Consider the following 72089-nt stretch of genomic DNA (forward strand, 5'->3'; position numbering starts at 1 on the left):
ACTCATATTCTCAATTCATTACAAAATGAAGCTTTATGATGAACTAGAACACAAACACACACACATCACTTTTTCAGCAAATAATTTTTGTAATAGTTCCATTTTCCTTATGTATCCGGTCTTGAAATAATATTCGGATAAAAATTTTGCTAGCCTTACCAGGTTTTTTGGTTTGGACAGCGATCTTGGAACCGAGTATCAGCACTGGCCCTCGAATTTCCCCCAGCATATCATTAAACAACTTATACAGTTGCTCTGATTGGAGGAAAATCTTGTCAACATCCCTAATGTACAAGATGATGGAACTCTTTTCTGACACAGAAACCAATACCTGGAAGAATCATATTCATCCTACCAGTTAGCTAGAACCAATTACTGAGAAATTCCCATTTCTTCTTGAAGCCATGATGATGACAGTACCTTGTAAAGCAACCGCATAAAGAGTTTTTCATTGATACACAAGCTACTTTTCTGCTTAGCTGTGGTTGAAGATTCAGAGCAATAAGCAAGAAAACATTTAGTTTTATGTACAATCAATCATAAAATAGGCCATTAACTATTTTTGGTGGATTAAGAATGGCAAAAATGTGATAATTTAAACAATAGATGGATTTGCTAATTAAAGCAATTAGCAGGAAAGAGGTAAGTAGTGCCAGTGTGTGCATCTGAATTAAAATACAGGGTTATTGAAATTAAACTGGCGAAGGATGAGTAAGCCCAGAACTTGCAGACCATGGCAACCTATAGTTTTGCATACTAGTCTAATTTTAATATGGTTATCTTACGATGGAGAGAAATCTATCAAGAATATGAATAATATGCACATGAACTAAAACAGTAGAACAGATAGAAATGAAAATGCGTTCAAGTATAACCAGAATTTGCCGGAGCAGATTGGGAAGCAGTAGTCGCACGAATATTTGAAGTGATATTGGGACTTCCAGTAGCATTACTGTGTTTCTGAAAAGTGCCTGCATAAAAGTAGTCAATCAATATACACTAATGTGGTATCATACAAGTTATAGAAAGAGGCCAAGAACTGTGAATATTACCATAATCTTTTCCAGGATCATGAGTTCATGATTATGATTACGGTAAGAGATATTTAACATTGAACAAGAATACAATACTGCTAATTGCTGAATCAAGCATGGTTAAATCAGTCTTAAGCTCCCCATGAAATGTAATTTAAGGCTAAGAAATATGGGGCAAAGGCCTGTTTCTTCCCTCCCTACCTTTAGTTTTGCCATTTGAAGAGAGGACAGAACCAAGCAAATCCGACACTCCCTGGGAAGCCACCTCAGATAAGGAAATTTTAGAAGACCACAAACAAAGCAAATGAGTTAGGTAAATCACCAGATAAACCAACTCAAATGTTTCTGACTTTGTGATTCATTGTTAAAATATGACCAAAAAGAGAAAATGGAGAAAAAGCATATTTTTATGGAAAAAGGGAAGTATCTTCAGTCTTTAGTGCACACCATGACAAAGAGGGGGGGGAAGAAACAAGCAAATGCAGAGCAGGAAGACTTACTGATTCTTTTCTTACACATCCATATTTGCTTTGTATCTGCAAAAGGGAAATAGGCCAAATATGAATGTTAGCTTACTCAACAAACAAAAGAAATTGCAAAATGAAAACATTCACCTTGGAAGAGAAATCAGCTACATCTAGGAGCAGCAACTTTGATTCAAAATGATGTGCTAAAGCCCTGGCAAGCGTTTGTACGTAAAATTCTGCCCAAAAAATTTGAAAAATGAAAATGAAGCAAGTATGAGAGTCAAACCGACATGACATGAGACATCTTCATAACATACCCGCGGGTCCAGAAAGCAGAATTGCCCTGCTTGCTGGTGAAAGGTTCCAAGTGTGCTTGGAAAAGAAAAGTTGCCTTAAATGAACAGATGCAGCACTTTTCAATAACTCTCGAGTTCTTTCACTGTCAATGCGGCGGAATAAGACTTGTGTTATATACAATGGTAATAATAACTCAGACTTATATATGATTTGAAACCTGAACCAGAAGGAACATGTTGTTTACAAAGTCCCACTCCAATTACGAATAAATGTCTCAAGTCAAGCACATCAAATTCCTCCAAAGTAGAACAGATCACTATGTTTACCAGTATATTATTACATAAGGAATAACTTCGAACCGTAAAAGTAAAATTAAAAAACTAAAAGAGTGCAGCTGAGCAGAATATTCCTGGATGAGGAAGACCATATATATTCGGAAAAAGTAAATGCTCCAGATTGCAAGAAATGTTCAAAACTTTAGATCACCTTAAGTAATACGGAAACTCTTGAAAAGTTTCTTTGCATTCCTTTCCATCGATCACCTGCCTCAAAAGCTCCTGCTCAATCTGTTCACCATAAAGCTCATCACCAGACTCGTGATTCCCTCCAAGCCCTGAGCTCAACCCAAGGCTTGCTCCGAGACCAACCCCAACACCCAATGCTGACAGCAAAACGTGCTTGTGCTCCATCTCTTTGAAACAATTTGCTCCTAACCTCTTCTGAGCAAGCAAAACTCCACTCCTTTTAGCTCTGGTTTTGGAAAAATACGCCGAAGGCTATTTGGCAGTTCAAGTGCCCACCATATGTGTGACCCTCTTCACCCCTCCCCCCATATAATCGAAGTATGACTTGACGTGAGTGCGTGAATTCCTAAAAGGGAGAAACTTAGCTCACAAGTTGTTTAGAAAGAGACGTGTGGATTAAGATGACAAAATCAATCCATTAGTCCCAGCATTTTAAATTCATTTTCACGAATATATTTGCTCATTTAAAATCAGTCCCCACCGTTAGCTACAGTTTAAAAGTTAGTCCCTGTGATTCATCGCATCTAGACAACAATTCCACCTATGGATACTTCGCATTAACACTGTTAAGCAACTGCTGAGGTGGCGCGAAACGAAAATTGAACAATGATGTGGCATATATGTTGCATTAAAAATGGAATGACGATTTCGATCATTAAAATGCACACTTGACCTCTGCTTTGAATCGGAACAAATTACTGTTAAATGCAAGAGTGGGATGAGGCAATAATGTGGAAAGTATAATCCATTATATCATTCGGCTTTACGAAAAACTTGGCCTGCTGAACAGATTCAGCAATCCCTAAATGTAAAGTTCTCCTATCCCAATCAGCATTGTCAGAGGGAAGCGAACAACTTTCCCTATAGAAATAGCGGCCTGTATCCCTCTCTTTCTATTTGAATGTATTTGATTTGCCTGGTTTTAGAGAAATCACAAAAAACTTCACAGAATGTTTAGTACTTTTCTTGCATGGGATTCGCCATTGCCATCGTCGCAATGTAATCAGCACTGCATTCAGGCGATTAACCCCAAGAACTTTTATTTGCTCTTTCCACAGTCTCCGCCCCAACTTCCCCGGGACCATTCCTCCTCCTCTCTCCATTACTGACTTTGCGCTCTTCCTCCTTCCGGCAACTGCTTTAACCACCACCGCGACCACCACGCTTCTCATCGATTCCGCCACCGATCGCCACTTGTCCTACTCAACCCCGGAACGGATTACTTTTGTGTGGAAGGGGCAGAAGAGATTGCCAGCAAAAATAGCCATATTAATTATGCTGTTTGTCATATATAGGCTAAAAATTTTTTCCCATTGCATCTTATAATAAAAGTATGGAATTTTAGCCCCAAAAAAAAGTATGGAATGAATATTTAATAATTAATACTCTCCTCTTGGCCAAAAAAGTTTCCTTTATAAGAAACAAATAACTAATTCTGAAAAATAAAAAATAAAGTTAAAATAGTTAAATTTAATTAAATATGTTCCAAATATAACATTATTTCCTGAAATGTCCTCATTTAATAATTGATTATTGGGCTTAATAATTAATCTTACTGACAAATATATATTTTTAATGAAAATAAAAAAGTTGCAATAAATATTTTAAATAAAAAGTTGTTCTTTCTTATAAAGAAGACTAAACACAATTGTTGTCCCATATCCACTTTGGACAAAACATATATAAATGACAAAAGCCCCCTCCCACAAAGAAACCACTTCAAAAGCCACAAAATGGGAAAAAGCTTGTGAAAGTGATTTTTAATGGATATTTTACCTTTTAAAAAAATTAGGGATAAATCTCTCATTACAAATTTAATTCATAAATGGTCTTTAGAATGATTGATTATACAAAAAAATTAGTTACACAGAAAGAAAGGTAAGTTGCATAAAGATAAGATGTTTTGTACAAAACATTATTTGGATATAAGGGTTTATTTTACACATAGGGAAAATAACTTGCACATAGAGAGAATTTTATTTGTACAAAAAAAATTAAGTTGCACATCGCACAAATGAAGATTATTGCACATAAGGGAAGATAAATTACACATAGAAGAAGTTAAGTTGTGCATAATAAAAGTTAAGTAGTATAAAGTCCTTACGTCCTATTTGCTAACTAATTTTTCAATAAAAGACTTATTCATAATATTTTCTTTTTTTTTAATTGTTTTAATTATAAGTTTTAATTATAAGTATACACACGATCCTATTTAGAAACTTCAAATTTAAAGATGGTGTAATCTATTTTATAAATTTCAATTTAGAGTTTATCTAAACATTTAATGCATTTTTTTAATTTTATTCTTAATTATTTATTCTCCCTCTTCTGTTCTATTCTCTTATCACATTTCTTTGTACACTCTCTTTCATCATTTTTTTTATTAATTATAAAGAGCATGTTTTGAAAAGAAAATTATATTTTTAACTAATTATTTATTATTTGTAAATTAGCTCTTTCAGAAAAGTTGGGAGCATAATTCACGCACACCAGATGGTCGGCAACTTTGTAATTGCCTAATAGGTATATAAGGTCGGGAAACTGGAAACGTCATTGGCGCTATGTCAGCGCATAGAAACAAAACATCACCACCGGATCCTAAGACTTGAATATCCAAAAGTTCTCACATCAACATCATCAATCTCAAATAAGTCCAAAAGCATCATCATATGTAATCAACATCGGTCTCAAGCATTTCACATCTCCCATCTTATATTCTACCAGACATATTAAAATACGTAAGGAGCTCCGAAATATGAAAATCTTAAAATAATCTCTAATCTCTCGAATTGTCTTAACTTCCATGAAGTTTTTAAAGATCATTTTGGAATTAAGTTTTTTTTCTTGTGAAATGACCTAATTATTCACCCATACCAAAAATCTTCCACCATCGTTGAAAGTTAGAGCTCCGATGGCTTTTTGGGCAAATATTCGTTTAGGATTTTCAAAAAGATATATGATTATCAGGCCACTAAAGCTTCTTGGTTATATGGTACAAAATGTTATATTACCTCCGGTCTTTAATATAAAACCTTGTTTAACTTTTATTTTAGTTCTAAATATAAGATTCTAATCCATTTTATCTCTTATATTTATGCATTTTTTTCCAAGGTAGTTCTTCTAACAATGATAATTCTAACTAACACACTTAATTAGCAAAGATATTTTAGGAAAGACAACACTTATTTATTACAAATAACTAACTTAACTTCTTTTATTAATCTCCTCAAATTAGTCAACTAGCTCTTATAATTGGAACCGGAGGTAGTATAAAGATAACTATCAAATTTTAAGATATATAAAATGACTAGAACAACTAAGAGAATAACAAGTCATTCTCCCTGCTAATGCTGAAACATAACAATATGCCATGTTGATTAATAATATTATTTAAATATTAATTTTTAAGGGTTATATATATATATGAATATTTTTTTATATTTTATTAAATTATATTATTTTAAAATGATTGTTTTGATCCTCAATTCAACCACAATTAGACTAGTAACCCTTAAATTATTATGTATTGATCCATCCACGATTCAACGACCCGTCTAACTTTTAATATTTTATTTACCTTTTAGTCACTATTAATGTCATTTGGTGGCCGAGCCAGACCATTTCGATTTACTCAAAAGTTTCGTAATTATAAAAATAAAAGAATTAAATTTAAATAAATTTGCCCAAAGTATGTATGAACAAGCAGAAATATGTGGGGTTCTAAGTCAGGCGCCACTATATATCCTCAATAAATAAACCAAGGCATTGACTAGACTTTTCTTGAGTCCATGAAAAAGGTTGCTCTCATGTATTTATTTTTATTTTTACTTTTATTTTTGTTTTAAGGCCCTTTTCGAGGAAAGCTTCCCTACAATTTGTATATGTGATTTTCTTTTTCTTGCGTTCAACATTTCTGACGTAATGCTTCTTTTCTAATATGTTAATCTTATCCACTGGGGCTTAAATAGTTAAATCTTATGTTGTCTTAAAGATTGATATTTTTTTCTGCCAAATTGTTTTAAAGATTATATTGCTTTTGAATATTCTCAAAGAAAAATCTTTACTAAAATATTATATGAGGGTCAAAATATTAAGATAGATTGATTTAATTAGTACCGAGAAGAAGCAGGTGTGCAAGTACTTGGAAGTGGAAGAAAAAGAAGCAAATTATTTATTAAAAGATTTAGAAGTGGGCTTTCATATGTGTTTATGTAAATTTAGAATGCAAAGAGCATATCCAAAAGAGCAAAAGAAATTAAAGGAACAAAAGAGAGGCCACTAATTAACATTGATTTTTTTCCACATTCTCTAAAGGAACCCTTTTTTACTTTGTCAATATCTCATCCACTTTTTCTGAAGATTCTTTCAGTGCATTTGTTAACATATGGCTTTTTCTAAAGGTGATTGAAAATCCTTATAAACATCTTAAATTCACGAATGCAAATAAAAAACGAAATGCTTAGCTCACTTCTCACCTAAATGGGGAGATCCTTTAAATGAAAACCAGGATATTTTTCTTGTAAGGGAATAAATTAATCATAACAAGGCCAAAAGTGGCTGATATTTTTTCTTTGATAAAAATTAAACAAGTATGTAATTTTATATTTATAAAGATACTATGAAGCCCAAAACAACAAAAAAATAAAAACCTAAATCATAGGGGGCTCAGATCCCAAAGACGCTTTCTCTACTAAAATCAACTGGGATCCCTAATAAAAGATTTTGAAAGACTTTCATTTGCTAACGTATCAGCCAGTTGGTTTTATTATCTTGAAATAACCTACAACCTCAGCTTCCAAGAGTATCTCATGAAGTTTTGAATCTGAATGGGGATTAAAGTAGCTCCTCTGTTACTTTTGATTATCTTGTATCATACCCAGAAGATTTTTCACATCAAATTGCAGTATAACTCTCTTAGATCTGAGATCCGAGCAAGATTCAAGCCTTTAACTATTGCCCATTCTCTGTTTCAAGAGCACTGCAAGTAGCAATAAAATGAGAGAGGCCAACAATCCAATTACCAGTTTAACTTGAATTGCTCCACCACGTCCAACTTTATTGTTTGATGAGCTCATAGCACCGGCTACGTTTACTTCAATACACCCCACTATGCAGGTAATGGCCAAACTAATCGTTCTGCGGTAGCAGTCTTTGAATTTCTTTTTCTTGGTTAAGCACAAATATCTTTATATTGAAGGTAATTCTATTCTTGAAGGTTTTAAGTAATCAGCTTCAATCAAAAGATTATTTCACCATTTTCAAAGGCTACAAATAGCTACTCCCCAAATTTAATTACAAAACAAAGAGGCCTCCCATCTACATATTAAAGAAGCCCAATATTTAATTTAATCCATCCCACTTTGCAGCTAAGGCAATTGCCAAACTAATCGTTCTGAAGTGACAAAACTATTAGAAGCGGTTTCCTCCTGCACCTGAACATATTTCTTCCAAATCTGCATCATAACTGTAGTAGGCTCCCAAGATTTTTTTTTTTTGTTTTTCCAGATATCCTTATATTGAAAGTAATCCTGTTCCAAAAGTTTTAATTAAAGAGCATCAAACAAATTATTATTTCTCCATTTCCAAAGGCCCAACATTGGGAGGCCCACTGAATGAGAAACAGAGGACAAAACAGAAAAAGTAAACTACAACTCAAACATAAACACTCATGAAAGTTGACCCAAATGGCTGGGTGAAGATCCAGTTGGCTAAGCCCAAGCCACAAAGACAATTCTGTAGCTTCAATAACCAACAAAAAGCAGTTTACCAAAAAAAAACACCAACAAAGAGCACGAACAAGCATGCAAGAGGAACGCCACAATCGTTCACCGAAGAAACCAACGACCCACGACATAGTTGACCCTCAAGCTATTGGAAACATCTTTGGCCAAAAGCAGAGAAATTCTGCAGTAATGAGCTTGATCAAGAATTAATCACACAATTAGCCTGCCAGTGTTTTTATAGCCGCCACAGCACTACGCATTCTAGGACAATTCCATCACATATATATATATATATATATATATCTGTGTGTGTGTCCTCTTCATTTTTCCTCCAGGCCAGCCTTTTTGGTAGCAGGCTCGTTGATCCACAGTGAATATGTGAACTCCGATGTCCATCCGTTACTGTCATTAGCCTCGGCACCGGTCATTGCTACTAGGATCTTGGAACTACTTTTTACAATCAATATGGATATTTTAAAAAAATATTATAAATTTAAGAGACAAAATTATATTTATGAAGAAATATAATCTCCAACTATCTCTTCTTCTTCTTTTTTTTTTTAAATAACCCATTGGGTTGCCCAGTATCTAGCACTTTTTCTTAATCCTATTATTAGGTATCCAAGCAACCAAGTAATCTGAATTGAGCTTTGTAGGATCACTTTGAACTATAAGCTCTCCCAGCAAGTTTTAACGTAGCTGCATACCCTGGGTGTGAATATGAGACCACTAGTTAATCTGGACAAATCCCTCACTAATTTGACCAAGCACTTGTTACACTACAAAAAAGAAACAGTTGATTGGCGACGGAATTTGTGACAGAAACAAATTCCGTCACTAATTTCCGACGGAATTGCGACGAAAATTTCATCGCTAATTTTTTTGACAAATTAGCAATGAAATTTTTTCATTGCTAATATTAGCAACGGATTAGTGACAGAATTTATGTCCATCGCTAATTCGTCGAAAAATCTGCTAATAAATATTTAGAGACAGAATTAGTAACGGAATTTTTTTCGTTGAAAATTTCTGTCGCTAAATTGTTTTTCACAGAAGTTTTTGTCACTAATTCTGTCGTTAATTCTATTCTATCGCAATTCCATCGCTAACCCCGTCACTAATTTTAAATTTCATTATTTTAAATTATAATCTTACAAAAATTTATATAATAACAATTAAGAATATAATGATTTTAAAATATTTTTAATTATAAAATAAATTGATATATTTGTGGAGTTAGTATTAATGAAGATATTGTCATCATTCATGTTATCATTAGGTATATACTAAAAATAGAAAGACAATTTCTTAGAAAACTTGTTTATATTTCGTTAACATAAATTCCTTTTGATTATTAATAATAATTAAAAAAATATAATAACAATATTAATAACTTTCTTATACAAACTGAGATAAAAAAGAAATAATTTTATCATATGTATAATATATTGAAATATATAATATATGATAGAAATTCAAAACCAAAAAATGAATTTATATGAACGGAAACTAATATTGAAGTGAATTTTGAATTTCAGTCATTAAACAATAAAATTTAATCATGATATAATTAATACCCATAATATAGATTGATTTTAGTCTTCAATACAAAAAAAAAGTATATACAAAGAATTTTAAGAAAATAAATTACATAGGATATATATATACACAAAGTATGAGAATACTGTTTATCATAATCTATTCACATCATTTAATTTTTTATATAGAATAATTTATTAGATTTTATTATAGTAGTTATTTTTTTAATAACAAGATTTTTTCGACTAATTGTAAATGATTTTCTTCAAATATATAAAACACATATAGATAATATGAAATAATGTAATATAATACATATATAATTAAATTGTATATCTTATTAATGTTAATTAAAAAATAAATTTTAAAAATATTTATAAAAAATTTACTTATGATTTAAAATTCAAAATTAGTGCAGTTAGAAATTAAAATTATATTAAAAATATTTTTTAAAAAATAAAACATTATAAAACAAATATTTAAAAATTATTTTGTCATCAAAATAGTTATGATTAAAATTATCATGTAGTAAATTTTTAGTTTTTAATAATGTATATGTATATATAATTGTTTGTGTAAAATAATATTATACTAATCCGGTTCTTAATATAACTTCCAATTGTTAAGTTTATTTTGATCCTAAATATAAGATTCATTTCTCATATTTATCAATTTTTTCTAAATTATCCCTATAGATACTCTCTCAACCATAATTAAGTAGAAGAGAAAGAGGGAGTATTAAGCAAGATGATTATAGTATTTTAAAAAAATGTGTCACATTTCTTATAATTAACTAACTTACCTAACTTTCTTAACCTAATCAAATTAGTTAAATGGGTCTTATATTAAGGACCAGAAGAGTATATATTTAATTTTATATAATAAGTCAATAGGTTCATTGTAACTCAACCGGTAAAGCCACACGTGTGCACAGATGAGGTCCTAGGTTCGAGCCATAGAGAAGTTACTTTGAGGAGGGAATTATGTGGTGGCGACACGTAGCAGGCAAAAGTGACATGTGATGTGATAGCAGAGGTGAGGTGATAGCACATGTGGCAGGCAGAGGTGAGGTGACAACGACATGTGACAGTCATCATTGAGGTGGTAGGGATATATAGAGGTGGTCACTGGCAATGACGTGGCGATTGGTAGAAGTACCACATGGCATTTTAATTGAAATTCCGTCACTAATCAATTAGTAACAAAGGAATTAGCGATGGAACAAATTCCATCACTAAAAGCATGTTTTTTTTTAGTGTTAATTGAATCTCTAACTAGGACCAATGGTAGTAATTTAACATTTCTTTCATATTTTAGTCTTTGTTCTTATTATTGGGTTTCCAATACTTTATAATAGATTTTTTGAAACGTTGGACTTTTTATCCTGCAGTTTGAGCTTTTTTATGACTTTCATTTCACATGAAACGCCTCACACTATGCTGTTTGGTGGATAATCCCCCGTGTGGAACCTTTTTTTGATCAAATGAAAAAACATTATTGATCACTGGGAGAAAGCTTACTTTACCTTTCTTTTTTCCAAGATGCTTAAACTCCAAGCATGTGCTAAAAAAAAATGCATTGTTATTGCAAAATTGTTTTATTTTTAAAGTTTTGTTAGATACAATGGATTGAATGAGAGAAAGGAGTCTGGAATGACAAAATGAAAATAGTAAAATATGATTGTTGTTGTCTCCAATATTACCACAAAAAGAAATGGGTTAAGGAAAATGACATGACAAACCAACATAAATGTTTGTTATTTTGTCAATCAATATTTAAAAGAAACAAACTAACACAGTAAATGCAGAGCAGAAAAACTTACTGATTTTTTCTTGCACATCCATATTTTCTCCTCACCTATAAATAATCAAATAGGCCAGTTACAAATATACTTGCTAATTCAGCTTAAAGAAATTAAATGAAAATGTGAAAGTAAATCACCTTGAAAAGAAGTCAGCAATATCTAGCAGCAGCAACTTTGATTCAAAATGATGTGCTAAAGCCTTGGCAATTTCTTGCAAGTAAAGTTCTTCAAAATTTGTAGAGAAAGCTAATGAGTCGTTGACTAATTTGATTAGATTAAGAAATTATTTAAGTTAGCTTTTTGTATTAAATATGTATTGTCTTTCTTAAAAAATCCTTGTTAATCACACGTATTAACTAAAACTACCTACCATTTATGAAATATTTAACATGTGCAACTATTACAAGGATTACCTTGAAAAAAAATAGATAAATATAATAGACAAAGTGAATTGCGGTTTTCTATTTAGAATCAAATTGAATGTCAAACTAGCTTTCATATCAAGGACCAGAAATAGTAATAAGGATTATCTATTCTTTCTAGGGGAATTTCACTGTAGGACCGCAAAGACAATTAATATCAAAGAGCCCCAAAAAAACTTTCTGAAACCTCACTGCAGGACCAAGGGACCAATCTGATATTAATTTTTAGAGTGAGATTACAATAATACCCCTCCCCTTTTTATTTTATTAAAAATAAATATTTACCGGAGTTACTGTTCTGACCACCGGAGGTCGGAGGTCCGGCCACCGGCGCTCAGGTGGCTGCCGTCGGGGTCCAGTCACCGGTGGCCGGAACAGTAACTCCGGCGGGACCTCCGGTGGCCGGAGTTTTTTTGTTTAAAACAAAGTGGCCAAGGGAGGGTTTGAACCCAGGACCCCTTGGCACACCAAAAGATTCGAAACCACCAAGCCAAGCAACCCATTCAATCATAAAATGCAAATAAAACTATATATAACAAAATAAACGCAACAGTCCAAATGTAAGTGAACAAGTGAAATTAGACAATTTACAAGTGGAATTCAGCAATTTACAACAAAAATTAAGCAATTTACAAATAACATAATGGAACTCACAATCCCAAATACAAGTGTTTAAGTGTAAATGAGCAAATAAAATTTGAAGATTTACAACAAAAGTTTATAGATTTGCATATGAAATTCGACAATTTCACTTGCTCATTTGCACTTAAACACTTGCATTTGGGGTTATGACTTCTATTATGTTATTTGTAAATTACCTAATTTTTGTTGTAAATTGCTGAATTCCACTTGTAAATCGTCTAATTTCACTTATTCACTTACACTCAAACACTTACATTTTGGATTGTGAATTCTCTTGTGTTTGCCAAATTTGGGTTGTAAATCCATAAACTTTTATTGTAAATCTTCAAATTTTACTTGCTCATTTGCACTTAAATACTTGCATTTTCGGTTATACTTCTATTATGTTATTTGTAAATTGCCTAATTTTTGTTGCAAATTTCTGAATTCCACTTGTAAATCGTCTAATTCCACTTGTTCACTTACATTTGGACTGTTGTGTTTATTTTTATAAAGTTTTATTTGCATTTTATGATTGAATGGGTTGCTTGGCTTGGTAGTTTCAAGCCTTTTGGTGTGCCAAGGAGTCCTGGGTTCAAACCCTCCATTGGCCACTTTGTTTTAAACAAAAAAACTCCGGCCACCGGAGGTCCTGCCGGAGTTACTGTTCCGGCCACCAGTGACCGGACCCCGACGGCGGCCACCTGAGCGCCGGTGGCCGGACCTCCGACCTCCGGTGGCCGGAAGAGTAACTCCGGTAAATATTTATTTTTTAATAAAATAAAAAGGGAGGGGTATTATTGTAATCTCACTCTAAAAATTAATATCAGATTGGTTCCTTGGTCCTGCAGTGAGGTTTCAGAAAGTTTTGGAGGCTCTTTGATATTAATTGTCTTCTGCGGTCCTACAGTGAAATTCCCCCTTCTTTCTAAAAGGTGCTTTATCATAAGAGACAAATATGCATAAAATACCTGTTGGTCCAGGGAGTAAAATTGCCCTGCTTGTTTGTGGAAGGTGCCGGATGTGTCTAGAGAAGATAAGTTGTTTGAGATGAACAAATGCAGCACTCATCAATAACTGCCGACTACTTTCACTGTTAATGCAATGGAATAAATGAGAATTATACTATCAGGTGCCCTGTTTCAGCTCACGTTATGATTTTAAAGGGTTAAAAAAAAAGAGAAAATTAATCTTTTGGTCCTTCAACTATTGACTCACTTATAACTCAGTCCCTTGATTATGACTCAGTACGACTCAGTCCCTTAACTTTTAACTTTCTTATGACTCAGTTTCTTATTTTTGCCTTTTTTAATATTATGATCCTTGTCATCTCCAACTAATCATGAGTGATCCTATGTGACAAGAATGGGTAAGAAAATCACTTCCAACTCAGCACCACATAAGCAACCAAGAGCGAGGACTGGAGAAGATGGTGAAGAGGGAAAAATAAAAAGAAAACACACTATGAACCCAGTATAGGAAACGAAGAAGAATCTGAATTGAGTTAAGCAAGGCGAGTCAAATTGGGGTGTTGGAAAAAAAAAAAAAAAGAATAATCTCTAAAGGTAGAGAGGGAATGAGTTCGAAAATGATTCTAAATAGTAAGGAAATTTCAAAGTAAATCCGTCAGATATGAAATTGAGCAAGATGCGAAGATGGTGGGAAGTATCTCTGAAAGAAACAAACAAGAGTCACCGTATAACCACACCACATAATTAAAAAAAAAAAAGAACAAACATTCAACTTGCGAACGACCACACATAGAAGATAACCCACCTATTATACCTGTCCTCCTCTTGCATTTTCATGTTTTTTGAAATGACGAACCAAATGCCTTCTCCTATTATCACATGTTGTGACACTTTTAGCCCATTCATCGTATTAAAACTTTGAATTCCCAGATTTTTCTTAAAAACCCAAAAAGAAAGATTGATTTTAAAAAAATCTTTAAAAATGATATAAGATGTAATATCCTAAAAAAATTAATTGAAAAGTAATATAATATAATATAATAATATTTTATTATAATATTTTTTTAAAAAAAGTCCAACTTTCCACCGATATTTCGGTGGAAAGTTGGAGGGGGTGGAAAGTTGGGGAGGGTCGGTGGAAAATTGGGGGTTGGGTTTGAAATTCCCTCTCCACAATAAATGTGTGGGGGTGTTAAATAGCCCCCCACAATTCATTTCCACCCCCAGCAGGCGCAAGAAGGAGGGAGAGAGAGAGAGGGGGGCCGAAGTGTGTGAGAGGGAGAGAGGAGCATACCGGTAAAGGAGAGGGCAAACTTTGAAGATATTTTAGGTACATAAAATTACTTCTTTTTATCAAAATTTTTTTATAAATATTTCTTGTATATTTTAAACTTCCTATTTACGTTATTACTATAGTGATTGGAGAAAATTTTGAGACTTATATATGATCTAAGTATTGAGTTTTTACAAAAGATGACTATCGAAATTTAAAAGTTAATGAGTTGTTAATTTTAATCGGTTTATATTTGTCTTATTTTTAGTTTTAGTATTTAAATTATTTATTTAGTTGAAAATCTGTCATTTATGGGATATACCATATTTTTACCGATTAAATTTAAGTTAAATATTTATAAAAAAAGTTTGATAAAAAGAAGTAATTTTATGTACCTAAAATATCTTTAAAACTTATCCTCTCTTTCACCGGTATGCTCCTCTCTCTCTCACACACTTCGGCCCTCTCTCTCTCCCCCTCCCCCTCCTTCTTGCGCCTGCTGGGGGTGAAAATTGTGGAGGGTATTTAACACCCCCACACATTTATTGGGGGGAGGGAATTTCAAACCCAACCCCCAATTTTCCACTGCCCCTCCTCAACTTTCCACCCCCTCCAACTTTTCACCGAAATATTGATGGAAAGTTGGACTTTTTTTTTCATAAAATATTATAATAAAATATTATTATATTATATTATATTATATTAGTTTTCAATTAATTTTTTTTTTAGGATATTACATTAGACATGTCGGAACTGGTTGTCTTCTCGTTCCATGGTAGCGTGTCTTGCTCTTACAAATTAAACCAAAGAAGAGTGCTTTGCTGAAAAAAGTATATAGCATTCGGCCACATAGGATGACTGTACTGGGCTCTAAAATCTTTTAAAAAGTTTGCAGCATTTTTATGGTGGGTTCTCAGCAGTTCAGATCCTTCTTCATCACCTGCACAGGGTTCGTTGCGTCGTCGTCTTCTTTTTCCCGTCAACTTTTTTTCCCTCTTCACCTTCTTCGCCGGTCATCCCATCTTCTTTGGTTACGTGGAGCCGAGTTGGAGTTGCCATTCTTGCCATAGAGGATGACTCATAATTAGCTGGAAATGACAATGACCATAATATAAAAAATACAAAAATTAAGGGACTGAGTCATAAGCAAGTTAAAAGTTTAGAGACAGAGTTGCACCGAGTCATAGTTGAGGGACTGAGTTATAAGTGAGTAAATAATTGAAGGACCAAAAGAATAATTTTCCCAAAAAAAAACAGCATCATATATTTTTATTAGCATAAATAGAACTAACAGCTACAATATGTGTAAAATCTGTAACTGAACATGATAATTCTAAATCTGACAAAAACCTTAAAGTAAATGCCAATTATTTCTTCATTTTGCCTTTTTCACAAGACTAATCTTATGAAGAAAGTGACTAAGTTAATATAATCACCTTAAGTAATAAGGAAAGTCTTGGAAAGCTTCTTTGCATTCCTTCTCATCAATAACCTGCCTCATAAGTTCTTGCTTAATTTACTCATTCCAGAGCTCTTCTTCCTCATCAGAATTCCCTCCAAGCCCTGAACTGAATCCAAGCCCTGCTCCAAAACCAACCCCAATACCCAATGCTGACAGCAAAACATTCTTTGCTCCATATCTTTCCTGCTTCTTTTCATACTTTTTTTCTGATATTGTGATAGAAGAAGATGCATACGTGGTCTAAAGGCTGACACTATTGGGTCAGATTTAAGTATTGTTTGGTATACACTAGGCAGCTCTACTAAAGATGTCTTTTATGTTCATACGGACTCGAACCGGAGGCCAATTTGGTAGAATAAGCCCAGGTGACTACTAAGGCAGATGCCTATTATTTGGAGATGGGGATTAGAGGAACAAAGAATTGGTGGCTGCTGCTGTGGCCTATATGTGACCCTTTTCACCTCTCGCCTCCATATATACACGCGTGTGTGTGTAGAGAGAGAGAGACACACACACACACAAAAACATAGACACACGCGTGCCTTTTGTAATATCCTAAAAAAAAATTAATTGAAAAGTAATATAATATAAAATTGTGTAGATTAATTATTGGTTAAGCAAAGAATTGACCTTGTGGTAATCCTTAGTATTGCTTTGGAGAGAGGTAACCACTTTCCACTTGTTATATGTGCTAATATGTTGTTTGTGAGTATTTTGCTGTTTTTAAAATAATATTTGATATTTGGAACTTGAGTAGATATGTTATATCTTTTGAGCTATGAAAATGTAATTGAGAAGTTTGGAAAAAGATATATGATTATATCTTATGGATTATACTGAGAAAAGACTGAGACATCTTAGACTCTGCATGTAACGCTCCTTCGAAAGTGTTGACTTTTGACTAATGAGCTTTATAGTTTATATTAAACTGATTTATTAGTTCGTATGTTTGAAAATATAAGTTTGGTTTGGGCTAATGGTTGAATGATATTTCTGAACTTTGAAAGTCCAACGCCCAAGGTAATGATCGATGTTACTCTTATTATAAGTGTATTTTTTAACCATGATAGCGATTTTAAATTTTAAGGTTTCTTCTTTTCTATTATAGTTAATCATTTAAATAAATTGTTGGATTTAATCTAAAATGGTTTTGAAAGAACGGTTGTCACACTTTGAGTTGGTGGCGTTAAATGAATTCCAAGAAGACAAAGAAGCTTTCTTTATTTTGTTTTCTTAGTGTCCAAGTCTCACGCTAATTCCTTAAAGCGTAGGAGAAAATGGAGAATTATTCCGTCTTTACCATGTGATACTCAAATATGACCGCTGCTTTGTTTGGTGTTTAACTGAACGGTGCCTTAAACAGAAAAGAAAAGGGGGGGGGGGGGAGTTCTTGTCCAAAAAAAGTTCTTGTCCACATACAGTGAAACTAATAAAGCTGGAGTTTCTAGTGCTAGACAATAATCTTTATATATATATATAAATATATATATTTGACAAGAAATCCTTTAAAATTCAGTAATACCTTAGTATTTATAAGTAGGCATGATTTTTTTTATAATTATTTGAACCATAATTTTTTGAGGTCTGGGTCTTTTTTAATAATAGTAAAATAGCAAAAAAAAAAACTTTATAGCAGATTTTAATAATAGTAAATTGGTCACATTTATTTATATATTATTTGTGTAAAAGTATAATAATAATTTATAAAATATTAAATTTGGATTATTAAAATATTGATCAAGGGAGGGAAAGGAAAAAGGAGTCCATCCCATTTCCACAATTTTATATAAAGCGACAGAGACAACCCATAATGTTTTTGGTCAAGGAAAAACCATCGTTGACTCTATGCCAACGTCACCAACCAGACCTTACTCTTTTAATTTTTTTTAAAAATTAAATATTTAATCCTAATATAGCGTCAAAATACGTTATCTTATTACTTTTGTCAGTAATGTTCATTTAATTATTTAACTTCCTATATTTATACTGAAATTATGATATCCCTTATAATTGTTTTGTTTGTATTTATATATCAAAACCATTAATTTCTTATAATTATAAAAATTTAACTTGATTTTTAGTATTATAAAGATAATTTTTTTAAAAATAGTACCAAGTCTTAACTTGGAAGCAGGCATCATGTCTTTTTGATAAAACAATACAGAAGGATATCAGGACAAAACCATTTGTAATTGTTAATGAGCACACAAAATTACAGCTAGAACAAGAAGAATATGTATTTTTTTTTTTTAATTTTTCAAACATAGAGGAAAGAATATGATTTAAGGAACCAAAATAAATGTGAATGAAGCCAGTTAGGCGCACTGTATCAAAGCAACAAGTTAAAGATGAGGTGATTAGGTATCCAATACTTATAGCTCCTTTTCTTATTCCCCTCTGATTTAAAAAATAAAAATAAAAAGTTCCCACCTTTTATCACTTGAAATTTGACTCAGTGGGGTGGCATTGGGTGGAGAATAACCATATGTATAGACTTATTGCCCTTAATTTTTTTTTTAAAGAATGACGTCATTATCAATTTTCATGAGTAATAAGCATTAGATTCAGACACGTGTCCTAAAACATACGCCTTTAAAGAAGAGTATATGTTTGTTTTTTTTTGTTTTGACACTGTTATATCTTTTAGAAGTTTTGTTTAGTCTTTCCTATAAAAAGTCAACGATAAGTTGTCTTAACGGCAACTCTATCCGTCAGGCTTGAAATAAGTTTTAGGCTCAAGTCTAATGGTGACATATTTATATACGTGTATGTCTAATTGTATAAAAAAAAAAAATATTTCCCATAAAAGACTATAAAATTTAGTAATGCGCCTAGGAATTTTTTCCAAGAATACTCAAATATCATAGTACCTCCTATCTTAATCTAGTTTGATTTGTAGTCCAGTTAGTGAAGATTTGGAATGAAATGTAATGGGACGTTTTGTCCCTATGTTTAGTTTTATCTTCTCCTATTGTTATTCTTCGGATTAAAAATATGAACTCTTATTTTATGTGAGACGAAAATGGATATTGCCAAGTAGAAGGCTAGGGACCTAGATTCATCATTTCTTAGCCATCATATTTGTCATTAGAGAGAGGATTCCAAGAGAGAAAAGAACATTAACCAAACAAACTTAGCAGACCCTTGCCCCAAAAAAAAAAAAAAAGTCTTAGCAGATTTGCGGTTGCGTGGTTGGCACAAAATCGGAAGTAACCCAATTATAATTAAAATGATATAATTTAATTAAAATATATAAAATAATCATATATAACCTTGAAATGAGTAGTATTTAAATGAAGAGATATTAATCTACAAGTAAATGGAACATTCATGTATGAATGGAAGGAAGCAACCCAATAGGACGTGTGAATACAAGTTTCTCAGGTTTTTATACATCCTCTCTCACTTATATATTGTGTGCAAATATACCGCAGAGGCCATGATATTCTTTTCCCAAGTGATTCAGCAATCAATCATGTCTCCATTCAAAAGAAGAATAATCTCGTTCCCCTTTTCTAATGCAGAGATTTCCCAAAAGGATTTGGGATCACAACAAAGATTTTAATTTCATTTGGGGTAATGATTTCTACTTTGAAGCCTAACAAGATCAAACTATTAAATGCGTTTAAACGCTCACATGCACAAACAACCAAAAGATATATCTCAAGCTTACTTCTCATTTCTCATTATAGTCTTAAGCAGTGATAGTGTCTTGGAACTGTCCTCCAAGCATAGGCGTCAAAATGACAATGTCTTGCTTTAATAGAAGTTAATCCGATGATATCAGAGAAGGATATTAACTGAAATACATTTAACTAGGTTTTATTTTTACGGTAAACCATTCTCCTACTAAAAGTTGCTCCAACTGGAATTCATTTAAGTGATATATCTACCGCAAACCTCGTTCTCCATACAGCTCATTCCACTGCTTCAACTGATGCATAATTAATCCGCAAGCATCAAAACTTGCAGGAACCTGTGGGAAAATTTAAGATTTAGATTCCTCTACATGCGTCATTAATAAATGAGTAGGCTTTTTCAAGGGCAATGAAGAAAGGACATTCAACAAATATATGATCTCTTGTAGCAATCTCAGATTTACCTAATAATTTAGGTAGGTTTGGCTATGGGCTGAAATCTTAACCTGTTATATGTATTTTCTCACAACAGTGCAAGAGAAAGAAAACTAAAAAGTTTCCAAAATCAATGGACTAAGGACATTTGTTAGTTGAATATTCAATCGAGATCAAATGGTATTATCAATGAACACTAAAAGCATAACCAGCCCCATATTATTTACACAAACATCCATTTATAGCAAGTATTTTCCCATAATGGTTGAAGGGAAAGAAAAGAAAAAGTATAGGCCTAAATCAAGCAAAGATCATAGTCATCCATATAAATTGCGGGGGTTTTTTAGGTTAACCTTACCTGATTCTTAGCCTGAATCATGTCTTCCATATTTATAGGCCTCAAGGTAATCACGGGCTCTTCTTTGTCCTCCTTAGCACTAGAAGCAGCTTCTGAGCTTTGACCTTCAGCATCTTTCTCACTCTTGTCCTAAATTAACAAAAAATTTTACGTTCGCTTAGTCAGCTAAGAGATAATGATTAAGTTGAGAAGGCATGGGGAGATGATGTTTTTAGTCAAGGAAATTGCCTTCTCTTTTGTATCCTCTTTGGCACTTGAAGCAGCTTTTGAGTTTTGGCCTTCAGCCTCTTCTTTATTCTTCTCCTTAAATGAGAGAAATTTTATGCTAGTCAGCTAAAACATGATAATTAGAATGAGAGGGCACATTGACATGATGTAACAAGCCAACATTGTCAAGTTTGGTTAGTAACATTACCAAAGCCTCCAACTTCTCCTGTTTTATTAGCTCCCTAACAGGTCGATAAGCGGCAGCAGTGCACAAATTCTATTTAAAAGAAATTAAGTGTCACGAGATGGCGGCCAAATGTTATAAGTAGTAAAGTAGAATCACAATATGAAAAGGAAAGACAAAACTAAGAAACCTTGAGGTCGCTTCCAGTATACCCCTCTGTCATGACCGCAATCTCCTTCAAGTCTAAATTTTCAGTATTTTCCTTACTTAGAAGGGTTTTCAAGATAATCTCCCTAGCCTCCACTGATGGAAGACCAACCATGATTCTGCTCAACATTGAAAGTTATGAAGATATCAATCCTAAAATCATAACAATGTGGATTTAAAAATTGAATTATTCAATAATGTTACTAAGAGATCAAGCCAGAATAAATTTTCCAAGAGATGCTTTATAGAGTTTCTGAATGGTTATAGCTTGCTTATGCAAAATTGAGACTGAGACTTAATTATCCATGCAAGAAACATATTGGACAAGCACAAAGCAAGGACTCATAAAGATAAGAATGGTTAGAGATTAGAAGTTTTACCTGAAGAGTTGGGAAAATATAGAAAGTAACAAAAGTGTTTGTCCTCAAAGGGTGTCACTGGTATGTTATGCGTAACATCTTGATCATTTGAAGGCTAAAAGTTTCACTTATTGAAAGCTAATCTTTCTGTTTCTTTATGAATACGTAGCTACTAATAAAGGTCATGTATGCATTTGTTCTCAAGCCAAAAGTAATAAAAGAATCAGAAGTGAATGAAGAAGACTACCATGAAGACACATATACCTTCGCTCAAATCGCCTTATGATTGCATCATCAAGGTCGAATGGCCTATTGGTTGCAGCAAGAACCAGAATTCTCTCATCTTGTTTTGTCAATAGACCATCCCAATGGGTCATGAATTCATTCTTAATCCTCCTCGTAACCTCATGCTCTCCATGTCTTGCTCGACTCCCGAGCAAGCTATCAACCTCATCAATGAAAATGATACTTGGAGAAACCTTTGCAGCGAGAGAGAACAGAGCACGGACATGCTTCTCAGATTCTCCAAAGCACTTTGATGTGATGGTAGACATGGAGACATTGATGAAACTAGCTCCTGCTTCATTGGCAATTGCCTTTGCAAGCATTGTTTTTCCAGTACCTGGAGGTCCAAAGAGCAATATGCCTCGACAAGGCTTAAGAAGCCCACTTTTGAAGAGCTCTGGTCTTCGAAGTGGAAGCATGACTAGCTCTTGTAGTGATTCCTTAATTTCCTCTAAAGCACCAATATCTGAGAATGTAACTCCTATCTCATTCGCAGGGATAAGTTCTTCTCTTATATGCCCCTCATGCTGATTGTCTGGACGAACTTCCTGCCAGCACAAAATTAAACCAAAACTGAAATACCAGAATGAAGTAGCCACATAAAACATTGGTTAAACGCTCCCTTTATGCATAATTGCACTCTCAACCAGCTGAGTTCTATTGCATAAATCTAGAATATTAGTCTTTCACCATCCATGTAATCTCTTTTTTTCTTTTTATTCTTTGGAATGCCTTGTCCTGGTCTATTTTGCTCTTACTCATGAGTTTGAATGTAAACGTACCTTTTTTCCCCTAGTTTCTTGCTTCTTTCCACTAGTCCCTTGCTTCTTTCCCTCGTCCCTGCTTTCCTTTTTGCGAAATAGATCCAAACCATGGCACAAGCTGTGAATTCCCAAGATCAGTCACTAGAACATGTTTTCCTTAAACAAATAAACAACTGGTCCAAACTCTTACCTTTCAGATGATATTACAAGCTTTTGATTCCGATATTCTGGATCCTTGATATTCATCAAGTAGTAAGATATTGCGGATAACACAATTTCTTCGATATGTTTACTTAGTATCTTTGTGTCCTCATGGCTAATTGAATTCAAGTCTCTACATTCAACATCATTTTCTGCCAGTACATCAGCAATGTGGTTTCTGTTATCTTGAGACTCAATTGTTTTCTTGTTCTCTTCCAGCTGGGCTTTCCATTCCTTAAGATCATTTTCATCTTCTGGTGGCTTGATCTTAATGATGTAAGGGAACAATGCTACAAGCCTTTCATCAACTTTTGAACATTTATTCTCTTTGCGAGACAACACTATGTATGGTGGGAGATTTCCTATAATCACAGGCAACACAACCTTTGTATTAACAAATAATATTATCACTTTAGAGAACACAGACTAATATATATTATGTCCCACTTGGCCATAATTCGTTTTAAATTTCAGAACACAATTTCAAAACAAATGCATTTGGCTCCTACATTGATCATTTAATGAATAAAAAGATCATAAACAAATGTTTCGGGTTCTCAAATAAAAAATTGGCCTTTATTTTTCTGCTTTTCCAAACAACTGTATACTCTTTCACCAACTAACTTTGCTTTTTTAGTTCTTTACTCATATTCTCAATTCATTACAAAATGAAGCTTTATGATGAACTCGAACACAAACACACACACATCACTTTTTCGGCAAATAATTTTTGTAATAGTTCCATTTTCCTTATGTATCCGGTCTTGAAATAATATTCGGATACAAATTTTGCTAGCCTTACCAGGTTTTTTGGTTTGGACAGCGATCTTGGAACCGAGTATCAGCACTGGCCCTCGAATTTCCCCCAGCATATCATTAAACAACTTATACAGTTGCTCTGATTGGAGGAAAATCTTGTCAACATCCCTAATGTACAAGATGATGGAACTCTTTTCTGACACAGAAACCAATACCTGGAAGAATCATATTCATCCTACCAGTTAGCTAGAACCAATTACTGAGAAATTCCCATTTCTTCTTGAAGCCATGATGATGACAGTACCTTGTAAAGCAACCGCATAAAGAGTTTTTCATTGATACACAAGCTACTTTTCTGCTTAGCTGTGGTTGAAGATTCAGAGCAATAAGCAAGAAAACATTTAGTTTTATGTACAATCAATCATAAAATAGGCCATTAACTATTTTTGGTGGATTAAGAATGGCAAAAATGTGATAATTTAAACAATAGATGGATTTGCTAATTAAAGCAATTAGCAGGAAAGAGGTAAGTAGTGCCAGTGTGTGCATCTGAATTAAAATACAGGGTTATTGAAATTAAACTGGCGAAGGATGAGTAAGCCCAGAACTTGCAGACCATGGCAACCTATAGTTTTGCATATTAGTCTAATTTTAATATGGTTATCTTACGATGGAGAGAAATCTATCAAGAATATGAATAATATGCACATGAACTAAAACAGTAGAACAGATAGAAATGAAAATGCGTTCAAGTATAACCAGAATTTGCCGGAGCAGATTGGGAAGCAGTAGTCGCACGAATATTTGAAGTGATATTGGGACTTCCAGTAGCATTACTGTGTTTCTGAAAAGTGCCTGCATAAAAGTAGTCAATCAATATACACTAATGTGGTATCATACAAGTTATAGAAAGAGGCCAAGAACTGTGAATATTACCATAATCTTTTCCAGGATCATGAGTTCATGATTATGATTACGGTAAGAGATATTTAACATTGAACAAGAATACAATACCGCTAATTGCTGAATCAAGCATGGCTAAATCAGTCTTAAGCTCCCCATGAAATGTAATTTAAGGCTAAGAAATATGGGGCAAAGGCCTGTTTCTTCCCTCCCTACCTTTAGTTTTGCCATTTGAAGAGAGGACAGAACCAAGCAAATCCGACACTCCCTGGGAAGCCACCTCAGATAAGGAAATTTTAGAAGACCACAAACAAAGCAAATGAGTTAGGTAAATCACCAGATAAACCAACTCAAATGTTTCTGACTTTGTGATTCATTGTTAAAATATGACCAAAAAGAGAAAATGGAGAAAAAGCATATTTTTATGTAAAAAGGGAAGTATCTTCAGTCTTTAGTGCACACCATGACAAAGAGGGGGGGAAGAAACAAGCAAATGCAGAGCAGGAAGACTTACTGATTCTTTTCTTACACATCCATATTTGCTTTGTATCTGCAAAAGGGAAATAGGCCAAATATGAATGTTAGCTTACTCAACAAACAAAAGAAATTGCAAAATGAAAATAATCACCTTGGAAGAGAAGTCAGCTACATCTAGTAGCAGCAACTTTGATTCAAAATGATGTGCTAAAGCCCTGGCAAGCGTTTGTACGTAAAATTCTGCCCAAAAAATTTGAAAAATGAAAATGAAGCGAGTATGAGAGTCAAACCGACATGACATGAGACATCTTCATAACATACCCGCGGGTCCAGAAAGCAGAATTGCCCTGCTTGCTGGTGAAAGGTTCCGAGTGTGCTTGGAAAAGAAAAGTTGCCTTAAATGAACAGATGCAGCACTTTTCAATAACTCTCGAGTTCTTTCACTGTCAATGCGGCGGAATAAGACTTGTGTTATATACAATGGTAATAATAACTCAGACTTATATATGATTTGAAACCTGAACCAGAAGGAACATGTTGTTTACAAAGTCCCACTCCAATTAAGAATAAATGTCTCAAGTCAAGCACATCAAATTCCTCCAAAGTAGAACAGATCACTATGTTTACCAGTATATTATTACATAAGGAATAACTTCGAACCGTAAAAGTAAAATTAAAAAACTAAAAGAGTGCAGCTGAGCAGAATATTCCTGGATGAGGAAGACCATATATATTCGGAAAAAGTAAATGCTCCAGATTGCAAGAAATGTTCAAAACTTTAGATCACCTTAAGTAATACGGAAACTCTTGAAAAGTTTCTTTGCATTCCTTTCCATCGATCACCTGCCTCAAAAGCTCCTGCTCAATCTGTTCACCATAAAGCTCATCACCAGACTCGCGAATCCCTCCAAGCCCTGAGCTCAACCCAAGGCTTGCTCCGAGACCAACCCCAACACCCAATGCTGACAGCAAAACGTGCTTGTGCTCCATCTCTTTGAAACAATTTGCTCCTAACCTCTTCTGAGCTAGCAAAACTCCACTCCTTTTAGCTCTGGTTTTGGAAAAATACGCCGAAGGCTATTTGGCAGTTCAAGTGCCCACCATATGTGCGACCCTCTTCACCCCTCCCCCCATATAATCGAAGTATGACTTGACGTGAGTGCGTAAATTCCTAAAAGGGAGAAACTTAGCTCAGAAGTTGTTTAGAAAGAGAGACGTGTGGATTAAGACGACAAAATTAATCCATTAGTCCCAGCATTTTAAATTCATTTTCAAGAATATATTTGCTCATTTAAAATCAGTCCCCACTGTTAGCTACAGTTTAAAAGGGAGTCCTTATGATTCATCGTATCTAGACAACAATGCCACCAATGCATACCTCGCATTAACGCTGTTTAGTAACTGCTGAGGTGGCGCGAAACCAAAATTGAACAATGATGTGGCACATATGTTGCATTAAAAATGTAATGACGATTTTGATAATTAAAATGCACACTTGACCTCTGCTTTGTATCAGAATGTTACTGTTAAATGCAAGAATAATTCAGTCTCCAGGGCAAGTGGGATGAGGCAATAATGTGGGAAATATAATTCATTATTTAATTTAGCTTTACGAAACATGCTAAAAGCCCGGAATTCTATTCCCTTTCCATTTCCAAGGGAGCAATTCCATCTTACCAAACGTGACCAACCCAAAGATTTCATTTCCATCTCCTTAGTTCTCATTTTTAACCTTTACTCACCACCACCCACCTTCGTAGCCTTACTCATCGCTGATGTCCACCCACCCCCCCAACCATCTGCTCACTCACCGGAGACCACAGCGATGACGGCGAGGACGATGCGGCGGCCATGACGGCGAGGGCGATGCTGTGGCGAGGACGATATGGCAGCGATGACGGTGATGCTTGTTCGTCGACGAGTCAAAATGAGAAATCATCATCAAAGATGCCCACTCTCTTGCTTGAATGCTCTCGAATCCGGCCTCCACCCTCATTTACGATTTTGCTAGATCTAGTTCTTGATCTTAGGCGTCTGGGTTTGCTGACCGGTGGGACGGAGTGAACATTCACTGGATACTCCTCCCTCCATGCTTGATGTGTCAAAGGCGGAGATGAAGACTTCAAAGGGGATTTCAGATCTGCCATGGAGTTTGAATTCTTTGAAAAGGAGATGAAGATCTTAAAATGTTGCCGTGCTGCCTGTGGCGATTTGTGCCGGAGATGAAGATGGGAATTTTTTTAATTTTTTTTAATTTATAAGGACATTTTGGTTTTTATATATAAAAACTTGGTCTCATTTTTTTTGGGTGAAAAGGTCTTATTTTCATAACATACCAAACATACTTTTAAACCTCATTTTCATGTTTATTTCTATCTCCATGTTCATGTCCATTTTCATTTCCATCAAAATCAATTCCACTGTAGCAAACATTCCCTAAAGGTAAAGTTCTCCTATCCCAATCAGCATTGTCAGAGGGAAGCGAACAACTTTCCCTGTAGAAACAGCGGCCTGCATCCCTCTCTTTCTATTTCAATGTATCAGATTTGCCTGACAAATATGATAGATGTTCACTTTGACAAGGAATGATAAAAACGACAAAAATTAGTGATAGATTAATACTTTTTTTTTTTTGGGTGCTAGTTGCCGACTATACCTCCACTCATTGAAGTTTTTATCGATAGAAAGAGATAAATCGTTAAACGATGATCATTCGTGGAATCTGAACCAATTGGTTGCTTAGATATAAAACGACCAAAGGTCTCAGTAGGGATATAACCGGCCGACTTGCTAGGAAACTGGAAAAGTCATTACTTATAAAGATAAGATTTTGTTTATTAATATAAGATCTTGTTTCAACGTATATTATATATCTATTATTTTTTCTTAATTAATTTATCTAATTTATAAATTGATATATAATCTAATATTATATTTATTATAATTAACTAAGTTAATTAATTTCTTAAGTATTGCAAAATAATTATGTACCTCTTATATTAAAAATATGAGAGTGTCAGAATTTTTTGTTTTTTCAAGAGAGAAGTTTCAATTTGGTATCTAAATGTGTTAGGTAAGGAGAATCTTGTTTCCTTCCATTTTGGCTGTGCTTGTTTTTAGTTGTTGATTTATGTTGATTAGACGTCATTAGCTAACCTTTATTCCTTCACACAAAAACATCACCACATGTTTATGCTCCCTCCATCCTCAAAAGACAAAATTTTAGGCGTAATATTTGCATATAATATAATACTACTTCCGATCGTAATTATAAGATCCTGTCTTAGACTACAAATAAAATCTTACAATTAGGATAATAGGTAGTAGCAAAATTATACAAAACTCCTCACATCACCTTTAGGTCACTTACCCATAACCCCTTCCTGACATTTTAAGATTTAAACTTCACACCCTAACATTTTAATTTTTTTCAATATTCACTGTGTTATGTTCTCATTATCTTTTTGACAAGAATCAACACATCAGATTAATAGAAGACACATGAGATCCTGTTCGTTGGGGGCCAAAAAAAAAAAAGACAAGACACATTGCACCCTACATAATATTCTATGTAAGTGAATAATTTTATAAAAACTCCTGAACTTAAGACTCGTCACATATACATCTTAATATTTCAAAATTTAAATTTAATTTTTTAAAATTTAGAGAGATATGTTATGCAGTTGAGGAGGGCATTTTATAAAATTATTAACTCACATATGATGCATATAATGTGTCATGCTTTTTTTGTTAATTTAGTGTGGCAATTTCCGTCGAAAAAGATAAGGCTGCATAATGACAATGGGTTCACGATTAGAAAAAAAATAAAAGGTCAGAGGGGTTAAATTTAAACTTTGAAATATTACCGGGCGGTATACAACTGACCCTAAGCTTAGAAAAAATTTGTATAATTAATTTAGCCTATTCTAATTGACAATTTTTTAAGAATAATTAATAATTTTTCTACAATACTCCTCATAAATAATAAAAAGACATGACCCACATTAAAGTAAAGATAAGAAAATGGTGAGGGTAGACATGAAAAGATGAAAAATATTTTAAGACACAACATAAATTTAAATTATTTTACCAGTAGTATGTGTACTAAATGAAATAATTTTTTCCTCATGAAAAAGAATAGAGAATAATTTGCATACGTTGTACGGCAATTACTTTAGGCAAAACCTGAAGCCCTCCACTAACATAAAACACTTAAAAGGCCACAAAATGGACAAAAAATGTTTATGAAAGTCTGTTTGATTTTAAAGAAATTGTAAATCTTCTTGGGAGTGCAGCGGAGTTGAGGCTAATTGCCTAAAATAAATATATCCTTTTAGGTTCATTTAAACCAAAAATTAATAAATTTTACAAGCTCAAAAATAGATTTTTAGGATATGATAATTAGGTGATAAAGGTTCAATATAATGAAAATTAAGTTCTTGAATTTTGTTTCTGGAAATGAGTTGCAAAAATTAATTTAACTAGTTGTAAATTAAGACATGTATGTTTGAAATATAATTCTCAATTTATAACTGAGATTCTCAGTTAGAGTTATTTGAAGTTTAAATTGGTAAAAATCATGTTGATCAAAACCCTACAATTTTCATATATCTTATCCTTGACAAATTGCTTTGAAGATTCCCAGTGATGAAAATAATGACATATAACTCATTCCTTGTGCATTGCTTTGAACTTTCTTTCCTACAAAATGAAATACTACCTCCGGTCCTAATTATAAGACCTAATTAACTAGTTTGAGAAGATTAAGAAAAAAGTTAAGTTAGTTATTTGTAATAAATAAGTGTTATCTTTTCTAAAATATCCTTACTAATCAACTATATTGGTTGGAACTACAATTATTAGAAGGACTACTTTGGGAAAAAATGTATAAATATAAGAGATAAAGTGGATTGGGGTCTTATATTTAGGACAAAAATAAAAATCAAACAGGATCTTATATTAAGAACCGGAAGTAGTAATTAAAAAAAATCTACCGAAAGTAGCCACAGACACTGTATTATTGGTTGTTATAGTCAAGAGTCTTTGTTTATCTAAAGCAGGAAAAAAAAAAAAAAGACTTTGAACTTCTTTTAATTTGAGCCGCTAATAACTTGTGCTCCTTATCTGTTCTTTAATTTTCTTTTTTGTCCCTTTAATTATGAGACAAGTTTCATTGCAATTTCTAAAATCATTAGGAGGTAAAATTATTCAACTTTAGATCAGTCACCTTCGTCATATATTATTGCTTTTTTGGGTTTAATTCGTACCTTCTTCTATTCTAATTATAAGTGTTAATAGAAGGGTTTATTTTGATTCTAAATGTAAAACTCTGATCAACGCACTTTATCTTTTAAATTTATAAACTTTTTTCCTAACTCTCCTTATTAGTTATACATATTAAATGATTTTCTTTACCAGATTGATTAAATAGTTTTCAACAAAAAATAATTAAAATTGAAAATCAATACACAATTTTTATACTTAAAATTTTAATATATACAAATTAGTTATGTAAATTTTATATTTAGAATACGAGACGTACAAGATAAGAACTGTATTATCGCAATGGGAATCAACGGAGGCAAAGTTGGATCACCCTTGTGCCCAGAATATTCCTTTTTGATTATTCAATTTAAAAAAAAAAAAAACATTGCCGAAAGTAATTATGAACACACAGAAAATATGTGGGGTTCTAGTCATCAGGCACCAGTGTCTTAAGCCAAGGCATTGACTAGACTTCTGTTGTGGAGTCCGTAACAAAGCTTATTATTATTTATCTATTTTTATTTTTTTGGGATGTTTCCCTTCAATTTCTCACCATGTGAATGAAGATACGGAAGTGAGTTTCCATCTTAACTGTGTTTCTTTTTAGTTGTTGACTTGTGTTGACCAGATCATTTCAGACAAAACCCATGGGAGGAAGGATAAAAAAATTGAGAAAATAACATAAATACTAAAAAAAAATTACTAATGATAAGTGAACAATTGGAATCTGTTTATTATTATTTTACTCAAAAAAACCTGTTATTATTTTTCATACTAAAATTTGTCATTCTAAATTATTTAGTTTTTTTTTTTTGACCAAGACTAAATTATTTAGTTATTATCAGCCTTTTGATGAATATATATTTTAAAAATCTCATAATAATTGTTAGTGGAGGGCTTCAGATTTCGCCTAAAGTGAATGCCGTACAATATATAAAAAGTATACTTTCTATTCTTTTGCATGAGACAATCATTTAATTTATTAACTAGTTTATTTCTCACTTTATTTTATCTTTTCATTTCTATTCTTAATAGTTGCCGGCAATTTTTTCTACAATAAGTATATTCTTTTTGGTTTTGCTTAAATATAAATTTTTGACAAATGATTAGTTTTTTTTTTTTGGCCAACCCTTGAGAAATGTTAGTTAGGTCATAAAAGATCAGTTTAGTGACAATTAATTTCTTTTTTAACGAAAAAAAAGTTGCAAATATCAATTCATATTGCAAACGAGGAGTTTCAATTACAAATCAAGCCGTTAAATTTATACAAATGAAATTATTATTTATAACTATTTTTAGACTAAAATGGTCTTTGCAAACTATTTTTATCAAAAATTTTTAATTCAGCTGCCATTTTCATATACTACCTCTCTGCTGCTTAGCATAAAAGCTAAATAACTAATTTATATATATTATAAATTTTTTTTTGGGTGAGAGGAAGACTGACTTGGAACCCCTACTTCACTTGGGTTACTCTGTTTTTAATTATTTGTTTTTATCCCTTTATGTGACAATTTTAACCGCAATTTCTGAACGCTCGTTAAGAGAATTATTCGCACATCAACATCATCGATCGTCATCCTCCTCTATCATGTTACTCTTCCAATATTTAATCAGAAAGTTACTTAATTAAGGTAGATTTAAAAATTACATAAATAAATTAATTATAACAATGTGATATGATATTTGTCAAATACTGATGTGTAATATTAGATTATATATCAGTTTGTAAAGTAAACAAATTAATTTTAAAAAATTATAAATATAAAAAAGCAAAACTGATTGAGATATTATTTTTAGAATTAAAACTAATTCGACTTTGACTAAGTCTTGCATCTACGATTGTAACTATACTGTTTTTAACTTTTCTTTGGGACCAAATAAGATTCCATTATAGTGGAATTATCAAAGAAGGGAAAGTTGGATCTCTTCTGGCCACAAAAATTGATCGATCTTTTTCAACAAAAGTACGTGTTACCATTTTCTCACTAAAATTATAATGACCTCTATGAAAAGTGGAGACCATGAGCAAATCATTAATCAGAATTCATTACTCCGACATGAATATCCAAAAGCTCTCGAATCAACATCATCAATCTCAAATTAGTCCAAAGCATCATCAAATATTATCAACATCGGTCTCAAACATTTCTCATCTACCGTCTCATATTCTACTAGACGTATTAAAAGATGAAAGGAACTCCGAAATATGAAAATCTTAAAATAATCTCGCAAATTGTCTTAACTTCCATGAAGTTTCTAAAGATCATTTTGGAATTAAGTTTTTTTTTTGTGTGTGTGAAATGACTTAATTATTCTCACATACAAAAAATCTTCTGCCATCACTGAAAGTTGGAGCTCCGGCGGCGGGAATTGGAGAATTTTTGGGCAAATATTGGTTAAGGATTTTCAAAAAGATATATGATTATTAGGCCACTAAAGCTTCTTTGTTATATGGTACAAAATATTATATGAGATAACTATCAAATTTTAAGATATATGAAATGACTGGAACAGCTAAAACAATAAAAAGTCATTCCCCTTGCTAATGCTGAAACATGACAATATGCCATGCTGATTAATACCATTATTTAAATATTATTTTTAAGGGTTATATATATATATATGAACATTTTTCTATATTTGATTAAATTATATTCTCTCGGATCCTAAATATAAGAAATATTTTGCATTGTAAATTATACTACAAAATAAGTCTTATATTTAGGACCAGAGGAGTATTATTTTAAACATGATTGTTTTGATCCTTAATTCAACCACAACTAGACCACCAACCCTTAAATTATTGCGTATTGATCCATCCACGATTCAAGGACGGATCTAATTTTTAATATCTTATTTACTTTTTAGTCACTATTACTGTCATTTGGTAGCCAAGCCAAGCCATGTGGAATCACTCAAAAGTTTCATAATTATAAAAATAAAAGAATTAAATTTAAATAAATTTACCCAGAGTATGTATTAACACGCAGAAATATGTGGGATTCTAAGTCAGGCGCCACTATATATCCTCATTAAATAAACCACGGCATTGACTAGACTTTTCTTGACTCAATTTGTACTCTTTTTCTTTGCGTTTAAGATTCTGACGTAACGCTTCTTTTCTTATGGTTAATCTCATCCACTTGGGCTCAAATAGTTACATCTTCTGTTGTTCTAAAGATGATATTTTTTTCTGCCAAATTGTTTTAAAGATTATATTGCTTTTGAATATTCTCAAAGAAAAATCTTTACTAAAATATTATATGAGGGTCAAAATATCAAGATAGACTGATTTAAGTAGTACCGAGAAGAAGGATGCGTGCACGTAGGTATCTAGAAGTGGAAGAAAAAGAAGAAAATTATTTATAAAAGATTTAGAAGTGTATATTTATGTATATTAAGACAGACTGATTTCATTGTGTTTATGTATATTTATAACGCAAAAAGCATATCCAAAAGAGCAAAAGAAATTAAAGGAACAAAATTCATAAATGCAAAAGAAGCCTTTTTTCCTTTGTCAATATCTCATCCACTTCGTCTGAAGATCCCTTCAGTACATTTGTGTGCATGGCTTTTGCTAAAGGTAAATTAAAATCATTATAAACATCTGAAATTCATAAATGCAAATGAAAAACGAAATGCTTAGCTCACTTCTCACCTAAATGGGGAGATCCTTTAAATGAAAACCAGGATATTTTCCTTGTAAGGGGATAAATTAATCATAAAAAAAGCCAAAAGTGGCTGATATTTTTTCTTTGATAAAAATTAAACAAATATATAAACTGGCTGGTACGTTAGCAAATGAAAGTCTTTCAAGATCTTTTATTATGGATCCCAGTTGATTTTAGTGGAGAAAGCGTCTTTGAACTTTTCTTTGGGACCAAGTAAGAATACATTCTAGTGGAATTATCAAAGAAGGGGGAGTTGGATCTCTTCTGGCCACAAAAATTGATCGATCTTTTTCAACAAAAGTACGTGTTACCATTTTCTCACCAAGATTATAATGACCTCTGTGGAAAGTGGAGACCATGAGCAAATCATTAATCAGAATTCATTACTCCGACATGAATATCCAAAAGCTCTTAAATCAACGACATCAATCTGCAATAAGTCCAAAGCTTCATCATATATAATCAACATCGTTCTCAAGCATTTCACATCTACCATCTCATATTCTACTATACATATTAAAATATGTAAGGAGCTCCGAAATATGAAAATTTTAAAATAATCTCTCAAATTGTTTTAACTTCCATGAAGTTTCTAAAGATCATTTTGGCATTAAATTCTTTTTTTTTTGTGTGGCTGAAATGACCTTAATAAATAAACCAAGGCATTGACTAGAATTTTCTTTAGTCCATAACAAAGGTTACTCTTATATATTTATTTATTTTTATTTTCATTTTAAGGTCCTTTTCGGGGCGAGTTTCCCTACAATTTGCAAACATGTGATTTGCTTTTTCTTTGTGTTGAACATTCTGACGTAATGCTTCTTTTCTTATGTGTTAATCTCATCCACTTGGGCTTAAATAGTTATATCTTATGCTGTCTTAAAGATAATATTTTTTTTCTGCCAAATTGTTTTAAAGATTATATTGCTTTTGAATATTCTCAAGGAAATTTTTTTACTAAAATATTATATGAGGGTCAAAATATTAAGATAGATTGATTTAAGTAGTACCGAAAAGAAGGATGTATGCACGTATTTGGAAGTGGAAGAAAAAGAAGAAAATTATTTATTAAAAGATTTAGAAGTGGGCTTTCATATGTGTTTATGTATATTTATAATGCAAAGAGCATATCCAAAAGAGCAAAAGAAATTAAAGTAACAAAAGAGAGACCACTAATTAACATAAAATATTTATGTTTGATTTTTCCACATTCTCTAAAGGAACCCTTTTTTACTTTGTCAATATCTCATCCACTTTTTCTGAAGATCCTTTCAGTGCATTTGTTAACATATGGCTTTTTCTAAAGGTGATTTAAAATCATTATAAACATCTTAAATTCATGAATGCAAATAAAAAACGAAATGCTTAGCTCACTTCTCACCTAAATGGAGAGATCCTTTAAATGAAACCAGGATATTTTTCTTGTAAGGGGATAAATTAATCACAAAAAGAAGCCAAAAGTGGCTGATATTTTTTCTTTGATAAAAATTAAACAAGTACAACTTCCAGTCCTAATTATAAGAGCTAGTTGACTCATTTGAGGAGATTAAGAAAAGAAGTTAAGTTAGTTATTTGTCATAAATAGGTATTGTTTTTCCTAAAATATTCTTGCTAATCAAATGTACTGGTTAGAACTACCATTATTAAGATAATTATCTTAGAAAAAATGTATAAATATTATAGACAAAGTGGATTAAGATCTTATATTTAGGACCAAAATAAAAGTCAAATGAGGTCCTATATTAAAGACCAGAGGTAGTATATAATTCTATATTTATAAAGACATTATGAACCCCAAAACAACAAAAAAAGAAAAACCTAAATCATAGGGGGCTAGATTCCAAAGACGCTTTCTCCACTAAAATCGACTGGAATCCATAATAAAAGATCTTGAAAGACTTTCATTTGCTGACGTATCAGCCAGTTGGTTTTTATTATCTTGAAATAACCTACAACCTCAGCTTCCAAGAGTTTCTCATGAAGTTTTGAATCTGAATGGGGATTAAACTAGCTCCTCTGTTACTTTTGATTATCTTGTATCATATCCAGAAGAGTTTTCGCATCAAATTGCAGTCTAACTCTCTTAGATCTGAGATCCAAGCAAGATTCAAGCCTTCAAATATTGCCCATTCTCCGTTTCAAGAGCATTGCAAGTAGCAATAACATGAGTGAAGCCAACAATCCAATTACCAGTTTAACTTGAATTGCTCCACCACGTCCAACTTTATTGTTTGATGAGCTCATAGCATCGGCTACGTTTACTTTAATACATCCCACAATGCAGGTAATGGCCAAACTAATCGTTCTGCGGTAGCAGTCTTTGAATTTTTTTTTTTTTTGTTAAGCACAAATATCCTTATATTGAAGGTAATTTTATTCTCCAAGGCTTTAAGTAATCAGCATCAATCAAAAGATTATTTCACCATTTTCAGAGGCTAAATAGCCGCTCCCCAAATTTGATTACAAAACAAAGACGCCTCCCATTTACATGTTAAAGAAGCCCAACATTTAATTTAATCCACCCCAATTTGCAGGTAGGGTAATTGCCAAACTAATCGTTCTGGAGTGACGAAACTATTAGAAGCGGTTTCCTCCTGCACCTGAACATATTTCTTCCAAATCTGCATCATAACTGTAGTAGGCTCCCAAGATTTTTTTTTTTTTTAAAGATATCCTTGTATTGAAAGTAATTCTATTAAGTTTTAAGTAATCAGCATCAAACAAATTATTATTTCTCCATTTCCAAAGGCCCAACATTGGGAGGCCCACTGCATCAGACACAGAAGACAAAACAGAAACAGTAAACTACAACTCCACTCATAAAAGTTGGTCCAAATGGCTGGGTGAAGATCCAGTTGGCTAAGCCCAAGCCACAAAGACAGTTCTGCAGCTTCAGTAACCAACAAAGAGCACGGACAACCATGCAAGAGGAACGCCACAATGGGTCACATAAGAAACCAACGACCCACGACATAGATGACCCTCAGGCTATTGGAAACATCTTTGGCGAAAGTCTGCAGTAATGAGCCTGAATGTTAGAGATATTAATCAAGAATTAATCACACAATTCGCTAAGATCTTGTTGTGTTAGGGGCCTATATAAAGTATCCATAATTATTGGTTTTAGGCGTGATGGGAATGCGTATCCCCACCATGAGGAGGGGGTAACTTGAGTCTCTCTCTAGAGAGAGGATAACACAAGTGCCTCTCTCCCCTAAGGATTTTCGGATGAATTGTTGTAATGAACTTATTGCTCCGTGGTTAATGAAGAAGTTTTTCTCCATTTTATTCCACTTATTCTCTCTGATTAATATGGTTTACAACATGAGTAGCCTGACAGTGTTTTTATAGCTGCCACAGCACTATGCATTCTAGGGCAGTTCCATCATATATAAATAAATGTGTGTGTGTGTTCTCTTCATTTTTCGTCCAGGCCAGCGTTTTTGGTAGAGCTCGTTGATCCACAGTGAGGAAGATGTGAACTCCGATGTCCATCCATTACTGTCATTAGCCTTGACACCAGTCATTACCATGGGACTTTGTAACTATCCCTTACAACCAATATGTATATTTTAGAGAAAATATTATAAATTCTAAAGACAAACTAGATTGATAGTTTATATTTGTAACAAAATGTAACCTCCAACTAGCTGTTTTTTTTTTTAAAAAATAACCCATTGGGCTGCCCGGTATCTAGCACTTTTTTTGAATTTTATTATCAGGTATATGAGCAACCAACTAATCCGAATTGAGCTATGTAGGACCACTTTGAGTTGCAGGCTGTCCCAACAAGTTTTAACGTAGCTGCGTAGCTACATACCCTGGGTGCGAACACGAGATTGCTAGTTAAGTTGGACAATTTCTTATTAGTTTGATCAAGCATTTGTTAATTGAATTTCTAACTAATTTTTATATTAAAGACCAACGGTAATTCAATATTTCCTTCATATTTTTAGGCTTTATTCTTATTATTGGATTTCCAATACTTTATAATAGATTTTTTGAAACGTTGGACTTTTTATCCTCAATTTTTTTTTTGTTTTTTGTTTTGCCATTCTTTTTATCCTTAAGTTTGAGCCTTTATGATTTGCATTTCACATTCAACGTCTCTTATTATGCTATTGGGTGGATAATCTCCCGTGTAGAACCTTTTTTTGACCAAATGAAAGAACACCATTGATCATTGGGAGAAAGCTTACGTTACGTTTTTTTTTTTACAAGACGCTTAAAGTCCAGGCATGTTCTGAAAAAAACATTGTTATTGCAAAAATTAGTTTTATTTTTAAAGTTTAGTTAGATACGATGGGGTTGAATGGAAAAATGAGCCTGAAATGACAAGATCAAAATAGTCAATTTGATTGTTGTTGTCTCAAATATTACTAACAAAAGTTTATTTTTATCTCCTATTTTTATCTGAAATTAAAAACAGGAAAAAAGCTACCATATTCACCTGGTTTAACGAGCCCAATGAGTGGCCTAAACACGAGTAGCGGCTCTTTTTCTTTAAAAAAATAATAAAATTCAGTTCCTCGCCATTTTCAGATCTGTGTATCAGTTCCTCGCCTTCTTCTCTCGCCATTTTCAGCTCGCATTCCTCCTTCCGAGTTCCTTCTTGTTTGTCTCAGTCTTTCCTCCTCTCGCTATCGAAGCTTGATGTGAAGCTTGTCATTCGCCGTCACTGTGACTAGTTTACTAGTTGCTCACTGTCGGCTGTCGCTGTGCATTCTCGCCATCTTCAGCTCGCCGTGAAGCTCATCGTGCCTACTCATCATCACGGTTAGATCTCTGGTCTCGGCGTTCTCTAGCCCATGGGTCTCGTGGTTCTTTAGCTCATGGGTCTCTCATTCTTCCCTCATTTGGTTCGGCTCGCCGTGGTTCATAGTGGGTCACCGTCCTTCACTTCTCCTTCACTTAGGTGAGTTACAAACTTGTCTGGGTAGAGTGGTTGGTAGAGTATAATTTGTATTGCTGCTCTTAGACTTGTTAGAATAGTTATGCACTAGGTGGATTTTTTAGTTTTTATTGTTGCATTTTAGGCGTTTGATGAAATGCCCATGTGTATCCAAAAATAGCTTAATTTTTGATGAACCCCGTTTCGAAAAATGAGGCCCGCTTGGGAGAGCTGTTGGAGTATCTGGATTTGAGACCAAAAGCCAGATTTAACATACATTTTGAATAAGCTAACCTAAGGAGCTTATTCAAATTAAAACCAAGCTTATGGACCGTTAGAGAAATAATTAACATGTCACATTGGTTGTTTTCCCCACTCCTCCTCATTATTCTCTCGTATAATATTCTCTGTGCCTTTAGATATCTACATTCATTCTTCTCATGCTGAAAAGGTCGCCGCTGGACAGAGCCGTCGCCTCCACCTCGCTAGCTCCATCCGCTCTCCGCTGTGAGGTTCGTCTGGTGTTGAGTGTGGTTTGGGTGATCTCTTCCTCCTTCATCATTTCTCCAAACGTGTTTGAGCATCCGATCTGCTATCACCCTCGTTGAAGCGGTGGTCGTCGCAGCTCTGCATTTGGGTTGTGCTTGGAGATCTTAGGTTCCTAGTAGAACGCATGCTCCGATCTACCTCTGTCACGGTTCATTGTCGCCAATCTGGTACAGGTAGGCAGGATCTCTGTCTTCTTCGATCTTTGCTGATTGCATGTAATGACCAATGAAAGTGTTGATTTTTATTGGTTATGTGGAGTTGATATGATGTAATCGGAGTATGGATTTGCTTGGTAGAAACTGTTGTTCTTGGGATTTTGTCTGAGCTTGGTTTCTGTTGACATCATTCATTGTGTTCTTCCTCATTTTTCGTCTTCCCTGTTCTTGCCTGTGTTTTTTCTTCCTTGTTCCTATTTCGGCCAAAATAACAGAGAGCATGGACCACATTTCGGTGCTGAAGTTTTGTTTATTGGTAAATTGTCAACGTAAAACTCAGCATTTATTCCGAGTTGATAATCCTTAATCACGAGGGAATCAAAGAACATGCCAATATATATGTGTGTGTGCGCGAGCGCATGATGGGATTCAATGAAAGAGCAGTTTTTATATACATATTCAATAAATCTCTTATATATTCAATGAGTCTCAAACAGAAATTTAATCTTGGTTCGATCACAGAGTAGAGTTATCCTAGCTCAGCAATTCTCGTTTACTTATTTTTTGATTCCTCCTCTTTGCTTTCTTATGGCGTACCATAATCTGATTTCTCCTATAAGTTCAATACATTATGTTCATTTACATTTGTGCATAGGGACTGCTTCGTCAGTTGCTATTTGTGTCATCTTGTGCCGTTTGACAAAGTGATGTTTACTTGATGAAACAATGGTAACTTAATCTTTACACCATGTCTGACTTGACTTCTATTTGGAGATTATAATTATTAAGTTAATTTTTTAATTTTAAAAATTTAAAAATTTATTCTTTTAGTTCGAAATAGTCTTAATTTAATCTTTGCTTATTATTTTGTTGTATGTGCAAACTATACATTTGTATCATTTTTTAGTCATATCTATTGAAAATATTCGGTTAATATATAAATTGTACAATAAAATTTGAAATTTTGATTTTTTTTTTCCATGAGGGTTGAATAAAAGCTTTTATTAATTCAGAGGACCTAGTTGCAAATTTTTAAACAATAACAAGACTAAAGATTATTTTCATATTTCCCTTTTCATGATCAATTGGTATCCAAGCAAGTTTTAAGAATTAGACATTGTTTGATTCTGCCTAATTATGTTAATATAGGTGAATTCCAATTTTAAGAAATTCAGACATCGGGGATTGATATTTGTATCAGATTTGATGAAAAAATTCAAAGATGTTCTGGCTTCAGGAGACTCTATGTATGCATTATCAGCCTCACAATCTCAGTCAGCACCTGTTCCAAAGGCTGACACAAAAGCGGAGGAGGATATTTATAGAATCGGGCTGGACCAGGAGGAAGGGTTGGGTGACAGTGAGGACAAAAATTTTGGTATTAACCTAATAGCCAGTATAGGAGTGACAGGTGATTTGGCCGGTTGTGACTTAAACAACCCTACAAGTAGTGGACTAGGTGATCCGGGAAGCGATAAAAAGAGGAAGAGGTGTGAGACGTCTAATGTGAACAAGAAAAAAAAAGTCGCCACCTCTACTAAAATTGTTGATAGCCTTAGTGTTATAGTTGCTGCTTCTAAGCAGCGAGCAGCAACATTGAACGACGATCCCCATGCATTTAATAAGGTTTTGGCGCACCTGGCTGACCTTAAAGAGCTTAATGATGACGGTCAACTATATTATGCATGTGCTAAGATGCTTACACGGTTGAGGTGGGCTAGACAAGTTTATTTGACACTTGTGCATAATAAACGTAAGTTGTTGAGGTGGTTAATACCGGCAGCACAAGACCCAGACATATGGAAAGGATTTATAGTTTAGGACTTGCTTACTTCACTGTTGGTATTGTATTTGTTAACTTGAATTAATTACTGTTTTAATATGAACTGATGTGGCTTGTTGTAGGAATTTAATTAATGAGTATGTAATATATTTATGCTAATTTCTACTTGTCATTTATGTATTTGGTTTATTTGTTAAGAGTATGAAAAATATTTACTTTCTCGTTATAATGTTTACATTTTTTTCTGATCACAGTTACAGGGTTAATTATATAATGGTTAATTGGAATGATGATTCATCATAGAGTAAAGATACTTTGGGGAATTAGAATAACGATTCATGGTGGAATGAAGGGAATGTAGATGACCATTCAATATGGTTATCCATGATTAATAATGGATTAATACAATATGAAGCAGTAGGCGTATCGGTGGGTTATTATTGTGAAATGTACATACTTAAATATCCTTGCAGAACTTGTGAGCAAACAGGAAAATTTATAGATGCAAGGCATTTTGACGGGTTAAGATGATCAATGTCATGAAATGTTTAGAGTGGATAAACGTGTTGTCCACCTCTTATATGCTAAATTGGAGGAACATGGTTTATGCAACTCTAAGTATGTAGGAATTGAAAAAATCGTCGTGATGTTTTTAAACATGGTTGCACATGAGCAATGCAATATGATGATTTAGGAACGATTTCAACATTCAGAGGAAATTGTAAGTAGGCAGTTTTATAATGTATTGCAAGCTTGCTTTAATCCATTAAGGGAACTTATTCGACTCATGGATTCTCCATTTCATGAAACTCATAGAAAAATTAAGAATGATTCACGTTATTATCTATTTTTTAAGGACCAAATTGGAGCAATTGATGGCATTCATATATCATGTGTTGTCTCTGCTACAAAACAAGACAAATTTGTTGGCAAAAAGGGAATTCTAACACAATGTCATGGTTGTATGTGATTAGGATATGTGTTTCACTTTTGTCTTAGCAGGATGGGAGGGATTCGCACATAATGCTTGTGTATTTGACAATGCTATTACAAATTCATTTCTAAATTCCCCTCATCCACCTCCAAGTATATATTTATAAGTTTCAATTAAGCTAATTTTTAATTATTTTATATTTTTATTCATGTCACAATGTCACAAATTGTTTCATGAATCATTAGGAAAATATTACTTGGTTGATATGGGATATCCAACACCAAATGGACATCTCGGTTCATACAAATCTGAGTGTTACCACCTTCCAAATTTTTGACGACAAGTAGGATTTCGGAATAATAACGAAGCCTTCAATTATTATCATTTCAGTTTAAGGTACACAATAGAAAGAATGTTTGGTGTTTGGAAGAATAAATTTCATATCTTACAAAATATGTGTAGTTATGACTTCCAAACACAAGTGTATATAGTTTGTGTAATAATGGTCATTCATAACCTTATAAGGAGACATTCGAGCTCCAACACCTTTTTTATAGAAGTTAAAAATGGTAATGTAGTTGACGAACATGATCAGGTTAAAGCTGGTCAACCATCGTCTTCAAATGTAACATCACAGTTTTCATCGCATATGAATCGCGTCCATGATGCAATCAGAGACCAAATTATCCATAGTTTATCAGTTAATTAATTATGTAATATTATTTCATTTCACCTTGTCATAATACAATGAATTGGAGTTCAAAACATTTTTATTCATTCAAATTATGTTTCGCTTTATATTTATAATAATTTTTTTTTATTTCTCTAATGTTTTAAAGTTTAATTTACTCATTAAATTTCACTTCTTCATATTAAATTAATTTAAATTCATTGTATTATATCAATTCATTTTTTATCATATTTTACTTTATATTTAAAATATTTTTTATGTTTTCTCTAAATTTTAAAATTTAATTCACTCACTAAATTTCACTTCTTCATATTAAATTAATTTATATTCGTTGTATTATGTAAATTTATTTTTTAATCATGTTTCACTTTATATTTAAAATATTTGTTGTGATTTTTTAAAGTTTTAAAATTTAATTCGCTCCTTAAATTTCACTTTTTCATATTAAATTAATTTAAATTCATTGTATTATGTAAATTTATTTTTTAATCATGTTTCACTTTATATTTAAAATATTTGGTATGATTTCTCTAAAGTTTTAAAATTTAATTCACTCCTTAAATTTCACTTCTTCATATTAAATTAATTTAAATTCATTATATTATGTAAAATTATCTTTTTAATCGTATTCTATTATTTATTAAAATCCATACCTATTTTGATAATTTTACAAGCAAATTTACTTTTACTCAATGATAATCTAAATAACTTTTTACAATCTCACTTTTACAAATTAACTTTTTTAAACTCCAATTCAAACACAATTCACCTTATCCAATTTAAGTTTTTTCCAGTCTTACTTTTCTAAAAGTCAGAATAGAAATAAGCTACTTTTTCCACTACCAATCCAAATGGACCCATGATTAGCTTAGGCTTTAATGGAATTAGTTAGGATGTTATAGTATGGAAGATTTGGTTATGCTGAATTGTTTGTTTGTGGTCTGTTTTGATTCTACCAAGTTGCTGAATTGCAAGTTGAATAAAAATACTGCATGCAACATAATTCAATTGCCTTTTTTTTTTATAAAAAAAACGTTTTTGTCTGTTCATATAAAAACAGAAGAACATGATGATGCATATTCATCTGTTTCATACGAATAGATGAATATGCTGCATATTCATCTATTCGTATAAAACAGATGAACATAATATTAGTTTGTTATATTCGTCTGTTTTGAACCAGATGAATATAGTCTTTCTTATATTCGTCTATCATATAACAAACAAATATATAACTCTTATCTATGTCTCTTCAATCAACATCTCTTTCTAAGCAAATAAAAATAAGCCCCCTGGATAAAAGAAAATAGCATAACTTGTAGTAGTGAAATTATAAAAGACCCCCACAAACTCCTAACAATTTGCTTGTTACCAAAGAAAAAAAAAACCACTTGACTAACATGCTTTTTTATATAACTTCCTCTAACAGAATTAAAAAGATTGAGCTGTGATTTTAACATTAAAGTTTTAGGTAAACAGTATCTAACGCAATTTAGTTTTGAATAGTATAAAATTAGATACTATTATTGAAAAAAAGGAACAATTTTACCACTTTTGTTGATAAATCCAAACACACGTTATTTTTAGTTCACCGAGATCCAGTTGATGTCGACGTTATTTATACCCACCAATAAAAATGCTCCGACTGCCCCAAAATTAAGGCTGAACATGGACCAGACCAGGCTGGGCAGGGCATTAGCCCGTGGTCTAGTCCATTTTGGTCTTGACCAATCTTGCTCAGTGAGGAACCTGTTGTTCTTCGAGTTGGGCAGACTGGACCAGACTAGACTGGGTTACTGGTCCAGTAGGTTTGGTCCAGTGAGCTGGAGAGCAGCGAATTCTGCATTCCAAAAAAGGGAAAATAGATATTAATAAACTCCAACATGGACAAAATATTCTTCTCAAAGCAATACTAAATTGAATTTTAACTAGTTAAGCGGGCATTTACCATTAGCTAGACTTTATTAAAATTCAAAGATCATACATGTGCAACTGTTTTGTTGACTTAGGCTGTTCTTTGAGAGAGTAAAAAATAATAGGAATCAAATTTGAAAATGCAGTTAAACAGAAAGCATGTGTAGAAAGAACCCTCATTTTCCTTCCTTCTCCAAAATATCCAACATTTATATAACTAGGCACTTGTTAAGAAAAGCATGCTAGAGGTTAAAGTAATTTTTAGAATAAACCTGGTGGCTAGGTCTCATTAGAAGAACGGTCCTCCCTTGCTTGTCAATGTAGTTGGATCTATAGATCTTTCCTATTTCCGCTTCATGAGCAACCTCTTCCTACATTATCAATAGAGACATATTAAACACCTTTTATCAAACGAATATCACTATGTGAGAGTTTAGCCAAGTCTAGAGCTCTTGCAGGTCACAAAGAATCCAACTGAATAACCAATCAACTAAATTCATTTAGTCAATCAAACTTACTTGACGGTGACGGAGCTGAAGAGCAATACGAGCCGGCAACTGGCAAGCAAATAGTGAGCTACAAATCGAAGGACCAGGAGGCAAGCTTGGTTACTAGCTGCTAGGGAATGGGGGTCGCCGGCGCTATGCAAATCACAAAAGGGGATGGGCATGATGAACTAAGAGCTTGAGACACAAATGCCTTCGCCATCTTCGCTAATCGCTGAGAGCCTGAGACGTTGATGCCGCTGCTAGGTTTTGAGGGAGAGAGAATTTGGGAATGCTCATAAAGGATGCCTGATGAAGTGATGGTATGATCTTTGATGGATTCGAACATTCGGTGGGGGCAAGTGTAACATCTTGAGTTTTATCGGGTTTTAATAGCCTCTTTTTGGTTGATTTTAAGGATAGATTAGTGATTTTGATGTTGATCTTGGTGTTTGGGTTGGAATTGAGGTATGTTGAAGGAATAGGTGAACAGACCCCTCTTAGGGTTTGTTTGCCGCGGCGAAGTTTTACTTCACCACGGTGAACCGGGAGTTCCAGGGGGAGTGTCTTTTTAGGAAGGTTTGGCTGCGGCGAAATCAGAGTGACGCCGTGGCGAAGTTGTTTAGGTGAGCGAGGTTTCCCTCTCAAGAAGGTCTTGTCGCGGCGAAGTTAGGGGTATACTGCGGTGAAGTTTTCTAGGCGAGCGAGAGTTTCCTCTCGGGAATCTTTCGCTGTGGTGAAGATTGGAGTTCGCCTCAGCGGAGTCAGGTTTTCAGGCGAGTAATCCCTCTTGGGATTAGTTTGCCGCGGCGAAAGGTGTCGAATCTATGTAGTCGCGGGAGGGTCTGGTTCTAAAAAAATTAGAAAATCTGAAGGAGGAGAGAGAAGCTCTGCTAGGGTTTCGATGTTGTGGCTTGGGAAAGGTGTTTCTAAGGATCCATCACCTCAAGTGATTTTAACCTCTAATCTACTTTCTTTCTTGGAATTTCTGAGGATTTATGGTGAAACCCTAGAGTTTTCTAGGTTGTTATGGAATTGAGGTTTTTGACCGATTGTTTTGAGTTTAATTGATTGCTTTGGGTTAGTCTAAGTATTTAATCGGTGTAGTTTTCTTGGATTTGAAGAACTTTGAGTTTTTGAAATTAGGGTTTATAGAAAAGGGAGGTTTGTGATTGAGGATGATAATGTAGAGGTTGATTTTGAGTTTTGTGATTTGGGTTATGTTAAGGAGGGTTAAATTGGATGTTTAATCGGTTTAGAATGTTGTTAAGACTTCTATTGTTCAAATGGATGTTTGGGGTGTTGAATTCCTATAGTGGGTCCTTGAGGTTTGAATCCTAAATTGATATTTGGAGAGGAATTAAGGTTTTAATGGATTTTTATGACTTTGAAGTATTGCCTTGGTGGTTAAACCCTTTTGAATTAGGTAGAGTTTTGATTGGAGATAGGAATTTTGTGTCTCCAATTGTTGTTTTGGCCACATTATTAGTTGAAAGCTAATACATGGTGGTTGTGTGTTTGTGTGCTTGTGTAGACCGGTTGTGAGCCTTGTTGGTGCACGGGGCCGTGTTGTTGGTTTGTTTTTCCTTGCTCAGGCGAGAGGTAACCACTTTCCAATCCTTTGTACATGCTTTTGTGGTATTATAAGTGGATTTATGTTTTGTGCTTCGAGTAACAACTGTGTTCAAAGTGTATGTTGTATATTGAAAAGGAAAACCGTCTTGTGGGGTTTAAATTGATATTGATTGAATCTGGAACTTGTGAAAGATAGGCCACTGAAATAAGTTAATTGTGAAATGATCATTTACTCTTTGATTACGGTTTGAGCATGATGCATGACTTGGGAATTGGTGAGAGTTTTGATTGTTACTACCACGTGGTAAGGCCTCCATTAATGCATGATGGTTGGCTCTTTACGTCCCCCATAGTGAGGGATAGCCCTTTTGGCTCCCTACGTCCCCCAGAGTGAGGGATAGGCCTTTTATGGCTCCTTACGTCCCCCATAGTGAGGGATAGGCCGGGTTCGGCTCTTGAAAATCCCCCAAAGTGAGGGATATGGTTGATGGGATTGCATCATTGCACTTGCATGACTTGTGTGGCTATCATTTATAATATTACTTGTGAACTGCCCCACTTGACACCTCACGAGCACCTATTTAGTAGTACCTTGAATTGGAAAGGTTTGTTACTGGGACGTTGTCTCACCCCGTGGTTTACAATGTTTCCAGGTGAAGGTTCCAGGTGTGTGCCATCGGGAAGAGACGCAGAGGCTTGAGCTTGGTTAGCTTTAGGCTTCTAGCCCTTGTATATGTATGGCTAGTATATATTGCCACATTTAGGATCCCTTTTGAAATATTTTGATTACCGGGCCTTGTCGTAAACTGGAGAGAATGTTATCTCCTTATTTTGGTTGGCCGGAGGCTATTTCTAGTGTCTTATGAAACTCTGATTTATTTTGTTGGAAACCATTTGAATGGGCTGATGTGATGTCTGTTGTTACCCGGGTCGGAGGCTCGGAGGCCCAGTGGATGTTAATGAATGATTTTTAGTTGCATGCAACGGAGTTTGCGTTTGACTCGAGTTTGAATGTTAATTTCTAAAGTTATGAAATTTTTTTCTACTATGGTAGTTCATTTTAACAGCTTTCCTTTTCTACCATAGTAGTGATTTTATGACGAGTTTATAATGTTTTGGGTTAAAGGGTTTTACAGGAAGGCCACAAGGGAAATCATAATTGGATCTGGAAAAAAAAAAGACTTCAACATGGGCCTAAATCAGAAATGGACTTGTTAGGGAAAAAAAAGAAGCAAAGAAACTATAATATGGGCCTATGCAGCTTTTTTTTATATCTCACAAAAAATCACCGGGTAGGACCGGGTTATCAGTCCAACATGTCTACTTGTAACCCGATCATACCCGATCTTCGGGCCAGACCGGGTCTAGCCTGAATCTCATCGGGCTTTTTGGATTGTTTCAAAAATTGGACCAGGTGAGACCGGGTTGGACTAGGTTACCTGGTTTCATGTGCAGCCCTACCCAAAATTTTTCCTCATTTCTCTCTATACCAAAACTTTGGTAGAATATTCAATTGCCAGTCTCTATATACGTGTTTTGTTGTTATTGAATTAGTTTTTATTTTTGGTTGTGACAAGACTACACGCATATATGTGTGTGTGTGTGTACTATATATATTGATATCTCAGGCCCAAAAAAAAGACATTGATATGAGGTATCTGACTGCATTGTGAATCAGCGTACAGATTCTGGTTTAACGAGTCCAAAGCCACCATCTTGAGTCCAAAAAAAATAAAAACAGATGTTATCTTTACAACATAAAATGAAAAGAAAAATTAAGTTAAAAAGAAAAAAGCTGTCAAATATGTATTTTTGTATTTTTATATTTTTTTTACTTTAAAATTTTTGTATATAGTGATGTTATTATGTTAATAATTAGAACTTATAATTATTTCTTATTAAATGTTTATTTAATTATTACATCACCCCTAACTTGTAACCAAGTAACGACGCGTTAATAATCAGACTGAGAAGAAAGTTGAAATTGAAACTCTATAATTATTTATTTAAAACTCACTTGATTACGTTTTTATTCCCCTCATCATGGTCCAATAATACGTATGAACAAACACTACAAATCTGCCACGTCACTCATACCAAAGCAAAATACTTTCTTAATTTATCGAACCCTTAATGGCGACACTATATCCACTTTTGAGATCAAACGACCTGTCCCAGATCATGACTCCGCCGCACTTCGTAGCCGTCTTGATTGCCGGAAGAACCTAAGAAATCATCACATTAGTTGGAATAAACCCGCCACTTTGGGCGGCCGCCTCCATCACCGGAATGCCCAAGAACACCTTCTCGGCTTTCACCGCCGTCCATTGTTTCCATCATTATATTGGCAATCACGGTTGTTGTGGAACTGAACCCAGATGTAGTTGAACAAGCCAGTGTTGATCGCATCACTCAAGTGGCCATCTGGGAAATGACATTGCCGGGCGGCGGGGAGAATCAACTGCTGCTTCAACCCCTTCAGAGTTCTGGCTAGATCACCCCAGTACTGTTGTCCATTACCGCCGGCCTCTATGTCGAAGTCGATGCTGTCCAAAACAGCGTCGCCTAGGGGCCGCGAGCCGGAACTTCCTCCGAGGAAGTTGGTCCAGAGATAGTTAGCAAGCTAGTTGGCCTCATCGGTGGAGTTGAGAGTAGTTTGGTGAGTCACCGCCGAGGGAGAGAAGCACTTTGATGCCTTTGGCTTGGCAAGCTTTGATTTGGGAGCTAAAAACGGTGCAGGTGTTGTCATCCAGATCGTAATGGCTGCCAAGGTTAAGTTTAGGGGTTCGGCCACTGCCAAAGGTGGACAAGAAAGCGATGTTGATGAATCGGTAGTTTGCGGTCTTACAGGTGTCGGCAAGGGAGCCTTCCTCGCCGTGTTGGCCCCAGTAGGTGGCGATTCCGGCAGCGTAGGACCTGGAAAGGAAGGAAGAAATAAACAAGAGAGGTAGGAAGAGAAGAGAAACTTGTTTAACAGAAGTCATAATGTTGATGTGGATGATTTGAAAGAATAGAAGGACGATACTTGTAGTGTTTGTGGTGTGGAAAAGTAAGAGAAGCGTGGCTTGTAGGGAATTAAAACTAGGGAAAATGACACTAAGGTCCCACACAAGGAAATATACTACAAAACAGTCCCCTGAAATCTGATGATGAATCACAAGTCCCATAGGGACTTAACTGCAATAATAAGGATGTTAAAAAGACATTATTGTCTAGCAGTGTAGAAGGAAAGGGCGCTCATATTTTCTGCACGATCTGAAGTTTTTGCTAATGGGAGAGAAGAGCTGGAAAAAGAAGGAAATAGCCATTGATAAAACATCTTTTTCACACTACTCCAAAGAGTTTCCATTTCAATCTCTCCAAACTTTGAGGTTTTGAAACTTTATTCCCCTCCTCTTCTCTGCATTTTGCTTGACAGATTGTGTTTGGGTATTGGAATTTAGAAATTTGTTTTTGCCTTTAGGTATTGCAAAGCTTTTGTTTTTTGTCTAATATGAACAAGATACTCAATAAAAAAAGTTGTGCTTTTGTTTGGTGTGGGTTGGTGATTTAAGTTGGGGTTTCATTGTAGCTGGGTAGAATAATGATGGGTGCTCTGTTTTTTGTTACATTATGGGTGGTTTTCCTCTATTTTAGCATGGTTTAGTGTGAAAGGTTGAAGAAGATGAAGGTTGGTATGGGTGAAAACCTTTCCTATGAAATGGGATATTATGTTGTCAATATAAGCTGTGAAGATTGTCAATGGATGCCGGGACAGTTGTCAATTGTACTGCTTCACTTGTCAATAATAGATGGATGATTGTTGATGTAGGTTTACATTAATGACGGCCAATATGTCTGGGAAGCATCACACCGTCAAACCATACAAGAACCCAAATACCAACTGAGAATGCATTGAAATCAGTTATTTTTTGTATATGGATGTGAAATGAATATTTTGTAAATGAGTGTAAAGGGATTTTTTTTGTAAATGGATACACACCAACAATTAGTTTGGTAATTACATGCAACCTTATGTTTTTTTTTAATGGGTTGTGAAATATGTATAATTCTATGTATATAAAGATGTAAATGAAAGTTAGCTATAAACTGATATGTTAGATTCTACTGTCATTTGAATTGTAATTATTGCACATTGCATTGTCAATAAACCTGTTTTGGCTTGTCATTGATTGCAGTATGACTTGTCAATTAATTTACTGATGTGAGTTATCTAAAATTTGAATTCAATTTACATAATATTGACATATCATATGATATTTTCAATTACCTTGACATATTACATTTTGGTTATAATGTTGTATATAATCATTATTAAAAGCCTATTATTACTGATATAAAATTATAAAATGAATTATCAATAATTATCTCATCACTTGTCAACAATGGCAATGTGACTTGTTGACGATGGCACTATGACTTGTCAATGAGGGAATCAACAACATAGAATTTCATCCAGAAAACTTGGTAATGAATCTGAAGTCTCAAAGGGATTGGAGTGCAATTTAGTAAAGTGTAAAAAGACTTCTATGTCTCTAGTGAGATGCACCCAAAGTAAATTAAAGTTGTCCTATTTTTCAGTCTGAGAGTCACCACTCTATACACTGAAAGTAAAAAAGAAAAAACCCAAACTTCATTATGTTTTTTTCCTATTCCCATTTTAAAATCTCATCCACTCCACCCATATCAGCCATTGGCAAAATTCTTTTGTGTTTTTGGTTTGGTGTGTGCTTGGTCATTTAAGTTGGGGTTTTATTATAAGTGGGTAGGGTGATGATGGATTTTTTTTTTTTTGGGGTATATTGTGGGGGATTGAAGGTGAGCTTGCTCTATCTAGGCATGGTTTGGTGGGAATTGATGAGGAAGACAAAGGTTGATGTGGCTAAAAATTCTCACTACGAAACAGGAAAATATGTTGTCAATATGGGCTGTGATAATTGTCAATATAGCTTCTTGACTTGTCAATGATACCTGTGTTGTGCAGATTTATATTAAATGATATTGTTAAATTCTTGACACAAAATTCATAACCTTATGTGCCCTTAACTCATTCGTAGAGGTTATAAAAAGGGAAAGAAGAGGCAATGAAGAAGGGTGGGCACCACATAAAGCAAAAGAAGAAACATGATAAAAAGAAAAGCTACTTTAAACCTAGACAAATAATGACAAAAGAATTTTTTGTAAATAAAAGTGACTTTTTTTTTTGTAAATATTACAATGCATTAGGGCAGAGCAAACGGTTAATCGGTTCGGTTAGTCTCAATAACCGAAATAACCGAATAACCGAAATGATCACGATGAAGAAACCGAATCGAAACTGAACATAGTGAACTAACCAAACCGAAATAACCAAAATATATTCGGTTCGGTTAGTGGGCTTATTCGGTTATTGGGCCCTTTATTGGGCTTTTTTTTTTCTAAGTACTATTCCGGCCCATTATGTAGAAGAAGTCCAAATAGTGGGAAATAATGATTTTTTAGGCTCTTTTTGTACAAAGAATTTGGATATTTGAAAGATATAATAAAAGTTTTAAATTCCAAAATCAAATATATCAGATTACACACTACATATATTGTGAAACAGAATAATTATTAAAAAGTCAATGACAAGTTGCAAATTTAATATCCTTAAAAACACCATAAGTCCATAACATCCACAGAATTGTAAATATGGTTGAAAAAAAATGAACCTAAGGCCCAAGCGATTTGAACATTCACCAAGACACCAACAACAAATTTAACAACACCATAACATCACGGAATTGTACATACACTGGAAGGAAAATGAACCTAAGCGATCTGAGAAAGACATTAACCAACAACAAATTTAATATCCTTGAAATTTGAAAACACCATAACATGCCATGAATATGAAAATGGGCGCAGTGCAGGTGCTTGAGGATCTGACAAAAAAGCACACTTCATGACTCTCAATGAACAAGAAGAACCACCATCTGAGAGCAAAAACCATTGATATGAGGAGGAAGACATTCACCAACAGCTACAATTAAACAAGAAAATTAGAGAGTGCACAACTTTAGAGTTAAAGAAAAAACAAACAAATTAAGCACAATATTTGTTTACTCCTAAGTTTTTTCCCTGTTGCACCTATAGTATATCAACGGTTGCCTCCAATGCAATTTTTTTGCAAATCTACACAAAGAAAAACAAAATTAGACTTCATATATCATAATAAATCAAGTATTATATTATTCTTATAATGTTTTAAGTAAAAATAAAATATTACCAAGTTCTATCTTTTGGATATCATCATTCCCTTCTTCTACAACATGTTGAATTGAGCGTCTAAGCCAATCTTGAGCACAAATTAGAGATTGCATAGTTTTAGGAGTTAAAGAGCTCCTAAATGAATCTAGAACTCGTCCTCCAGTACTGAATGTAGACTCTGATGCAACCGTAGAAATTGGAATAGCCAAAACATCTCTTGCCACTAGAGAAAGAATAGGAAATCTAGGACCATTTAGCTTCCACCAACCTAAAATATCAAAATTATCTTTATTAACCTCAATTTCTTCATTCAAATATCTATCAACCTCAGTTCTGCTAGTTCTTCCACCAAGATGCTCATTCATGAACTCTTGTTCCTCAATATCAAGCAATTTTCTAACTTTCATAGCAGGATCATCATCTTCATCACAATTATCTTGTGTGCTATGCAATGGCTCCTTTTCAGATTGGGTTAAGGGGGAAAAAGTGTGTTTGTATTCATTATACAAAGAAATTAAAAGCTCTTTAACATGCTTCCCCAAACTTGTACCAATTGCACTTGTGTGCATTTTACACAGAGCAAATTGCACCCAATCTAATTTATATCGAGGATCAAGAACAGCAGCAATGTAAAGAAGTTAATTCATCTTCATAGGATCTCCCTAATACTTATCAAATTTCTCTTTCATTCTGTTTGCCATGGAAGCCAACTCCCAAACATCACATTTTGTCCACTCATCCAAAAACCGATATAGCTTATAAATTTCACGGAAAAAAGTATTAGATGTTACAAATAAAGAACCAGATATCCGCACAGTAAGCTCATAAAAATGACCCAACATCATAATCATCCTCCTAACATTCTTCCAATCATCAGACTCAGGCACCCCCTCTTCATCTTGAAGATCAAATCGACAATAAGGATCTTTATCCTCAAACCTTTTAAAGGCTGCCTCAAATTTTTGAGCAGTCTCTAACATCAAATAGGTAGAGTTCCACCGAGTAGGGACATCTAAGCATAATATTTGCTTACTTTGAATCTTTTCATCCACACAACTCTCTTTAAACTTTCTCATCTTAAGGGGTGATTGTCTGATAAAACGAACAGCTTCTCTAACTTTTTTCACAGAACTCCCTATTTCTTTCAACACATCAGTAACAATCAAATTGATTATGTGTGCAACACATCTCATATGCAAGAATTGACATTTCATAATTGAGTGACCCCAATTCACAATTTTTTGTTCTAAATATTGAACCATGACATCATTAGAACTAGCATTGTCCACGGTAATTGTGAGCACCCTTTCAATTCCCCATTCAAGTAGACATTTTTCCATTTCTATTCCAATATCCTTCCCCTTATGACTAGAAATAGGAATGAAATTTAAAATCCTCTTTCTCAATGTCCATGCATCATCTATAAAATGAGCAGTAACACACATATAATTGATTCTTTGAATGGAAGTCCAAGTGTCAGTGGTGAGGCAAACCCTTTACCTCTTATGCAATAAATAGTCTTTAAATTTAACTTTTTCATCAATGTAAATCCCAAAACAATCACGAGCAACAGTCCATCTTGATGGAATTTTAAACCTAGGTTGAGCAATTTCCATAAATTGCCTAAACCCATCCCCATCAACAAACTTGAAAGGCAATTCATCAGTAATTATCATGCATGATAAGGCTTTCCTAATGGCATCTTGATCAAATTTCCAATTAGTAAGACCCATTTTGTCATCTACATTAAAGTTCAAGTGAGATTGCACAAGTTCTTCAGGAGGGGGCTTCAATTTACAAGCATTCAAATGGTTGTTAAGTGCAGTAGTTCCATTAGCTTTTGAATCACATGCAAGATCTTTTTCACAATAGTTGCACTTACCTCTAGTTTCACCTCTCTCATTCACAAATTTGGTGAAATGCTCCCAAACCTTTGATCTTGGTTTCATGGTTTTTCTTTTTGTAGTCCCACTTGCTATAGGCATTGAAGGCTTGGTTGTTTGAGTAGTATCATCATCCCCAGCTTGAGCATCACCCATAGTTTCACCATGAGAAGACATCTATTTTTTTTTAAAAAAATATTAGTTACACCATCATCAAAGTGGAACATGTTACAGAATTTTCTCTACTGCATCATCAAACCGTTATGAAATAATAAATTGAAGGCTTGTGTGCATGATGGCTACATGAGACTGAGAGGAGATGACAAACGTGAAATAATAAATCGAAGCCTCTCTTTTGTTTTAACACGCTTGAGCTTATTCACCTAACACTAAACATGACTTGACCGGTTGACCCTTCTCCCCTCACTCATTTCCCCCACTGTTTCCCATCCATTTAAACATCTAACTTTTGTACGTTTCGGTTTTGCCATTTTAACATCTAAATTTGAATCATCGATTAAAAAAAATGCTGTGTCACCAAAATTTCAATGTACCAGAGGCAGAGAAACGCCTTTACATAATTACATCTCTTGTCATTGCAGCAGGGAACCAACAATATAGTAGCCAAAGACACAACCACAAGGATAACCGTATGCAATCAAAGACAGAACCACAAGGAGGAGCCCAATAATTTAAGCACATCGATGGTACCATATTTTCAAAAGCTATGCTTGATTAATTAATAAATTAATAACACATATAATCAGTAAACTAGAACCTTGCGACGGCGACTCTGCGAGCTTATATGAAAACCGGTGGCGAGAGTGAGTTGAGTGGCAACCGGCTGACTGTAATGTGATGCTCCACAGCTCCAGGAGATTGTGGCGATTTGCGATGACCGATCGATGAAGGAAACTCTGAACCTTGCGACAGCGACGGCGACGGCTAACCCAAGGAGTGTAGATCAGAACTTCCGAGGATAAAGGGAGCCGTTGAGAAGACAATCCACTATCGACCTGTGACTGTGAGTCTTAGGGCTTGAGAGTTGAGAGGAGATGGGAGTCCGAGAGTTTGGAAGAGAGGGAGCGACTGAGTGAGTGAGTGTGAAACTGTGAATGACGATGTGAGCATGAGGCCGTGAAGGTGGAGCCGTGGACTCTGGAGCACTGGAGCTGAGAGGAGATGGGAGTTCGAGAGTCTAGAAGACTGGAAGAGAGGGAGGCAGGGAGCGACTGAGTGAGTCATGGACTGGTGAACTGAAGCCTGAAGGTGGAGCCATGGAGCATTGGAGGCGGAGCTGAACTTTGGGCTGTGTGGGTCACGGACTGGTGGACTATTAGAGTGGATCACTGGATTGGATAGAGATGGAGTGAAATGAAAATAATAAGAGGAGGTGGGCCGTGCCCGTGGGGACTAGGGAGAGTGGAGACCAGCTAACCAGGAGAGAAATATTAAAAAAAAAATTCTTTCAAATTCGGTTATTTTGGTACTAACCGAATTATTTTTTAGGACACCGAACCGAGCACCGATAATCGAAGTACCCGAATAAAATAACCGAAAAAATAATAATAACCAAAATAACCGAACCGAAATAACCGAATTGAGTTCGGTTCGGTTCGGTTTTCGATTCCGGTTCGGTTTTGCTTACCCCTACAATGCATACAAATAATTAGTTTGATATTAGATACATGCAATTGTATTTTTTTTAATGTGTTGTGAAATCAATGTAATTATATGTGTATGAAGTTGTAAATGAAAGTTGGTTCTATATTACATTTTGATGCATAATTAGTTGTCATTATCTACACCTTTTATTATCAATACACCCTTCATCACTTGTTACTCATTACACTATTAGTTGTTAATTTACATGCTAATATAAATTTCAAAAAAATATGCCTTTACATTACATAATGCTATACAAAATCATACAATATCACCAATTCTTTAAAACTAATCTTTTTTTTTTTTGTAATGATGTGGAAGTTTTCAAAATTGAAGTTGTTGTTTATTTCAAATATTCAAGTAAGTTATATGTAACCTACAATATAAATATCAATCAGAAGATATGTTAATTGGATGACAATTTTTCAAAATTTGACAAGTCACAGTGCATTTGTTGACAAGTCTAATAATCCTCAATTCACCGTGATGCCTAGAGCAATCCACCATGGCCTTTGAAGCAAAAAAGACAGAGAGGCATTCTGTAATAGGCACTGTGATGCCTGGATAAGTCCACTGTGATGCTTGGATGAAATTCTATGTTCTTGATTCCACCATTGACAAGTCACAGTGCCATATTGACAAGTGATGATGTAGTTATTGATAATTCATTTTATAATTTTATATCAGCAATAATAGGCTTTTAATAATGATTATATACGACATTATAACCAAAACGAAATATGTCAAGTAATTGAAAATATCATATGATATGTCAATATTATGTAACTTGAATTCATATTTTAGATAACTCACATCAGCAGATTAATTGACAAGTCATACTGCAATCAGTCACAAGTCAAAACAGGTCTATTGACAATGCAAGGTGCAATAATTACAACTCAAATGACAGTAGAATCTAACATATTAGTTTATAGCCAACTTTCATTTACATCTTTATATACATGGAATTACACATATTTCACAACCCATTAAAAAAAAACATAGGGTTGCATGTAATTACCAAAGTAACTGTTGGTATGTATCCATTTACAAAAAAATCCCTTCATACTCATTTACAAAATATTCCTTTCACATCTATATACAAAAAATAACTGATTTCAATATACTCTCAGTTGGTATTTGGGTTCTTACATGGTTTGACGGTGTGATGCTTCCCAGACATACTGGCTGTCATTAATATAAACCTGCATCAACAGTCATCCAGCTGTTATTGACAAGTGAAGCAGCACAATTGACAACTGTCGTGGCATCCATTGACAACTTTCACAGCTTTATTGACAACATAATATCCCATTTCACAGGAAAGGTTTTCACCCACACCAACCTTCATCTTCTTCAACCTTTCACACTAAACAATGCTAAAACAGAGCAAAACCACCCATAATGTAACAAAAAACAGAGCACCCATCATTATTCTATCCACCTACAATGAAACCCCAACTCAAATCACCAACCCACACCAAACAAAAGCACAACTTTTTTTATTGAGTATCTTGTTCATATTAGACAAAAAACAAAACTTTGCAATACCTAAATGCAAAAACGAATTTCTAAATTCCAATACCCAAACACAATCTGTCAAGCAAAATGCAGAGAAGAGGAGGGGAAGAAAGTTTCAAAACCTAAAAGTTTGGAGAGATTGAAATGGAAACTCTTTGAAGTTCACTAATAGTGACGAGAAAGATGTTTTATCAATGGCTATTTCCTTCTTTTTCCAGCTCTTGTCTCCTATTAGCAACAACTTCAGATCGTGTAGAAAATATGAGCGCCCTTTCCTTCTACACTGCTAGGCAATAATGTCTTTTTAACATCCTTATTATTGCAGTTAAGTCCCTATGGGACTTGTGATTCATCATTAGATTTTAGGGGACTGTTTTGTAGTATATTTCCTTGGGTGGGACCTTAATGTCATTTTCTCTTGAAACTATGCTAAAAGAGCATTCTAGGAAATTGCTGAGCTATTACATGTCATGGGCAAAAAAAAACAATAATAAGTTTTTAAAAATTAAAAAATAAAAACAATTTTTAGATGTTTTCTTGTTTTTATTTTAACAAATTGGAGAAACTTCTTTTCTCTTCTTACCTGTTGCCTTGCCAAATGTGATTTTTTTAATTTTTTGTTTTAAATTTGATTTTTAAAAATAATTATCCAAACATTTTTTTATTTTATTCTAAAAATTTATTTTAAAATTTTTTTATAAACCTCTTGTTGAAAACAAGGAAAAAAAAAGGGGGGAAAAACAAAAGCAAACATGTCCCATATTTGCAAAGAGTTGATTTACTATATGGGGTTACAGTTTTGCCCCCAGAAGAAAAACCTATGGAGGTATGGTTAATTGTGGGCTCTACTTTGACGCAATTGAAAAAAAAAAAATCATTAGCCATGACTCATCAATAATTCAATTTTCTACCAATATAATTTTTTCCTCAGGTTGTAAATACGCACACATTTAATTAGTCACATCTGGTATTTTCTCAAACCAATTAAATAGGGAAAATAAAAAAAATTACATGTTCTCAGACGAAGCTGGAAGCTTTGTGTTTGTGGGAGTTCAAAAAGATTTTTGGGCAAATATTGGTTTAAGATTTTCAAAAAGATATATGATTATTAGGCCACTAAAGCTTCTTGGTTATATGGCACAAAATATTATGTAAGATAACTATCAAATCTATATAACTAATGTATGCTCTATATTACTATTCATCTAAACAGTAGCAGCTGAGCCATTTGGAAATGCTACACGGCTCCTCTCACAGAGTTAGTATCTACATCTATATATCTTAAAGATGTATGATCTAAAAAATACGTGCTCAAGCCGTTTGCCTAAGTCGGCTTCTCTAATAAATATACTATTCATATAAACAGTTCTAGCTTCATTGGGCTCTGTGCATGGGCATCTATTTCTTATGCCAGTGTGATTGTTTTTTCATCTCCCTTTTTTCAACGCATGGGTGAATCATGAGTTGCTGCTTCCTCTTCTTGAAATCCTATTGTACAAGTAGGAAGGCTATCAACAGGTTGGGTGTCCCATGCCCATATAATATATAGCACTACCTTCTCCCACATCTTATTTCTTAGCATTTTGTCATTCGTATTTATCTCCTGTCTCATATTCATGGCTTTTGAGTTTCACAGGCTCGATGAATTGGCACCTTCTGTGGAGACCTGGAAAGTTGTGGTGAAGGTCGACAAGGTGTTCACTAGGACTGAGTATGATGTTACTGAGAGGGACTTGGGATATCCGAAGAAGCTAATCTCTCTAGATATGATAGTGTTCGACGAATAGGTATTGCATCTATGGTAATAAGTCCATGTATTTTACTACTCCACGTATGTGCACATCTTTGTTCATCCCATTTATATTATTTTGCTGCAGCAAACTAGGATGCTTCTTAGGATCGATGGGGATGAGCTGATAGATCACTTTTGTAACCTCATCATCGAGGGACAGGTTTACTTGATTCAATACTTCTCTGTTGGTCTTGGTGGTGGGGGTATCCATTCGAAGCATCATATAGTTGTCCTTCATAACACATTAGTGTAGGAGCGAAATTTCGTATTCCCTCTCCATTGTTTCAAGATCTGGTTTATGGAGGCCATACGTAGGGATTCATCTCCTGGTTGCAAAGTGAGAGGTACGACATCTTCTGATATGGAACATTTCATGTGATGTATAATCACATTTTACTCCTAAGCAACTGATTATATGTCCATCATGATTCAGATGTGTTTGGACTGTTAGTCAGCATCGAGAAGATTAAATGGGCTAGAGTCAGGGGCGTGCTAACACGTGTTATGACATTTGTCATAAGAGACCCTCAGTAAGTTAAAATCATGTGAATTCCTATGCATCAATTTTAACCATTATGGGATTTTACCCTTCTCTTTCTGTTTTGGTTAAATCAGGGGAGATATGGTACGGTGTGTTCTTTTCAGTGACTCTACTGATGAGGCATGGAAGAGTTATCTGCCTTTGAAAAGAATGCATAAACTTGTCGCTCTGATCAACTATGCAGTGGTGAATAGGCAGCACGGTACGATGAAAGATCACATGTTCCTTTAGCTCATACAATTTAATATAATGACTTTATGCCACTCATTATTCTCCTCATCTGATCTTCCATCCTATAGGGAAGTTCTGCCTCAAGAACTATGCGAATGCAACAAAGGTTTTCTGGAACCCAACCTTCACCGAGATAATGCCGCTTAGGAGAGCTTTGTTGTTGGGTGTTATAGCTTGATTTCCTGACTGGCTTGATGGTTTAATGGAGTCTAGTAGTTGGTGCTATTTTGTTAGACAGAAGGCGATGGTCAAGCTACTGTGGAATGTGTCTATGGATATTTGTATTTTGGGCATTGGGCTATTGTTCATTAGTAGTAGCAGTAGTATGGAATTTGGACTATTGTCGATTTATCTCTTCTAGCATATTTTGAGTTCCCATTGCTGTGTATCTTCAACACTGTATTTACTACGATCAAAGTTTGTATGTTGAACCAGCAAAATTTGAATATAATATCCTTTACTTATCCCATGAATATTTACACGTCCAGACGATTTTGAACCTGATAAACTACCTCGTAGTGGAATAAGGTCTTCTAGCATTTCATCCTCATTTTATGTGTCAATTCAAACACATTCGATAACTGGATATTGACAAAGAAACCAATCAAATTTTATCTGAGATGCCAACATATTGCTGTAGATTTTCTTTTAGATCTTGTAGCACATGTATTAATCATGTTGGATTCAGAATAATAAATCAATTATGAAAGGTAATATTAGATACAAACAAAAAACAAAAAAAAATTTGTTTTGATTTATATTAAAGTTCATACCAATCAACTTGTTGCAAGAGTCTCCTGTATTTGAAAAAAGTCATAAATCCATTTTCTACTAATCCAATCTCTTGATAAAATGTTTGAGTGTACAAGTTATATTGATTTGATTGTTGGTGAAACACTTGAGTACTTTTTCTGACAAGTTGGTCAGCATATATAAGGGGTATGGCAACCATTTGAAAATATAGTATTCAGTGACCAACTCCGTCAATACTTAAAACCCATGCTAAAACCTGCTTTGCAATTCAGAAATGAAATGACCTGGTGTCATTGCCATATCAATCTCAAGTCCCCATGAACCTGACCCCGAATAGTGCATGTAGTGGTATGCTTTTATGCAATATGTTAGTATTTACTCTGGTATGCTTTTAGAAGAGGTTACGAGATGAATTTTCAAACCTTCAGTCAGCCCATTCTGACCCATTTTTCTTCAACTATGCTGTGTGTGTGTACGTGAGAAAAAAATTATATTTAAGTCATTCAGTCTATTGATTTAATATGCATGTCGTGTAGAGATGTGAGGTGAACATTTTGAGCATTTACTTTAATTTCGCAATGTTTGTCAATAATAAACTGTGGTTAGTTGTGCATGATTCAAGACATTCATAGGCCATTCTTCAATTTGATTTAGAAGGTTAATATATTGTGATAGTACAGGACAGATGATCCTATAAATTGAAGGGCCATAGATGATGGGATTTTACTGATCTTTACCAGCGTTGTCTCATTAATGCTTGTCTCAATGGCCTTCATAGCTATGTTATGATTCAGCACAGCTAATACATACAGAGTGGGCGATTTGCTGATCTGCCGCATATCAGTATCCATCATGAGGATTTATTCTTGGTTTGTATCAATAGACAAGCAATCTTTTTTCATGCTGCTAGAGCTTGGATTAATCTATTCCAGTCCTGAGACGGCTCACGGGGCTCCATGTGATATTTTGTGTGCCATAAAGGTATGATGTAGCCTTTCTATCACAGCATATCCCAAAGGCATATCCAAATCTTAATGGTTAATAGTAGATCTTCTTATGCATATACCGTAGCTTTAGTCCCTACTTCTCCTTCTTATTTGCTGGATCTATCCCTTAGTGTTTTTTATGGCCTCTACTGTAATGGTGATAACCTCTTGCTATCCGTGTAAGCAGCAAATCATCTCAGTAGGAGATTTGGTTCCATACATCTTTTTTTCTGATTACATATTCTGCAATAGAAAAAACACAAGCTCATGTACAATATGTTGCCATAAAATCATTTTATACAAAAAGCTCAGGTACACTAAAAATCAGACAAGAAATTAGAATTAGGAATTAAGAGTGTATTGCATAAATTCCACTCAGTCACCCAAACAAATTAGAAAAAACCTCACGTCTCAACAAAGGTCATCCGTACATATCTGACACATACATCCATAGGCTGCAATATTTAGCATGTAAATGTCAGTTCAGCCGAATTTTTATGATGGCTTATTTCTGGTCCATTTCAAACATAATAATTAAGTAGCCACTCTCAGTTGAGGACCTCAAATCTCAACTCGATGGAAGTTTAGCTTCCACTCTTGTCGATTTACAGCTTTCTTTCCCTATAAAGTCAGATATGTGCTATTGGCTTCACACACTCCTGCATAAGCCTACTTTCTTTCATAAGTCAGCAACTTAAGTTATTCGTTGTGGTCCCAAAAATGGCTGCCAAGAAGTGCTCTCTGCTGAAGGAAGTCAATGACTCAACTGACAGATGGAGAATTACAGTTCGTGTGATCAGGAGGTGGAATGTCTACAAGAAGGAGTCTCCTACTGAGGTTTTTTGTGTCCATGCTACTGATAGACGAAGAGGTTAGAATGCTTTATATCCCTTTACCTAAATAATTTTCCCTCTGTCAATATGCACACACTACTTACCTTATTTCCTTTTCTTGTGTTGGCAACAAATAGGGGACAAGAATCCAAGCTTCTATCATGAACAAAAACCTATTTGATCGTTTTAGTGCCATGGCAGTGGAAGGGATAACTTATTTTATGGCTAATTTCGTCGTCTCTCCAAATAATAAGGAGTACAGGGCAACAAACCATGCTTTCAAACTGACACTAGGTACTTACACATATGTGAAGGAAGTACTTGCCCAAATACCTGAATACTCTTATCATTTCTTCCCTATTCGTGACATAATTAAGATGAAGGAGAGCAACCATGTTGACTATCTTATTGGTAAGTGTAATATTAAGTTCAGGTTTTCCTCCTTTATGAGTTCGACTATTGTTCCCCACTACTTAGTCATCTGGTTTACTATTATATTCCTCTGTTAGATGTCATTGGATTCGTTGCATCAATTGGGCATCTAGAGGAGTACAAGTCTAACAATGAGATCAAGAACAAATTGCGATTGTTGCTGGTAGATGAGCTGTGAGTATCTTACATAAATGGTGTTTCATTTTTGGTAAACCTTGAGTAAACTTATCTGTAAATGATTATTTCTTTCAGTGGCAATACTGTGGGTTGCGTTCTTTATGATGACTGTGCAACCAATGTCTGCATGATGGATATTAGCACCATGCAATCTCCTGTTGTGATGATTATGCAGCTTGGAAGGATTGGATTTGATGATGATGGTGATTCATCAGTACTCATTTTGGATATTCTTTTGTGTAGTTCGTCCTCAGTAACTGTTATGTTTTATACTTGCCATTTTCCTTCAGGTATGGCTGAGATTTGCAGCTCATACCATGCCACCCAGATTTCATGCAATCCAAAGTTTCCAGAAGTCAAGCATTTTATCGATAGGTATAGTGCATTGGCATGTCCCACACCAATGTTGACCATTCTCATATGTCATTTTATTCCCATAAACCATAACTTATTAATTATTGATCCGTATCATTGGAGCAGTGCTACCACATTACCCTCTCCTACTATCAGCACAATCTCTCATACTGCTACTACACAATCAAATGATCAGTCTGCAACTAGCCTGCTCCGTAACCATCCTTTGATTTTTGTTGCAGACATATGCAATCAGCCAGCTGTAAGTATTTTCAGACTTCATTATTTTTAGTAATTTCTTAACCTGTGATATGGTAGATTACTGGTTTGATCACTGTAAATGTTTGATAGGATTCGTTCTTCCTCATAAAGTGCTTAGTAGTCAAAGTTGACACGAGGCATGGCTGGTGCTATGAAGGTTGCTCCAGGTGTGGCAGCAAACCAAGGAGTGTGAGTGGGAAAAAAACATGCATTAATTGCAAGAAAGGACATGTGACTTTTGAACCCAAGTACAACTTTAACTCACCTCATCTTCAGAAATCTTTTATGGGTGCGAGCTTCGCTTAATTAAGGTTAATAATGAGTACTATTTATAGGTTAAGGGTCCACTACACGGTTGAGGATTCATCTGGCAAGGCAACTGTAGTCTTCTTTGACAAACTTGCTTCTAATTTCTTCCAAAAGACTGCACTTGAGATGAATCACACTCTTATTAAGGTAATGGATTATTTCTGTTGATCATGTATAGTGTAGTCATGGCTTTGCGTCACTTAAAAATTAAAAATGTGTATTATGCTTCTTAAGGAGGAACGTGAATATGATTTTCCTGATGAGCTAGACCTAATGGTTGGAAAGACGGTGCTGTTGAAACTTAAGCTGAACAAGTATAACGTTGACTTCCCAAATTCTGGCATATCTGTTGCATCATTCACACAGTGCACTGATTTGATGGATGAATTCAATGAGGCAAGACACTATTATATTGAAGTTCCAATTTAAGGGCTTTGTTTGTTTTTCAACTTTCAATTTCAACTTACAGTTTTTTTGGAAAAAAATGTTCCTGCCATGTACAGGTTAGCGATCAGAACACCCATGCTGAAGAAGAGGTACTTAGATATAAACATGTTGCTAAAGTTTTAATTCCCTAACATTTGGAGATAATGTGTTGTTTGTTTCCTCAATGTTTATAGGCCACTGACACAGTCGTTCCTGAATCTGTCACTGCTGACCCACTAGTATTGAATGAAGTTACTAATGTTGCCATCGACGAGAATGATGAAGACAGCCCCGGCATTGAGGAGATACCTCTGTCTAGGATAGCTGGCCCCTCAACTTACAGGCCAAAGAGGAAGGTAGCTGGGAAGAGGATCATTGGAGTTAAGGAGAAATGGGTTCGTTCACCCAATGCCTCACCTATCAAGACATCGTCCAAGCCTTTAAAGAGCATCAAGCAAGAGAAGAACTGAAGAATTTTAGTGTTATTGCCATGTCTTGTCATTGTCATCTTTTGGATTAGTCCTTATGAGACCATGTCAGCTGGTTTCTGGTTTCTTCATTAGGAATGTAGGATCTTCTATGTGGCTACGTAGTTGATTGTCTTTTAATTTATGCAATGTCTTTTTGTGTGTCACTTGGCTTCATGGACCTGGTGACTAAACGTATGTTATCTGTGTTATTTGAATGGCATGGCTATCTTAAGTATTAATATTGATGGTTCTATTTCAAACAAAATTCAACTGGGAATGATGCTGAGGCTTAAGCTTCAATTCTGGCTTTAATAAATACCTGTTATCAGTAGTTGGTAGTAATATGTTAAACTGAAATTCGATAATGACATATCAAACATCACTTGGAGTTTAACATTTACTGTAGTTGGTGCAACAATTGACTCAGATGGGCCTAGAATAAATACAACCCCAACAATAAACAGTAATAATTAACAGAGTGGTATAAAATTGCGCCACTTGACACTTGCAATTCCTCCAATCTTGGCTGAGATTATTTTTGCCCCAAAATGAGGTTGTCCGTGTTGCATGGCCTGACATGCCTTTTTTTGTTCCCACAATTGAATAAAGCCCGATGGTTGTTTTTAATTGGCCATTCTCAAGCCCAAACCTTTAGGAATAAAAGATGCAAATGAGGTTGGCAGAGTTGCATGTGTGGATTTTGCTGCATTAGGTGTTTCTTGCAGACGTGTATTTTTTTGCTCATTTGTAGCTTTTTTTTATTGGTCATAGAATTAGCTAAAATGTAGTCAATGCTTTATATGAAATGGGCCCATGATTCTTCGAATTGATAACATATCAATGACCTTAAGTTACTATCTTAATGCAGCTCCTTAAATATTTATTACTTAAAGACATAGTTCAACCCACAAAAGTTGCTGGTTACTTTTTTTCCAGCTGTAAACATTGAGCAGTGCAATGATTTGACTGAATCCATTTATCAATGCCAATATAGCCTACACTGGTGCAGACTTATTTGCTCTACAAATAGTAGGGATTCATTGCTACCGATAGTTGGCTTGATTTTTATGACTTATTTTCTTTGTTCATTACGAATTGCATGAAGTCTTCTCTGTTAACCATTACTAAAAGTGCAGAGTAAAGTATATCCATAGCAAATCTAAATACTGCAAAACACATGAAGAGGAAACCTTCATACATTCCACATGAGACTTTTACCTTTCTTGAGAACAGTCCACGACAAATCACCAGACCAAGAAATCATTCAGGGACCACATACGCAAATTTTCCAAAAAGGAATGCAGGTATGGTCAAAATGTCGTCTCGTGGTTATGTTCATGTACTGGGCATCCTTTGTAAATTTGTAGTGAATGATTGAATCATTGTGCTATTATAGATTGTCCAGTGTACTTAGGAAATGCTAATGGCAGACCAGAGATGTACACTCAGGAAAATGATGTTCTGCAAAGAAATACAAACCCATCGAATAGGTGCAAGCCAAGAAGACCTGCACTTAAGGACATTTCAAATGTTGCAACAAATTTGGAAACTGAATTCCAGAACTATACTAGGCCTGGTAAATCATTATCAAGTTCATAAGTTTTTTCTGCTACGATTATATCTCATGCATTCTTCTACTACTAAGGCTATCTAATTATGCTTCCTATTGTACCAGGAGAACTTGAGTTCAGGAACAGTGTAGTTAGGCGAAGAAGCAGTAGATTAGTAGCATTTGAGAATCTCAATCAACGTAATGAAGGCCTTGTACTAACAGAGGATACTGTAGGTAATAGATTATCAGCATTTTAAATATCTATCAGTGATTTCTAAATCAAAAATTATGACCGTTACCATCCCTGATTTTCATTAACCTTAGGAGCTTCTGTGATATGTGTTGTCCATGCGGAAGTATAGCATTATGAAATATGCACCTATCAATTCTATCTATACAGACTGCATATTAGATTGTTGTCTTTCTTAACAGTATTGTCACCATTACGTTACATGTTGAGCATACATGGCAAAGGTGGGAACTAAAACTGATTAATCCAAATCATGAAGAGATTTTGCATTAAGCTACAGGTTCCTAGCAGGTTCAGTTGACTTAATGGAAGGTAGCGAACAGGTTATATGAATGCATAGTTAACAGCGCACACAAGAAATAGTAATTCGAAACTATCATTTGGTTTATTTGGCCAATATATCATGTCCTTATCATTTGTAAATTTGCAAAATTAATAATCCAGTGCACTCACTGTGAACAGATAATAATAATCCAGCATGGTATCTGCATTAGAAATGGTAATTGCAGTATCGCAGAAAATGTCAAATCCTTCTTTCCAGTAGACATTACATCTGTGTTTAATATAGTATGCACCCTCTATCTATCCTTTCGTTCTAACAATTCAAATCATTGATTGTCGCCAGATATCAATTATCTTACTTCACACATACCAGAACAAATGGATGGCATGATTCCATCATGTTCAACCACAGGTTTGATTAGTTTTATTCCCCTTTTGGTTAGACATCACTTGATTATATTGGTTATTGGTTATCTCTGCAGATGTTGTTGCAGAAAATGCTGAGGCACGGTATAGGAATCTAAGCTTTTGTTTTGACGGACCTTGTGACATTGGCAGTGAAGTTAGTATAGATGAGTATGATAATGGTGAGGGTTAATAACATATTATCAATATTAAATTTGGAAATTCAGTAATCTTATTTTTCCCCTTCTCCTGAACAGTATTACTCCAAGAATAATGGGCAGAAAAAGTTTTGTTTGACATATATGCTGCGAGTTAAATAGGAACTCCTTTATGTTATTATTGAATGAAGTAAAAATATCATCCAATCAATGTTGCACTGGGACACTAAGTATGATACATGTTGGTATAAATCAACACACATGCTTTTCAGGTGACCAAACTTCAAATACTTTTACATTTATTGAACCTGACCATACATCTATGAAGGCGCACAGTGCTAAAGCTACACATAGCCAAGGTTAGACATGCTGAATTCTTTCCTAAATATTGTTTTCTGCATAGTAGCATAATACAATCGTAGGTGATCAACCTCTGAAACAATCATTGGAATGAGAAATTCTCCAATTATTGAGTTCTTATTCATGTTTTCCCATTTACATGTTTCTTCCACAAGTCACAGCATTGATGAAGTTGACTTAGAAAGCTGTCAACTAATTAGATAAATGATCTTGCTGCACATAGACATGAGTTCAATAAAAACTCCCTTATCTTATTATTGAATTAAGTATAAATATCATCCACTCAATGTTGCACTTGCACACTAGGTATAATACATGTTGGTATAAATTAACATATGTGCTTTTCAAGTGATCAAACTTCAAATGCCTTAACATTCATTGAACCTGACCATACATCTGTGAAGGCGCACAATGGTCAAGCCACACATAGCCAAGGTTAGACATGCTGAATTCTTTCTAATATATTGTGTTTTACATAGTAGCATAATATAATCATAGCTGATCAACCTCTGAAACAATCATTGGAATCAGAAATCTTCCAATTATTGAGTTCTTATTCATATTTTCCCATTTGCATGTTTCTTCCACAAGTCACAGCATTGATGAAGTTGACTTAGAAAGCTATCAACTGATCAGATAAATGATCTTGCTGTACATGGACATGAGTTCAATAAAAACTCCCTTATCTTATTATTGAATTAAGTATAAATATCATCCACTCAACGTTGCACTTGCACACTAGGTATAATACATGTTGGTATAAATTAACATATGTGCTTTTCAGGTGATCAAACTTCAAATACCTTAACATTCATTGAACCTGACCATACATCTATGAAGGCGTACAATGGTAAAGCCACACAAGGTTAGACATGCTGAATTCTTTCTGATATATTGTCTTTTACATAGTAACATAATATAATCATAGCTGATCAACCTGTGAAACAATTATTGGAATGAGAAATTCTCCAATTATTGAGTTCTTATTCAAATTTTCCCATTTACATGTTCCTTACGCAAGTCACAGCATTGATGAAGTAGACTTAGAAAGATGTGAAATAATCAGATAAATGATCTTCCTGCACATGATCATGAAAGGTCATACTTGGCCCTCTTTAGGAAACAAGTAATTGCCAGAAATTGAGTTGAGAAGGATATGAAGTTCTGAAATGTATGCAGTGTCATTATTATACCTGATTTTTTTCTCCTTCGCATCAGTGCATGGGTTCAATTTCTGTTCATTAAGGATATGCGGTTGTTGTAGTTGCAGGATATGTTGATATAGGGGATCCTACATTTAAATGCCAAAGATGTGGTGCACTAATGTGGTTCAATGAGAAAGTTGGATCAAACAAGTATGCTAGAAACCCATCATTCTCAATGTACTGTCTTAAAGGAAAAGTTCAGCTTCCTCCTCTAGATCAGTTTGTAAGATTATTTTTTGACAAGAAGACACCATCTTCAAGAAACTTCCTCACAAATATAAGAACTTATAACAATATGTTCTCCTTTACTTCTATGGGTGGTAAAATTGATTACTCAAAGAACTCTGGTGGTGGTCCCTATTCATTTGTTTTGTCTGGCATTAACTACCATAGGATTGGAAGTTTATTACCTCCTAAAGGATCAAAGCTGTTTACTCCCAACTGTACATATATGATACTGACAATGAAGTATGCAACCGTATATCTGCTGTAAGGTAAATTTTTGGTTAAGAAGGTTACTTCTTGCTGATTTGCATTTTTTCTTTAGTATCATTAGTTATATTAACAGATAATTCAATCTGTTCATGCAGCAAGCATATGAAAGAATCAGCCATTGATAATAATATTGTTGATCATATCAAGAAAACCCTTGATGATGCCAACCTTTTGTAAAACAATATCGAGCAGCATCATCAATGATCAAGAATGACCAAAACACTGATGTGAAAATTTGTTTGATCAGTACAAGAACGAAGGATGGGCGGAAATTACAATTTGCCGTCTACTTCAGAGGTTGCTGCTTTAATTGTTGGTGACATTGATATGAATTTCGGTATAGAAGAGATGTTATAGTTCACAAGTTGTCAGGCTTGCCACAACGTATTGATGAATTGCATCCTTTCTATCTTCCACTCCAATACCCAATATTGTTTCCTAGAGGTGAGGATGGTTATCGTGACAATATAGAACATCGTGAAGAGACTCTTTCTAATACTAAGAAGAAAAGGCGGGTTAGTATTAGAGAGTATTTTGCATATAGGTTGATGATGAGGGAAAATGAGATGTCAACCATACTTCATGCAGAGAAGTTATTCCAGCAATTCATAGTTGATGGTTATACCATGATAGAAGCTCAAAGTTATTATGGGTCAGAACGCACCAGAAGGAACTTAGGGCAGATTTGTATCAGGGATTGACAGATGCGCTATTAACTGGGAGAAAGAAGTCATCGTCCAGGGGGAAGCGTTATAATCTTCCATCTTCCTTCACTGGAGGGGCACGATATATGGTTGGCAACTATAAAGATGCAATGGCTATTTGTAGATGGGCAGGTTACCCGAGTATTTCATTACATTTACATGTAATCCAGCTTGGCAAGAGGTCACACGATTGATGGAAAATGAATCATTATCTAGTGCTAACAGGCCGGATATTGTGTAGGGTTTTCCATATAAAGCTTAAGGCTCTTATGGATACAATCAAGAAGAAGAAGATATTTGGTACTGTTATTGCAGGTGAGTCAAATTTTTGTTCTCTTCTTATGATAATGTCAAGATACTTTAATGATCTATTGCTTATTGCTTACTCATTTATTATTCATGCAGACGTTCATACGATTGAATTCCAAAAAAGAGGACTTCCACATGCACACATTTTGTTGTTCCTAGATCAACGTGATCAACCTAAATATCCGGAGGATGTGGATAGGGTAATCTCTGCAGAAATACCTAACTTGGATGAAGAACCACAGTTGTATGACTTAGTTAAGAGGTTCATGATACATGGCCCATGTGGTCGTTCAAACCCTAAGTCCCCTTGCATGAAGGATAATAAGTGCAGCAAGTATTTCCCAAGAACTTTGTGGAACAAACTATTGTTGATGATGATGGATATCCTACATATAGGAGGAGAGATGATGGGAGGACAATTGAAGTCAAAGGCATTCCTCTGGATAACCGGTTTATTGTGCCTTATAACCCCACATTGTTATCTATGTTTGAAGCTCATATTAATGTTGAGAAGTGTAACCAGTCATCTGCAATCAAGTACTTATTCAAGTATATTAGTAAGGGAAATGATAGAGTTGTGCATCTATTTATGAGAGCGCTGGGGACGGATCTTCAGGCGGCCGATTGATGAGATTCAACAGTATTACAACTTTAGGTATATCTCAGCTTGTGAGGCA

General features: G+C 34.4%; 5 protein-coding genes and 1 pseudogene across 7 annotated transcripts in view; 3 read left to right on the forward strand and 3 right to left on the reverse strand.

The window, feature by feature from the left end:
* LOC114711756 (peroxisomal biogenesis factor 6-like) overlaps positions 1 to 2659 on the reverse strand; it is a 6045-nt gene extending 3386 nt beyond the window's left edge. The window contains exons 1-8 of one of the 3 annotated variants that reach the window (XM_028896187.1): positions 2285 to 2659; positions 1819 to 1940; positions 1649 to 1737; positions 1535 to 1570; positions 1236 to 1287; positions 876 to 971; positions 421 to 479; positions 160 to 331 (exon numbers count right to left, since the gene is read on the reverse strand). In XM_028896187.1, coding sequence (XP_028752020.1) covers positions 160 to 331; positions 421 to 479; positions 876 to 971; positions 1236 to 1287; positions 1535 to 1570; positions 1649 to 1737; positions 1819 to 1940; positions 2285 to 2487 — 829 coding nt within the window. In that variant the 5' untranslated portion in view covers positions 2488 to 2659. Of the gene's footprint in view, positions 1 to 159; positions 332 to 420; positions 480 to 875; positions 972 to 1235; positions 1324 to 1534; positions 1571 to 1648; positions 1738 to 1818; positions 1941 to 2284 lie in introns of all 3 variants that reach the window. The other 2 variants (XM_028896186.1, XM_028896185.1) reach the window with 2 other exon arrangements.
* Positions 2660 to 19949: 17290 nt separating this feature from the next.
* On the reverse strand, positions 19950 to 46687 carry LOC114711755 (uncharacterized AAA domain-containing protein C16E9.10c). The gene is made up of 18 exons (XM_028896184.1): positions 46682 to 46687; positions 40849 to 40852; positions 25702 to 25948; positions 25236 to 25357; positions 25066 to 25154; positions 24952 to 24987; positions 24654 to 24705; positions 24294 to 24389; positions 23839 to 23897; positions 23578 to 23749; positions 22765 to 23137; positions 22593 to 22692; positions 21790 to 22358; positions 21150 to 21285; positions 20984 to 21052; positions 20797 to 20871; positions 20569 to 20697; positions 19950 to 20113 (listed from the first exon to the last, which is right to left on the reverse strand). The coding sequence occupies exons 3-18, from the start codon at positions 25902 to 25904 to the stop codon at positions 20027 to 20029; spliced, it is 2367 nt and encodes a 788-aa protein (XP_028752017.1). The 5' UTR covers positions 25905 to 25948; positions 40849 to 40852; positions 46682 to 46687; the 3' UTR covers positions 19950 to 20026.
* On the forward strand, positions 38545 to 41269 carry LOC114711758 (uncharacterized). The gene is made up of 3 exons (XM_028896188.1): positions 38545 to 38629; positions 39211 to 39466; positions 40650 to 41269. Exons 2-3 carry the CDS (start codon positions 39418 to 39420, stop codon positions 41267 to 41269), a joined length of 669 nt encoding a protein of 222 aa, XP_028752021.1. The 5' UTR covers positions 38545 to 38629; positions 39211 to 39417.
* A 1761-nt stretch (positions 46688 to 48448) lies between the features above and the next one.
* On the reverse strand, positions 48449 to 49814 carry LOC114711754 (acidic endochitinase-like; annotated as a pseudogene).
* Positions 49815 to 63150: 13336 nt separating this feature from the next.
* LOC114711759 (uncharacterized) lies at positions 63151 to 65692 on the forward strand. Its single transcript, XM_028896189.1, has 11 exons — positions 63151 to 63267; positions 63401 to 63674; positions 63773 to 63869; positions 63948 to 64075; positions 64163 to 64247; positions 64353 to 64488; positions 64578 to 64654; positions 64823 to 64943; positions 65031 to 65192; positions 65300 to 65332; positions 65417 to 65692. The coding sequence occupies exons 1-11, from the start codon at positions 63151 to 63153 to the stop codon at positions 65690 to 65692; spliced, it is 1506 nt and encodes a 501-aa protein (XP_028752022.1).
* Positions 65693 to 66869: 1177 nt separating this feature from the next.
* Positions 66870 to 72089, forward strand: part of LOC114711760 (uncharacterized) — a gene marked incomplete at its 3' end in the record, with an annotated part of 5735 nt that continues 515 nt past the window's right edge. The window contains exons 1-13 of the mRNA XM_028896190.1: positions 66870 to 66996; positions 67089 to 67268; positions 67368 to 67478; positions 68259 to 68363; positions 69484 to 69564; positions 69964 to 70393; positions 70495 to 70572; positions 70743 to 70928; positions 71033 to 71235; positions 71329 to 71418; positions 71509 to 71674; positions 71809 to 71949; positions 72029 to 72089. The exon at positions 72029 to 72089 is cut by the window's right edge and continues 515 nt beyond it. Coding sequence (XP_028752023.1) covers positions 66870 to 66996; positions 67089 to 67268; positions 67368 to 67478; positions 68259 to 68363; positions 69484 to 69564; positions 69964 to 70393; positions 70495 to 70572; positions 70743 to 70928; positions 71033 to 71235; positions 71329 to 71418; positions 71509 to 71674; positions 71809 to 71949; positions 72029 to 72089 — 1959 coding nt within the window. The remainder of the gene's footprint in view (positions 66997 to 67088; positions 67269 to 67367; positions 67479 to 68258; positions 68364 to 69483; positions 69565 to 69963; positions 70394 to 70494; positions 70573 to 70742; positions 70929 to 71032; positions 71236 to 71328; positions 71419 to 71508; positions 71675 to 71808; positions 71950 to 72028) is intronic.

The sequence above is a fragment of the Neltuma alba genome, unplaced genomic scaffold (assembly GCF_004799145.2).
Source record: "Neltuma alba isolate B1F8T4 unplaced genomic scaffold, ASM479914v2 tig00011313_pilon, whole genome shotgun sequence".
In the NCBI taxonomy this organism is placed as follows: domain Eukaryota; kingdom Viridiplantae; phylum Streptophyta; class Magnoliopsida; order Fabales; family Fabaceae; genus Neltuma; species Neltuma alba.

Excerpts from the sequence above, each read along its gene's own strand:
- LOC114711755 (XM_028896184.1), bottom strand. The coding sequence starts at position 25,904 with ATGGAGCACAAGCACGTTTTGCTGTCAGCATTGGGTGTTGGGGTTGGT. Across the intron at positions 20,698-20,796 it reads AAGAGGATACAAAAGAGAAG|GACAAGAGTGAGAAAGATGC; the intron begins GCAATTTCCTTG and ends TTGTTAATTTAG. Across the intron at positions 20,114-20,568 it reads TGATTCAGGCTAAGAATCAG|GTTCCTGCAAGTTTTGATGC; the intron begins GTAAGGTTAACC and ends ATTTTCCCACAG.
- LOC114711758 (XM_028896188.1), top strand. The coding sequence starts at position 39,418 with ATGCTCCGATCTACCTCTGTCACGGTTCATTGTCGCCAATCTGGTACA. Across the intron at positions 39,467-40,649 it reads TTGTCGCCAATCTGGTACAG|ATTTGATGAAAAAATTCAAA; the intron begins GTAGGCAGGATC and ends TATTTGTATCAG.
- LOC114711759 (XM_028896189.1), top strand. The coding sequence starts at position 63,151 with ATGGCTGCCAAGAAGTGCTCTCTGCTGAAGGAAGTCAATGACTCAACT. Across the intron at positions 64,489-64,577 it reads ACATATGCAATCAGCCAGCT|GATTCGTTCTTCCTCATAAA; the intron begins GTAAGTATTTTC and ends AATGTTTGATAG. Across the intron at positions 64,655-64,822 it reads TGCTATGAAGGTTGCTCCAG|GTTAAGGGTCCACTACACGG; the intron begins GTGTGGCAGCAA and ends TACTATTTATAG.